Source organism: Achroia grisella, unplaced genomic scaffold (assembly GCF_030625045.1).
Source record: "Achroia grisella isolate CSIRO2021 unplaced genomic scaffold, CSIRO_AGI_Agris_v1 utg109, whole genome shotgun sequence".
NCBI lineage: Eukaryota > Metazoa > Arthropoda > Insecta > Lepidoptera > Pyralidae > Achroia > Achroia grisella.
The window spans coordinates 5,067,578-5,139,666 of record NW_026712573.1 but is presented as its reverse complement, the minus strand read 5'-3'; the positions used below and the strand labels follow the sequence as shown (position 1 = coordinate 5,139,666).

At 33.7% G+C, this 72,089-nt stretch overlaps 4 protein-coding genes across 4 annotated transcripts in view; 2 read left to right on the top strand and 2 right to left on the bottom strand.

Annotated features, from left to right (window-relative positions):
* Positions 1 to 188, bottom strand: part of LOC131848280 (ribonuclease P protein subunit p29) — an 899-nt gene extending 711 nt beyond the window's left edge. The window contains exon 1 of the mRNA XM_059198089.1: positions 1 to 188. This exon is cut by the window's left edge and continues 711 nt beyond it. The gene's annotated coding sequence lies outside the window, so the exon portion shown is untranslated.
* Positions 189 to 316: 128 nt separating this feature from the next.
* Positions 317 to 2,162, top strand: LOC131848272 (CCR4-NOT transcription complex subunit 10). The gene has a single exon (XM_059198076.1). It carries the CDS (start codon positions 462 to 464, stop codon positions 2,160 to 2,162), a length of 1,701 nt encoding a protein of 566 aa, XP_059054059.1. The 5' UTR covers positions 317 to 461.
* Positions 2,163 to 3,278: 1,116 nt separating this feature from the next.
* Positions 3,279 to 7,393, top strand: LOC131846698 (WSCD family member AAEL009094). Its single transcript, XM_059196070.1, has 5 exons — positions 3,279 to 3,671; positions 3,994 to 4,169; positions 5,874 to 5,961; positions 6,477 to 6,646; positions 6,755 to 7,393. Exons 1-5 carry the CDS (start codon positions 3,401 to 3,403, stop codon positions 6,923 to 6,925), a joined length of 876 nt encoding a protein of 291 aa, XP_059052053.1. The 5' UTR covers positions 3,279 to 3,400; the 3' UTR covers positions 6,926 to 7,393.
* A 10,518-nt stretch (positions 7,394 to 17,911) lies between these two features.
* On the bottom strand, positions 17,912 to 58,947 carry LOC131846291 (myotubularin-related protein 3). Its single transcript, XM_059195557.1, has 22 exons — positions 58,775 to 58,947; positions 46,476 to 46,812; positions 36,305 to 36,481; positions 32,462 to 32,637; positions 30,230 to 30,425; positions 29,006 to 29,145; positions 28,376 to 28,565; positions 26,728 to 26,924; positions 25,969 to 26,161; positions 25,491 to 25,676; positions 24,939 to 25,106; positions 24,314 to 24,536; positions 23,507 to 23,606; positions 22,977 to 23,097; positions 21,901 to 22,161; positions 21,229 to 21,532; positions 20,666 to 20,732; positions 20,454 to 20,581; positions 19,630 to 19,814; positions 19,087 to 19,191; positions 18,769 to 18,968; positions 17,912 to 18,340 (listed from the first exon to the last, which is right to left on the bottom strand). The coding sequence occupies exons 2-22, from the start codon at positions 46,620 to 46,622 to the stop codon at positions 18,241 to 18,243; spliced, it is 3,564 nt and encodes a 1,187-aa protein (XP_059051540.1). The 5' UTR covers positions 46,623 to 46,812; positions 58,775 to 58,947; the 3' UTR covers positions 17,912 to 18,240.
* Positions 58,948 to 72,089: the final 13,142 nt, after the last annotated feature.

The following is a 72,089-nucleotide window of genomic DNA, read 5'->3' as shown; positions in this document are numbered from 1 at the left end:
CGTCGATTGTATGCGTTATTGGAGCAATCTATGGGATCTTGCAGGGAGTACTATATTCAGCAATGCAGTGAGTGGCGAACATATACTAAAATAAAACCATTTCAAGTTATGGATGAAACCAGTAAAAACAAATAATATATATAAAATTAATAATTAAATAATCCACATCAGTGAACATTACATAGAAAACACAAACATTATTATATTGAAAGATTTGATTTTGAAAGTGACAGACAAGTATGATCAGTCAAGCTAGCTCAAAATAATGTCAATGTCACAATTGTCATTATGAAATGTCTGAATATATTTTCCTTTACTTTTGTGTTTTGTGAACTGTTGTGAAATTTTTCCGAATTGTGTTGTCGAATTCATTTGTACTTAATTTTCCACCAATTATTACCCATTGAACATCCTCCTCATCAATACATAACGAAGTTCTATCTGTGACCTTATTTACCAAAATGACAAGCACAAAAGATGAACCCGCCGTTTTAGCACAACAATGTTTCTTAAAAAAGGACTACACTTCTGCATTGCAACATTTAAATGAATTGGAAAGTGTAATTGGTAGCAACAACAAACGAATACAACACAATAAAGCTGTCGTTGAATTCATGATTAGTGATATGAAAAACGTTGACAAGTTCAAGAAAGCCATCGGTGAATTAACAAATTTAACTTTCCCCGATAACGAAATAAAAGATCTCAGCTCTCCGTGCCTACTGTACAATTATGCTGTACTGTTATATCACTCACGTTACTACTACCAATGTGTATATGTGCTAGAAAAAATTGTTTCTTCAAAGAACATCAAAGACAGTAAATTGTATCAACAAATTGTTCTACTTCTTTTAGAAGCTACTCTCTGTAGACGTACGTATGATAAAACATTAGAGATAGCTAAGAACCATGGAGAATCATTGAAAAATAACCCTGAATTTGGTGAATTGTTTGAGAGACTTGTAAATAGAGCACAACTTCTATCTGGTCAAAATATCAAGCTTAACTTAAAAAATGATTCAATTGAAAATGTGTTTATAATAGCTCAACAACTATACATGAAGGGAGATGTAAATGAAGCAGCTAACACTCTCGGCCTGTACAAAACACTGAAATACAATTATGATTTAAAATCACAGGGTGAGGACATATGGGCTGCTATTAATAATAATTTGGGTGTTATTTACTTATCAATACGGAAACCTTTTTTAGCTTCGAAATATTTTCAACATGCTGTGAAAGAACATTTCAGAGCTATAGAGAGTCCAGACAGTGAAAAGTTGATAGCCTGTAAAGACAGACCTCTTTATGTATTTAATTTAGGATTAGCATTATTAGCAGCCAACAACTCGGAGGGATCATTTGAATGTCTTGTAGAAGTGGCACGTCACTATCCCAATAACCCTCGTATATGGCTACACTTGGCTGAATGTTGTGTGAAGAAGTGCTGTAGTGAGGAGGCTCAACAATACATGGTGAAGAAACTTGGCAGTGGGCCACACACACGCATCTTATTGTCAAAAGAAAATAAAGATAAATATTCCACATCTGGTGAATCTTTTGCAATACCATCTCTCTCATTAGAATTTGCTGCTCTGTGCCTAAGAAATGCTATAACATTACTGCCTAATTCTGAGGAAGGTGATGAAGATGTGGCAACACGTCTCATACAAGCGCCACCTGGTCCTCCTATTAATTGGAAGCAGAGGTGCGAGTTAAAAAATTCCACACTCGTCTTACAGAGTTATGTCTTGTTGCATTTGCAAGATCCACTGTCGGCGCTTATGAGTGCTAATGATTTACTTAGCCAAACCGATGTATCTAACAGCCATAAAGCATGGGCCCATATATATGCCGCTGAAGCTTTAATTAATTTAGATAGAATAACAGATGCTGTGGAACATTTACAACCTCCGATGATCCATGAACTAGTATCCGGGATGCCATATCAGATGCGCGATATGATTGCAGTATCTGTTTGGGCAAAAGCAGCAGTCTGTCACATACTAAAAGGGGACTTGGTGACAGCAAGGAAAATTCTACTACAAATCAACTCGCCACGGGTGTTACCACTGCAGATGTATTTAGAAATTTGTACAGGAAATATTGAAAATTGTCATTCTATATTAAGAAAGTTAAGATTTGCCAATTCCGCTCAGTAGTTAATAAATATTTAAATCATATTACATGTTTTATTTCTCTATATGCTTTTGTAATTAAAAAATGTACCTGAAAGTCAAGACTGGTTGTAGAAATATATAACCAATGTAAATCTATTCAGTAGATATTCGAATATGGATTTTTTATATACATAATTTTAAAATATCTGCTTCCATAAGCAATTTGTAAAGTTGTGCGTTTAAAAAATTTGTGCAATTATAATCAGTTTATACGGCTTTAAAAATTTTCAACTATCTTAAGACTAGTATAGAAGGAATAAATTGAGTTCAGAAAGTCCTTCGTGCAGTCGAAAAACTTAGTATATTGACATGACATTGACGTAAAATTCTATTTTAAATTATTTTTGTTGAACAAGATGCATGGAATGGAATGAATTACATCAGGGATGTCAGAAGTACCAATTATATCGATTTATAATCGATGAATTTATCTGCAGTTTAAATAATTGTTGTCCGATTATATTTATTTTCAATAGGTATAATTGGGATAATATAAGCAATATGGCGGACAAAATAAAATAGGTGAGATGTAAAGTTTACCCCTAAATTTATTGTATAAGAATACAAAAGTATTGACTACAGTAAGAATATTGAACATTTATAACAGATTCCATATTATTTTTATAATCATGTAGGTAATGAAACTCAATGAATTCAGCGCGAAGCGAGACGCAGTGATTGAAATGAATATAATAGTCGCCGAAATAGAGAGGATAACATAAGTTTTGTATGTAGGTACAAAAATTCACCGTACTTGTATATTATAAACCGAATTTACATTAGTTTGACATTGATGTTATCTAATGAAATATCTATATTCTTATGAACTCAATGGTCTAAAGGCATTTGAAATAAAAAATTAAAGCAGCTATTTTATATCGATTAATCGATTTTTAGTCACTTAAATATTTTCACATCCCTACTGAATGGCGATAACATTACAGTTACAACAACAAACAAATCTTTAAAAAAACAGCACAAATTTTAAATTTTGCGGACAAATATTTTTATTGTAAGTTTTTTTCTAAATTTCGACGTTACCCAAAGAAATTACTATAATATTTTATTACCCATTTCAGTATGTTTAATTTGTTCAGTTGTGAATAAATAATGAAATTAATGTATATTATATTATGTGTAACAATACAAGCTCGTTGCAATCATGAATCGAATGTTTAGATTTTGCATTGTGTAAACATAAAACATTATAAAATAATATAATGTCACGGCGGTCTGTGTTTTTATTCGCTGCTTTGATAGTAATGCTGTATTTCTCTATAATATTATTTATGTTAAATCCTTTAAATGGGGCTAAAAGTCCATATTATGGGAACGGTTATTTGAACCATTTCGCTTATCGGCAACTGCCACAAGTAAATTGGTGTAAGGAACTAAAGTTGCGGTCTCCGCCATCGCCTGATGTGGTTGCGCTCATCTCTTACCCTGGAAGCGGTAATACATGGCTTAGGTACCTTCTACAACAGGTTACAGGTAAATAATTCAAAAATATATATATTTTTTTATTATGGAAACTTTAATTTAATACAATGAACAATTTATTTTGTTTTGAATGAGTAAATAAATACAGATTCTACAGACACATTTCAACTAATAGACATAACAATATTACTCTTTTAAAATAAAAGTTATAAAACTTTACATTACCATGATTTTATCTGAATACAAATTACTAACATTATTGAATTTAGTAATTACAATATTTAAGATACATGTAGAATTAAGTAACAAAATAATAAAGTTATGCTGAGTTGAGCAGACCAGTGCTTACATGTAGCACTCATTTTGTTTCTAGGTATTGTCACAGGCTCAATTTATATGGATTATGGTCTTCGTGTGCATGGTTTCCCAGCAGAAAATATAACAGATGGCTCAGTACTTGTGGTAAAAACTCATGAAGCACCACCACTAGAGTCCAACAAGTTTAAATCTGCTGTTGTGTTAATGAGAAATCCAAGAGACTGCATATTGGTAAGTGTGTATATGAATTTTTTTTTGTTCATGTATATATTTCCCCTATATAAAAACTAACTCATTTAAACCCATTTTAACAGTTGTCACTTTTAAGTTTAGAATACATCCTATCTAATATACACAGTATTACACAGTTACCATAGCCTATGGATGCTTGTAACACGATGGGTGTCACATGCACATTGCCAACCCTTAAGAAACCCTAATATATTATCTTGAAAAACCCCATAGTGTAGTCTACCAAGACTAAATGGCAACTGTTTTATAACTGTATTAGCATTTCTGATTTATTTGATGTTATAAATAATTAGGCTATGTTTAATAATATAGTAATTAAAAATTATAAATTTATTGTAAATATTATTATTGGTTGTTTGATAAGAAAACCATAATCTGTGCTTTTTTGATCAGAATAACAATTCAATTATTAAAACTTAAGTTTAATTTTTAATTTAGAATTCATTTTAAAATCATATTTGTACTTTTTCTTTTTCGTATCCATTTGTTTGTTACATTTTCATAGCTAAATGGCTGAGCCAATCTTAGTGAAATTTTGAAATGAGAATATATTGTATCACAACAACAAACATAGCACTCTTAACTTAGTAAAGTTAGCTAGTTTTCTGTAAATATTTGCTCACAGAGAATTTATAATCTGTAAATGTAGATTAATCACTTAGTGGTAGATATAAGTAATATTAATATGTGCATGTTTTGTGTACAGAATCAGTTATCTGTTGCAGCGGAATATTGCTTCCAGAATCGTTATAACATTTTGTTCTTTCTGCACATTTATTTTGGTAATTTTTATTTCTCTATTAATGTTTTTTATTTTTCTCTACTATTAATTTAGTTACACAGAAATTTGAATGAGTATGTCCTAAATTTTTGTGTCCTAAATCCTAATCCCTCCTAAAAAACCTAAGTTCAGGTTTTTGGACATAGAAAAAAATATTGATTTTCTTCCTTTTATATATATTTTAATTCTACTATGAAATGCAAAAGTTTGTGAGTAATAAAGAATGAATAGAAGGATATCTGTAGAAATTATCATATTTCAATTTCTTTAATACCACCATATTGCGCACAATATATATTAACATATGTTTATTATAAAAATGTGTTTATTATTAATTATTCACAAATTAATATAAGCATGAGAATACATCTATTAACACTCATTAATAATATTTGTATACACACATTGGCTGTATACAAACTTTCTATCTGAATGTATTAATGTTATTTATTGATTTATCATCTATAAGCAAACTATTATAATATTTAGATTGTGCTAATATGTACTAGTAAATTGGTACATTACAATTTTATTCCAAATTTAGGTGTATGAGTTTCATGAGTGTGATTGTTTGTATTGGTCTGGATATTGTATATGTATTTATAAAAAAATCTTGAAGTGTAACTATCAGTTTTGTAGTACCGATAACACAAGCTTTGCTTCGCTTGGGACTAGATGATGCTGTGTGATGTGTAATATTTGAAGTTCATGTTAGTGAAATTATACTACAGACATTTTAGTTCTCTGTAACTATTTTGAACTCCTCATGAATGGATCTATTACTTTAGTTATTGATTCTTTTCACTTTATACTATTTATATTCAGACTTTCTGTCTTTATGTTAATATTGAGTTTTTTATACATGTTTTTTGTATTTATATGTTTAATATTATATGTTACAGGCTGATTTTAATAGACTTCACAAAGGTCATATTGGGACAGCACCAAAATCTGCTTTTAGGATGATATCACAAGAGCATAAAAAGATAGGTAGGCATAAAAAGAGCATACAAGGTATGTTATTTAATTTTTAGTCTAATTCAAATTTAAATAGAATAAATATTAAATTTGTAGTTTACATGGTTTGTCTAACAACTGTCAAAAGATAATAATGTAGATTATAATATCTAATAGTATAATTAGAGTGTCCAGACCTCGTATTTTTAGACTTATAGAATGCAAAGATTGAACATTAGGTCAGTTCAGTCACCCCTATCTTGACAAAATTACTAGCAATTTATGAATTAATGAACATAGCCCATCGTGGTAAATTCATCATGAATTTATGACGATGTTTTCGAGGGAGAACCGCGTGGAGTTCAACCTGACATGATAAATTGCTAGGTATGGGGTCATCACTCCACATTACTAACAAATGTCTTCAAATATTCCGTTAGATTTAAATACTCTAATTAATGTTTCGACGTGGCAAATGTCATGACAATGTCTGTCTACCCTATCTGGGATTGTGGTTGTGAGTAAGTGTATGATATGTTTTTTTTTAGATTGGACAACGTACGTGAAAAATCAGTTAAAAGTGTGGGAGACATTACATCAAATATGGTTCACAAAGTTCCAGGGTCCTATACACATAGTGTTCTATGAAGTCCTGGTATCTGATACTCGAAACACTCTGCAGGGAATATTGAATTTCCTGAATTTCACTGTGTCTCAGGTAGTTTTTTATAATATTATATCTATATATTTATTTTGATTGCCTCACTTCCGATGGTCGCAGTTTCGATTCTTGCGAACAAAAAACTAATCTTTATGTTGTATCTAGGCGGACATGGATTGTGCGATGAATCGCAAAGAAGGCATATACAGACGGAAGAAAAAACTACAAGGCTTCGACCCTTTTACTCCAGCTATGTATAAAGCTATAGAAATTTCCAGAAGTCGTGTGCTTAATATAATAAAATACTATCGAAAGACGCATAACTTAAGTGGGTAATCATCGTTAGCCCACTGCAGTCCACTGCTGGACATAGGCCTCTCTTAAGGCACGCCACTGACTACCTACATATAATTAAATACTGGATTAGTTATAAAAGGTATAGGTACAAAGCCGAAAACTAGGTAGTTGGTAATTCTAGTGGAACTAAATCATATGATTTTTTTTAAATTCTTGTTTCTCCTTTTTTTTAATTTGAATAAATACCATCCCTACCTTTCGGCTGGCATGCCCTTTACAACTAACCCAGCATACTTAGATATGTAAGACGATACAATATGCATATCATGTGTACACACATAATATAATTTTCTGCAGCTCACCTGTAAGGTACAGTCATCTTAATAAATATAAGGGTAAGATATCACTAACACAATCTTATATAGTCTTTGTGTTTGTTGACTAGTTCCTAGTTTCGTTTTGAGAAACAAATAATATATTTGCATTAATTAGTTTTAATTTTCTCTTTTAGTACACATTATTAATGTGGTTAATTAGGTCATAACATGAATGATTTTATCATGAATAAGGTTTATTTCTCTCAAGCTCTCATGATCTGACTGGTGACCACGGCTAGTGATACTTAGTCGAAACGTCGCGAGAGGTAAACAGGTTATTTTGCCATAAATTTATTCATGTTAAGATCTGGCTAACTATATTAATCTATATATATAAAAATTAATTGCTCTTCGTTAGTCTCGCTAAAACTAGAGAACGGCTGAACCGATTTGGCTAATTTTAGTATTTAAACATTCGTGGAAGTCCAGGGAAGGTTTAAACGGTGATAAAATGTAAAGAAATTGCATGGATAATAGTAAAAACAACATTTTAATTTTCCCATACAAACTGACAAAGCAGGATGCGTTTAGAAATTTATTGTATAACTAAACTTCAAAACTCCTTTAATTCTGAGGTGGAACGAAGTTCACGGGGTCAGCTAGTAATGAATAAATTTGCATTATTACAATATCAAAATATATGTATATTAGGTAAAGAAATGTACCCACATATATATCGTATATAAGCAACCAATATTCTCTTAACCGTAAAAATAACCATACTACAATCATGTAAATATAATGCAATATACATAGTTTTGATTCGACTCTATTATGAATATGTTGTTTAAAATGTTACTGCAAACATTTCGAGGTTGCTCAATATTGCTACTATACCCGTCCATGTGTTCTCGCTGAAACTTTAAAATATCGTTTGAAAATACTTTCTGTAAAATAATGTTATAAATATTGTACAAACATAAACTACAATCTTGACAGACAGAGGCCGGTGAGAACTAGTTCATAATGCTATTATTGATATGTGATGTAGGTAAAAAAACTATAGGACAATATATTTATAAAATCGGCCAAGAATTTATTGAGTTTATCCATTATATAATAATATTTTTTATAAATTGTTTGCAGTATAATTTAACCACCGTATTCAATTATAAATCTAGCTTGCAGAATTTTCTCGATCTCGAAGATAATAAATAGATATAATTGTAATTTTTAATGTAGAATTCTAAACGTGGGATATTTGTAAGGGTACATTTCCAAGAGTCAGACGGTACGTGGCGACAACGCTGCCCGATTGGTGCATTGATTGCTGCGCCCCGCCCTCTTTAGATCTGCGCTAATCCAACGTTGCCAGTACGAGACTTCCGGCCTGAACCTAATGTGAACGCAGGTTTACTAATCTAGTCGACTTTACTTCCTTTACAATGAAGCTTTAAGTGAGTGATTTTTCGATCTATTTATGTAATTAATCCTCAACGAATTAAGATGCCGACTTCTATGTGTTGAATCTGTGGCATCATAAACCAATTGACCGATTTTGATGAGGTATGTTTATTTCAAAGCTGATCTTTCTGTCTGACGCGTGTTCGAGTCGGTTGTTAGCTATATTTGTGAATATATGTTCAGGCATTTGAGAAATGATTTACTTATTTGGTTGACGAATGGATTTCAGTTACTTTTAGCGTCGGGGAGTATTTTTATTTAGTAGTACTTTTAATTTTTACATATGATACAATAAGCTTTAATTTATATTTTCTTACCAAACATATTGTTATTAATTTATTATCATAGGAAATATGTGACAATTTTGTTGTATAATTAGTAGTTCTTATCCTGATTGTACGGCCTAAAAATTATATCTACCTTTTTTTATTATCTAGTCAATATATTAGTTAATAGTATCTGAGATATCTGAAAATACTACTCTATACACAAAATAGATAAATATTTTATATAATCAATCTAGTTATGAACAAAAAAATCGTATACGTATGAAGATGTTAATATATAAGGATACAAAAACCGCAAGAACTCAAGTATATTACATATTTAAGGATGGTGAATAATGCTAAAAGAAAATAGTTCAAACATAAATTAATACTACTGAATATTAAGAAAAAAAACTACTTAGTTTTTGTATTCATTCATTTATGTTTTGAATTTTAAATTTTAATATACATTTATGTATTTTTTGTTATGTCATGATTAACTTTTATGTATAGCCTCTTTTAATACTCATGTGATTCAAACCAATTAGATTTTTTAATTTTTATATGTACAAATCTTTATCTTTTTTAAATGTTTCTGTTATATTAGTTTTCTAGTTATTTAGTTACTTACGGGCTCTACTTACTACTACAAATTTACTTAACAGCGCCAAATCCTTTTAAATTAGTTGAAAACTAAGGGCCTATACAAGATTTTACTTCTATTCTAAGACTGGATTTCATTCCTAAGAATGTGTATGAAATTATTTACTTAATATATAAATATTTATCAATGTAAATAATAAGTAATTCTTAGAAATAATTAGACCAGTAATAATATAGTTTATCTTTTATTATACAATAATAATAATGTAAATAGTAGGTATACATTTTAGATAAGCGAACTTATAACATTTACTTTAGATCTACTACTTTTGTTAGTGAATTTAATGTAAATAGATTCATTACAAAACTGCTTATTAGCAGATATATTCCTATCAACGAAAACTATACGTCACTAGGCAATTTCTGCTTATGGTTTCCTAGTCACATAGCAAAATACTTATTTATTTAGTCACAACGTTTTAAAGATAAATCTACCTTATTAAAAAAAATAAACGTTTAAAAAATTTGTTTTAGCTATTTAAATGTTGTAACTTATTTTTTCGTGTTATTTTCTTTAATTAAAAGTAACAAAATACAAATATTTACAAAGTGTTTATGTGTCTGTATTAGTATTTATGAGCAAGGAGAATATATTTCGTGATAAATTGTATCAAAGGCGCATTAGGAAGTTAGCCAAATAAAAACCCCACACGAGACGGAGCTCCCTCCATTTAGTTCCATTAGAGAGACAAAGTGTCCAGGATCCTGCGATCCATGAACGTGATATTAACATCATAGTATGCTATATTACCCTATTAACATGTTTTATTATACGAATGTGTATCAGAATGGACCTAAATGAAATATAGATACATTGTATTACAAGCTTTTTCTCAAATAAACAGTAATTATACGGGTAACAGTCAGCATTTATATAGGTTTATATTTCTTTTAGTAATTAAATAAAATACTTTTGTCTTTGCCATATTGGATTAAAATATGTGTAGGCTCTCAAAACTGGTAAAAAGTGTATTGTAAGTAATGTGCGGGTTGGTGCATCACCTAGATATATAAGAATTATTCAGCTGTAGACAACGATTAAGTAGGCACGCGCCGGAATACTGTTATGTTGAATTTTTATGTTTGATAATGTAATTTGTACTCCCTAACTAATGCTTTAAATTTTCTGTAATGATGTAATATTGTTCAAATAAAAAAAGGCAGTAACTAGCAGTACTTGTTTCGACTTTAAATGCGCAAAACTTGTGTTCGGTAGGCCTAATAAGAAATAATAATATATTCGAAGGTTGTTTACGAGCTTCTAAAATTACTCCGGTTCATTATATGTTTTTCATTAGTTTACAACATTAATAAAATACTAAACTTATAAAGTGGTCGTTCGTACACAGCTCAATAAGATCTTAATCTTAAGACTTGTATGTCAATAACGATTTTATAGTATTATATTAACTGCCAACAATAATTAATGTTTGTTTATTGTTAATTATTTTTAAGAGTATTTTATGTCTTACCAAAGAAGAATACTGGGTAATAAACTGTCTTCTACAAATTATAAATGTTTTTTTCTTATATCATTTGATAGCGTTATGGCCTAGCGATGTACCATGCCAGGTTGACCTCCACGTAGCTCCCTCTGGAAACCATTGTAATAAATTCGTGATGAATTTACCACGATGGGCTATGTTCATCTTATCATACATATACTGGTGCCCCGCCAGCGTAAACCGTTAGCGCAGGCGGGTGTACCATTCCATTATCATTCATAAGAACTAGTTGGTTTACTATATCCGAAATTGCGCGATTGCCCGGCAATTTATTTGATGAAAACACTCATATAACACCAAATTAATCCGAGAGGCACTGATAGTAGTCAACAGTCTGTTTAGCACACCGTCTTACTTAAAATTGTTACAAGAACATTGTAAGCAGATGATTTTTAGCTAGGTAGACAGCAACGTTGTCAGCATACCTGTCTCGCCGTTCTCATTTCAGCCAGCTATGGAGGCTGTTTCGGTTCTATGGATGAGACATGCAACGACATTACAACTATAAAGGCATAATACCTTAGTCCTTATTAGTGCCAATAACAGAAGGCAACGACGGGCCGAACAGATCGTGATACTAACTACTAAGCATGTATGTATGTAGACGCTATTTGCCAGTTTCTATTGGATAGTTCTTTCCTATTCTATGTATCACAGGTAACATAATATTACATATATGTATACAGACCTGACCTCGGTGATCTAGCGCTTTTGCACACCGCCATACATTCCGATGGTCGCGGGTTTAATTCTCACACGATACTATCAATTGTATTCACAAGTATGATCATAGTAGAGTAGTTGTTTTCATGTAAGCGTGTGGTATAATTAAATAGATTTATTTGTTAAAATATACATATTTAAATGTTAAAAAAAAAAACAAAAAAAACAATTATCCAGGTTAGAAGGCAATTTTAACTTATGATAAATGCAGTAAAACCACTTGATAAAAACTAAATATGCTTTATTTCACATCGTGTCAATATTCATTGGTCACAAACAGGTCTGCACTTCGACAAGGGAACTTACACGTCACTCAGAGCTTTGCGTTTACAATATAAAATATATGCAGTTAATAACAATCAGATTATGAATAAATTACAAAATCATTTATACACGAAGCAGTCCACATCTCTTTCGACGAGTCTCGATAAATTTTATTCACCAAACCGCATTAATGATGCACCTATATTATATAACCTAATTAATAACACCCTTATTTCATAAAAACGTCTAATAAATCTATTGAACTCTTTCATCCTTTTCTTTACATCCTTTTCTTCATTTGATAGAAAGTGACAAAATGTTCCAATAGTTAAAGTATGTAGATTTTATGAATGAGATGGTAGGTCGTTATGGAATTAAACTATTTATAGGTCAGCCATATGAGCTAATTATGGGTACTATTATGCTGAGATATTCCACAAATTAAAAATACGCCCCTTATTCATAAAAAAAAAATATAAACATATTTTACTACTCGTGATCAATTACTTTTTCACATTAAAAAAATTCAAAAGGACACAACAGTTCCCTAAAAATTCTAGTTAAAATATGATTATAAGACGTATGACTTTTTATGAATAAGGAGTAAGCGGGTGCGAGAATATTCAAGTGAGGAAAAAAAGCACGCAGATACTACTTCCTAAAGTCTGTGGCTCGCGTAGGGTAGCAACACACCAACAGTTATTTGGCCTCACAATTATTTATTGTAAGATGAGACTCGTATATTTAATGTAATTACACATATTGCTTTATGACGATTTACTTTCTTTGTACATAAAGATTGTTCTGGTTGAACATTTACAAATATAACAAAAGAACATACTTTTAAGAATTTAAATTAATGCCAGTAGGTACAATAAATATATTATTAGGCTTAATTTTGACCCTTAGGTGACAGGATCGAATTGGCACCATTATGTGACATTGTTCATCGAAGTACAGATGCAGTTCATGCCATATAAGTTGGCAACTCTAATTTCGTATGTATAAACGTTCGGTGTTGCCAGTAGATAATTAAATCAATCAATTAAAAAATGGAAACAAATTTAGTATTTAATATTTCTTAGTTTATGCGACGATGTAAGACACTAGAATTCTTAGGTCACAGGACCTACCAATTAGTATCTACACAAAATCAATTATAATCTGGCAACCCTGAATGGGGGTTATACAATACGTAAGGTCAAACGCATCAGCTATACCCTCTTCCGTCCAGCATTATACAATTCAGTCTTTACAATTCACTATGACGACATTTGCCCAACTTTGAGATTGCTACTTTATATGGCACGAATATACTATTATAAATTCATGCTATCTTAGTACTTTCTCGTGGATGGTTTTGCAAAAAATAATCGCTTATTGAATATGCAATGTCAAGAGTTGAACTGCTTTTTGAGAAGCAAAATAAAGTAGAATATATGCAAACAATTTATGCTGTTGAAATATTATTTTAAAATAAGTAAGTTGTAAGAGTACATAGTTTTTTCTAAACTTCCTTCTCAATTTGATTCAAATCAAAATTTAGAAACATAATTCTTAGGCTGATATCATAGACAGAACAATAGTAGCGCTATATCGTTAAATACAAAGACAAGAAATGGATAAAGAGAGATCATCATTGTCTTTTTTAGTTTGGGGGTAGGTAGAGACTATAAAACGCATCACTTCAATATAACAGTAATATATTATTTAAAGTTGTAGAATTAACAAAATACAAACGTATATTTAATCATTTTATTAGCTCCAATTGTCCATTTGCTGCCTTGTTTGGTATTCCCTTCTTATTACATGTGATACATATTTATTTGGTTATTTCATATTACATTTAGGTTACATATGAATGCATTTAGAGGCATATCGTAAACAGAAATGCAGGAGCCACATGTTTTTAATCCAAAACGTCAGCATAGAAATTTCTGGACAATCTAGAAATTGCTTTGCTAATAATTTGTATTTTTTTGTATGTGTATGTCAGTGAGTTGTTATTAGGTAAGCTTGTAAATCCAGAATTTTTAAGATACAGTCGTTAAATTCTATCTGTAGATGTGTGTACCTACAGAAGACATGAATGCTAGGTAATAAACTCAAACACTAATGTAATAAAGTCTATTTTCCAAAATTTAATTTGTTATTTCTTACTAAACGAATATTCATCACGACGCATGTGTGGCTCCCACAAAGTGATAAAATGAACAATGTAGTGATTACAAATACATTATTGCTATTAATTTCATGGCAGATAACAAGTACAGGTGTAGATGTATATAAATATATTGTTGAATAGAAATAATATATACATTTAGTGTTACAATTTCGATGTCATCTTATATTTTTGTAGTGTTTGTATAATTTACAAGAGCGAGCATCGAACCAGTGGACCGCAGCCACTCAATATTCAACAATGCATAAATCAACGACGCACCGACGTGGCTATTTAAAATAATCACCAGTAAAATTTCACCTCTAACAACATGTTATTAAACTCTTAAATTATATTATCATTATATATCACAAACAAAATACGAGTTGGCTATCGCCTTAATGGTGGATCTGTAGCGACCAAGTGTTAAGTCTAATTCAATTATAAAACTAGAGAGCTGATTAGGTAAGTCTGTTGCAATCTCTCAATACAAACAGTTAGCAACTTTATAAAATAAATCTTACTTAAAAGCATTTTGGTTTAAGGCAATTAGTTATTTATTAATTCGTTCGTAATATTAGTGTGTTTATAAAAGTATTTTTTTTATCCTGGTTAGGATAACCAGGATAAAAAAATTAAAGGAAAAAGAATTGCGCCCATTTAGCCATGCCTGCATATTACATGTGTTTGATGTTCTTAATTTTATTAGTTTATTTTATATGTATTGAATTGTTGAGACAATGCAATCGTAATGAACAAAAAATGTCCTTGAGTCTCTTAATAGTTCCTGAAGATTAATTATTTGACAGATAGGCATACAAATCTGATGACAAAATTAATGTCGCGTCTTAAATTTCATAATGTAAATTAGACTTAAAAAAAATATTGTCAGGTTAGGTCGCTATAAATACGGCTATACAATGCGGTGATATTTCAATGACAATACAGTGGATCTAAACAAAGCTTTGTGGATTTTGTGATACACACTCAATAACTGCATTAACTCAAACAATACAATTATTGTATAATTAACTTTAACGTTAAGTATTTATAGTTCATTTCCAAAAAAGTTTAATAATGAGTTAATGCATTTATTTTTGATCGTGGTAATAATTTAAATAAATGTTTCTATATGAATGAAATAATTCATAAACAAGTTCAGTCGAGTAACAACGATACAATGATCGTGAAATAATGTATTTTATACATTTATCAAGTGTCGAATATACAATATAACTCCTAAGCGACGTTATTAGTATGAGATCGACTGACAGTTGTGTATTAGGTGGGACTTAGACGTTGCTCAATCATAGACACTCTTAGCGACCACAGAATATAAAATATTGTTGTTTCTGAGTATGGTGAAGTAAACATTCCTATTTATTAATAAATAAATTAAAAAAAATAGTCCTGTAAATTTTAGAATTCTGAAGCAAATTTCTCTAAAGCTGTCTCGCGAAATTATTTTATGTAATACCATAGAGAAAATTTAAAGTACATTACGTTTAAATACATTAATTTAGTTCATGTTAGTCCATAGAATATAGATTTCGCTATGGTTTAGAGTACAGTGCCGCCTGAGTCCTCCATACCACTTGTCTAATGCACCAAGCAACTTATTCGAATATAAATCTTCTGTTGTGTGCAATATAACAATATTTCATGTTTTAAATGTGCTTACTGATCTGCTAATACCATCTGTGGCAAACCTAGAAGTAAAATCAAGTTGATGCATAGAATATGAGAAAAAGTCTCCAATAAAATCGAGTGAGAGATAATGTTGCTGACAGGTTACAAAAAAACTTGTCAGCAAAAATAGCAATATTTAATATATACTTATGTACACAGTTTAGTGTGCATATTCTGTACTAGTGTCTACATATTCCAATAACTAAGAAACGAAATAATTTAATAAATAATTAAACAGACAAAAATGTACACGATAGAATAATCAACCTATATGTAATGTTTTAAACAAATTTCTCTCTGGAAATCGCAATTTACACTCCAAGAGTAAATACAATAAAACTTATAATGTTAAAGCATTTATATAATACACTATATGCAACACGTAAATCTAAAATTGAGACAAGTTGCTTGTTACATCAAGACCACGCTCTTAAACTTATTTTACAATCGCCAGTCGACCTACGAGTGTGAAACAAAACTATGTACAAAAAAAAGTATAATGGAACAAATGAAACGCTATTATACAAAATAAAAAAAATAAAACATTGTCTATACAAAGCTTACAAACGGCCAGTACCACGCACAGTGTACATATATATACGTCCAGCGTTAAATCCTGGATGGAGAAAATTAAAACACATATGCATTATAGTTCGTAGTATGATGGACACATCACAGTTCATGAAATGATCACGGTATAAAACTTGTCTTCGCGTAACAACATTCACTAGTATTCATTTTCCTAACTACACTAGCCGCTCGGCCCGGCTCCACTTGCATCCCGCGAACCGCGATAGACTAGATTCTACAGTCTGTTTAACTTCACTTGTCCTTTTTAATCAACAATATTGCCTGTCATTTTATTTTCAAATATTAGTCTTTGCAATATCGCAGAACGCCATCTAGTTCTAAATTTAGCAGAGCTTCTTATGTGTGTACTGGATAACTCATATTAAATATTGAAATATATTTATATACATGCATAGTAAACACTTAAAACCGATATAAAAATAATATATTCAATACAAAAGTTTGTATTGTGCATGGATCAAACCAACGCCGTGTTAAATAGTTATACATATTAAAAAAGAACAAAGCTGTATAGTTTTGTATCATTATCTTTCCATTGGTACTAAATTTTTTAAAAATGAATCATACCAATACAACATATCATGAATTTAGAACTCTATGGCACAGTGCGATTAGACTATGATTTATAAAAAAAAAGCTTGTTCACGAAATAGGACAAGTAAAGTAAAACAGAGTACACTAATTTTGCTCAAACCGTTACCCAACATGTTCAAAGTCAATCCAGTGCACAATAAATACAACACAAGCACTTAACAAATGTTAAATCTATCTGTGAAATTTTCTCCTTATTTTTTTCTATAGATAAATTAATTATCCATTTATGATGTCAAGTTAATTTCTCCAAGCAGTTTGACTAGTAACAGAATGCTATAACCATTTAGACCTACATCTTACTGAGCGTAATTCTCATATAAATAGGCAGCAATTGTCTTTGTCTAAATAGTTTTAATAGGGACATAATGAGTTTCATCTCTATGTTGCCGCTAGTATCTCTATGCCCATGTATACGTTTCACATACTAGGATATCATAAATGCGCAGTATAGTTAGTTTCTCTTTATTATTCGGGACCTAGTGAAAGTAACATTTTATTGGCGATGACGGTAATTATTGATTAATAATATAGAACCGACTTCATCTTCAATAAAACCGTGACAGAAACATAAAAATATGTTCAAACAAAAAACAAACTTAAAAAATATACACGACAAATATACATCAACTTCCTTCTATTTTGAAGTAAAAAAATAGTGTAAATCGTACCAGAAATCAACAAAAAGTCCATACATAAAAATCACACTGGCTAATATAAGACGACTTCCTTTATTAAAGTCGCTAAAAATGCAAAAGTATGGGATTGGCTTACACCTATATATATGTATGTAACCGCATGGATAATGTATTCCATACATATCGTGCTCCCTTAACCGATATCGCAAATAAAACGCTACTTTCGTCTCCCACCTCTTCGTCCGTACGACGCCGGTACCAGGACGTCATAGGTGCGCGAGAGGTTCACGCGAACGGCACAAAGACCTACAGATAGTAGCGGAGATCGCGGCTCAGTTGAACGTGTGTTTGAGTAGCGTGGCGACGTGAGCGCGCGCGAGTTTAATCACGGGGGCGGTCACGGTCACGGGGGCGGGGGCGGTCACGGGGGCGCGGGCGGTCACGGTCACTCGGGCGGGCGCGGTCACGGGCGTGAGCTCGCGTCACCGCTGCGCGCGACACCGCCGGCACACCCGCACCGACCCGCAGTCGCCCCACGAGCTCATCTCGGAGCACGATCCGCAGAAGATGCCGCCACACCGCCTGGTGACAAATGTATCTATCAAATATCGTAGTCACATGGGGCTATTCATACTACGTCTCACGAATTACATAAATTTTTACTGTTTAACTCATCTGTTCTAAGCTGCAGACGTGAGACCGACGTAGCCAGGACGACTTTGTACTGTGTACCTCAGAGTACATAAATCAAAGCTTAGATAACTATTTATTCCTGATATTTGTCCTTGATGTCCTTCCAAAGTTTTCTCCTGCCTTGTTAATACTCTCGAATATTCAGAGATTACATCAAATTCTCTTTCGAAGAAGAATGTTCTTAACTGAGGCAACAGCAATTGAAAAACTAGATGTGCGTTTAAATACGACATGGTTTAAAAGTTTTTCGACAGGAAAGATATTTTGGATAATCAATAACAAGAACATTGTTATTCAGTCCGATTTTGATATAGTACCTGCAGTGGTGGCGCCGCCTGGCGAGCCAGAAGTGGTTGCTGCAGTACTGGCAGCGCGGCGCGGCGCTGTCCGGCAGCCAAACCACGCCGCGCGCCTCCTCTCCCACCTCCACCTCGGACGCACTACCGCTTCCGCTTCCGCTGCTGCTGCCGCTACCGCGCACGCTTACGCTTCCGCTCGCACTCCCGCTACTCGCCATCTGCGACATCATGCACAGACCGATTAACATTAGGTTTCCAAGTTTATGAAGTAAAGCTTTTATATAGTTGGGCTGTATTAAGATTTTTCGGTCTCAAATAAGCGTTAATGAATGCTACCTGTGTGGGCGAAGCGACAAGTGGTGGTGGCGCAGCCACGGGCGACGCTAGCCGGAGAGCTTCGCGCGCCTCTCTGAGTTGTCCGCTTAGTTCCTCGACTACTTTCTGCAAAGTTAAAGATATCCATTAGTACTTTTACGTTTTACCCATTTATTTAAGTTTACAAATAGTCGGTCTATTCTTAAGTTCGATATCTTTTTGTCATTCGCTTACTTATTACAGTGTAAACCAGGGATTGTAAACATTTATTCGGTAAAATAAAATACCACAGGTAATTAGAAACATGCCATTAAATAGGTTTAAAGTAGAACTACACAAATGGCTCGTAAAAAATGCTGTTACTCTTTGCGAGAATTGACGTAACATTTAATCATTTAAACTTGTTTATTAATATGTAAGTAAAAAAAATTGTAATTTGCACGCCTTTTTGCCATTTCCTGAATATGAGGCGACAACGGTATCCAAATCCTAGTAAGACCTATACTGTAAATGTTCAAGTAAATAAATGATCTATCTATCTGTGGGTGTGTGGTGGGTACCGACCTTCTGGTGGAGGATGATCTGATGCAGACGCGCCTGCAGCGGGTCGGTGGCGGGCGGCAGGCCGTCGAGCGCGTCGGCGGCGGGCGCGGCGGGGGCCGGCCCGGCGGCGCCGCACACGCAGCGGACGCCCCCGCCCCACCACCACTCGGAGCTCGTCGCGGACTCGCCAGACGTCTCCACGCCGCCTGAGGACCACATATCTCGGTCACTTCACATCACACTTTAAAAGTAGAGTATATTTCAACATTATTATATGGTCGACATGTATACGATATATAAAGATATTAAAACCCGAAAACAATAATAAGATAACTTGAAGAAAATGCCTTATGGTGTTAAGTCCTCCGTATGCATCTTTAAGTTTTAATAAATATATAATTAAAATAAGTATGATATTAGTATGGTATTGGTATGAGGGTGAACATAATAATGTAAAAATACAGAACAAAAAACGTACTGATGACCTACTGATATCACTTCGATCTTGAGTATGAATCATTTTAAACTTGATGAAATGACTGATCCAAGTTTACTTTAATATGCTTTATAGATTTTTCCAAAAATGAAAAGCAGCGCCAACAAATCACTAAAATCGTGAGACTGCAACAACCTTCATATATACCATATTTTATATATATACTCCACGAAAAGTTAATATGTATATGCACCACATTAGCAACGTTAATAAAGTTACACCGGTCTATTTATAAAAACCGTGAATACAAACAAAAAAATTTAAGTACTACAAAAAAATATCCACTTAAGAGAGTATCCACCACGTTTAGGAGTGTGAATATTGGGTAGCGAGTGGGTGGGGTACTGACTGGTGGTGCTGGCGCGGCGGCTGCAGTGGCAGCAGGGCTGGCGGCGTGGCGACGCGGGGCACAGCGTCAGCTGGCTGGGCACGCGGCCGCGCGCGTGCGCCGACCTCCGGCCGCACGGGCCCGCGCCCCCCGCCACCCCCGCACCCCCCGCACACCCCGCGCCCCCCGCCACCCCCGCCACCCCCGCCGGGCCCTCGGGCCGCGCGGCCGACACCAGCGGCGCTCCCGAGGCCGCCTCGCCCTCGCTCTCCGACGATATGCTGCTAGATGTCGCGCCACCTGTTATACAGATATTTATTTGTTTAGTAAAAGTAGTAATCGTTGTCACTAATGTTTGATTAAACTTGTTTGACTAAATTTTATTAGTGTTCTTTGCTAGTAATATATTAAGTTGGACTGACCTCTACGTAGCTTTGAAAACTATCACGATTAATTACTGATGAATTCACCACGATGGACTAACTAATCTTGACTTTCTCCTTATTATATTATGTTCCACTTATGTCTGTTGTAATTTTTTTTTTCTTTAAGTGTAAATGAAAATTGTTATTCTTCCACTGTATTATGTATACCACAAAAAACCCAAAACTAACCTGATTTCGTTGCCGTGCTTAGAACATAGCGGAAGAACTGCTTTAGACTCCACAATGGTCGTAGATCAAATAGCTACATACTACAGACTTCACAATATATGGTGGCCTTTGACATCTATATCGCAAACTAACTGTCAGCCATTTGACATTTCAGTCACTAAAAAATTAAGGTGTCTTCTCACCATTAAAATCGACATCCAAAAACTTCCCGGTGACTTCGTCATATCCGTTGACATGTCCGTTGGTCCCGTTGACGTGTCCGTTGGTCCCGTGGTGCGCGGCCCCGTTGAGTGCGGGGCCGGGCGCGGAGCCGGGCCCGGGGCCGGGCCTGGTCCGGGCCGGGTACTCGTCGCCCGAATGCGCGTCCGGGGACCGTCGCGTCTCTATGTCGAACCCGCTCGACGACGGATTCGATTGGTTACTCGATTCTGATATAGACCGCCACGTGATACTGATGTGACGGGAACGACCGGACTCTCTTGCCGCCTGTACAAATTAAAAGATATTGTAATTAAAAAAATACTGAGTTATACTGAAGTATGCATTGTTATTTAACATGACGTTAATGAAGCCCAAACTTGTTGGAGTTGATTGGTTTTATTACAGAGTTTCTACAATATATTTCCAATTCAATTAGATGTATGTATGTATGTATGTATAGTTGGCTTAACAGCACCTACTCATAGTACTACTTTAGTCGTAGTGGTTATTATACATTATATAAATATATTATCTCCTTTAACATTGCAGAATTTCCATACTACACCGACCCCAAATGAAGGGATAAAGACAAGGCAAGGTAAGGCAATGACGTAATAGGTACAATCACCATCAGGATAACATAAAACACTCACATCAGCTATCCCGATGACATCAGTATACGTGTCGCAGAGAAAAACCGGCTGCTCCTCCGGCGTGCCCACGTCGGGGGTGGCGCGGCGGCAGCGCGGCCCGTCCGTGACGTCACCGCCCCCCGCCGCACACCCCCCCGCGCCCCCCGCACCCCCCGCCGCGCCCTCCGCGCCGCCCAGCTCGCGCTCCAGCGAGGACGAGCCGCTGGCGAGGTCGCGAGGTATCCGTTGACTTTCGAAGTGGTCGGGGTGAAGACTACCAACCTTTAGTAAAAACAAAAGAGATGACATTCATATAAACTTGATATATATGTATGTGAAAGTGTTTGTCTTAGAAGTGGTAGTAGTATATATTATATAGTACAAATTTTGGAAAATCTACTCAAAATGTTTAACGTTAATTTAAAAGAGCTTATAGCGCGCGCGGTCGTAATCGTTCTTTTTTTTTTATTAATAATGGGATTGCGCTTGGTCTTACCTCATCTGATGGTAAATGATGGCAAGACCTAGGATGTAGCGCGCTTACCCTTCTCTTCGTCACACTTTTAGATACACATTTTTCTACCGTGCTATTAGCGCGTGATAGAGCATAAAGCGGGTAAAGGTAGCTATTAGCAATAAAAAAATTATTATAAAGATTGTGTATGACATAGTATTTTATTTTATACATCCAGCAGTGAATATCTACAGGGTGTTTTCACGAAATATATATTTTATTGTATATCTACAGGATGAGCTTATAGCGCGCGCGGTCGTAATCGTTCTTTTTTTTTTATTAATAATGGGATTGCGCTTGGTCTTACCTCATCTGATGGTAAATGATGGCAAGACCTAGGATGTAGCGCGCTTACCCTTCTCTTCGTCACACTTTTAGATACACATTTTTCTACCGTGCTATTAGCGCGTGATAGAGCATAAAGCGGGTAAAGGTAGCTATTAGCAATAAAAAAATTATTATAAAGATTGTGTATGACATAGTATTTTATTTTATACATCCAGCAGTGAATATCTACAGGGTGTTTTCACGAAATATATATTTTATTGTATATCTACAGGATGATATAAAACGTTCGGCTTACATGGTGTTGTTCCTCGTGGACGGGCAGCACGGGCAGCTGGTCGACGCAGCTGTCGGTGAGCGCCCCGCGACACCCGCGCCGCCCCGAGCACTCGCCGCCGCCGCCCGACACCGACAGCTTCCTACACCATGACACAATGTTTCTATTACGATAAATGTTCATAATTAAAAAAAAAACAAATACTTCAAAAGCTAGAATTTATGTAAAATCTATTACGTTGTCATTTAATGTTTACTAGTGTAATAAAGGGTATATTGCTTTGTAAGAGGTGTTTCGGTTGTAGGGTGTATATTAGGCAGTAAAATTCCAGGATAAGAGGCAGGACATCGTAGTGGCATGATATATATGTATATGCGATTGTCGCTTATTCATTGTAAGCGACAATCGTTGACAGATAAGCATTAAGAGGTTAAGAGCGGAACTTCTTAGAATTCAATAGATTCAACTTGCCCGATGATTCAAGGGCACCCTTGTTCCACTGTAAAAAGGAAGAAACTTCTTCGATTGTATATTGTAGACAATATACTTACATAACATCGGCTGCAATGCTGGGATCGCTGCAGCGTCGCTGCGCTGTTCTCTTCTCTCCTTCCGCCAAAAGATTATCGCAAGATCTTGTTTTTGACATGCCTGAAACAGAAAAGCCAAATGTCAATGTTATTTATAGCTACGTTTCTATTAAATTATTTGCAACATTTTGTACCTGATTTTTTATAAACTCAAATGTATAAAAACCAGTGTACTAAGGGCTAAAATAATGGTATTTTAATATGTGAAAAATACTATAGTATAATAATATAGATAAATCTAGATCCAGTTGTCAATAAATGTGGTAACATATAACACTTGACATGCCTGCATTTCCCTGAACTTATTTGAATTTAACATTATAGGAAGCGACTTTACTTTTTGCCGTGTTAGAACATTAATTTTCGTTTATTATCAGTGTTTCAGCAACAGAGATTTTAATTTTGGCTAACTCAGCCGGAAATATGAATTAACATACAAAGATTATGGGATCTAAATGGAGGTACTAAATCACGAGGCCGTGCCGTGTAAACGCAAAAAAATTATAATGAACGTATTATTCAAATTATTATACAGTAAACACTGTTTTAAACTTAAATCGCCGTTGTTTAGCTCAATTCAGTCGACTCGTAATCAAGATGTTTGTAATAGAGTCGAAATATTGGGAGTTCATTAAAAATATTATCATTGTAAATATTTCGTTTATTATATACTATTTTACTTCATGTTACTATCATTATTATATACTACATGTGTTCTAAACCGAAATCCAGATTTGCATATGATATAAATAGTAAATTGGTAAGTACCGGTGTGTGAAGTACGCGGCTGTGCGACTGCGGCGTGCGGGTGTGCGTCCGGGGGCGCGAGCGGTGCGAGCGGTGCGAGCGGTTCGAGCGGAGCGAGCGACTCGAGCGGCTCGAGCGGTTCCAGCGACGCCGGCTCGGGCTCGTCGGCCCGCTCGTCCCGCTCGCCGCCGTACATCGCCCACCACAGCTGCAGCGAGCGCACGCTGCACTCCGGCCATATCACCTGATAAATTACATAATCTTAATAAACAAAACTTATTATTACTTATTATATTAAATCGTCGGATAGGGCAGTAATGGCGACTAGCAAGCCTATTGCTAGCTATAGATCCTATCAGATCCACCTCAAAATGGTCCAAGGTTTTCCCCTTTAAACTATAGTGGATTATTTTTCCTGGTGAATACATCGAGATCGGTTCACCGACATGACAACATTAGTGAGCATGAAGCTCAATCTATCATTCTCCACAGGCACAACGGCAATGCACAACGTTAGAGCAGGTATATAACATTGCATTATAATCCTAAAAAATATGTATTTCAATGATCCAAATTAATCAAATTTATCTATATATCCACGTGACGGTCACCTCTTACCGTCAGTCAGTATGGACTCATAAGGTACCTGTTCTGGATGGTGCGGCGAGTAGAGGTGGTTCCTGTAGGCGGGCGCGGCCAGCAGGTGCCACACGCACGAGGTCAGGTCGGCCAGCCGCGCGTCGCCCCGCTCGCGCGACGTGTTGCACAGGAACGTGCCGAACATGCACGAGTGCACGTGCGTCGCCAGCTTTATCTGCAACACGTTACGCACTTATGTACTCCTGGTAGTCGAACGGCGTGTTTCATGTTGAAAAACCATCTTACTAATATTATAAATGAAAAAGCTCGTGAGTATGAATGGATGTTTGTTATTCTTTCACAAAAAAAAACTACTGAACGGATTTTGATGAAACTACAGTCAACTTATATATCAGAACAATACGTAGGCTATAATATAAGATATTAAGTGTAAATTGGGCGAAGTATACTGATAAGTTGCGCGAGTCAGCTAGTATTATTATATACGTGCGTTATGATGATTATAATACATGAGGCGGAATTTTAGCCCAAGCAAAAGACATCTTCACTATAACTTCACTACATCCTATCAATATCATTAATTAAAAAAATAATTTACCAAATAAGCTTCGTTGAACTCGAAACTGCAGGGGTACTGCAACATCAGTTGGTGTACGACATCGAGCCACTGCAGGAAGATGGGTGACCTCTCGTTGGGATCCTCAGAATTGAACTGGTGGCCACACCGATCCGCGAACTTGTGACCGAAGTCAAGCCATTCACGTTCAATCAATATCCGGAAGCCCTGCACAACAACACAAGTCTATTAATATTTATATATGAATAATGCACATACTGTATCTTAGGGAACTTGCCATTCAATTGATGGGTAAAGCTTACAAATTTGGCGGCTGAAATAGGTAAGACAAAGTAGCAAATGCTTTTTGGTTTATAAGAAGTATAAGTAGTTTTAAATTATACCTATAATAGTAAAGTATAATTGCAAAACAATGATATTATTAAGAGCAAGAGCCCGGAGTGACTACTCCGGGTCGTCGCTGTACTTAGCGGGGTAGAGGCCCGTAGTATATACTAGCCTGCATGGTGCGGTAGTAGGGGTCCAGCAGCAGCTGAGCGGCGGCCACTATCTGCGGCGTGCGGTCCCAGCCGTCCGAGCAGTGCACGAGCGCGGGCCTGCCGCCCGCCACCGCCCGGGCCACCACGCCCGCCGCGCGCAGCACGCCCGCCACGTACTGCGGCCACAGCGTGCGCTCCAGGTTGCTGTGCCAGCTGCAATCACATAACACCGGCTTAAGTCTCAATCAACCGATTAAGTATCGAACAAATCGATAAAGATCTTCCTATCACCGAATTACACGACGAATGGTAGAACTTCATTCTTACGTCGTCGAAATTCCACATATTCGCATCAAGCGGTTCGCATCGCCATTTTTAAAACTCACAGCCAAAGAGAACACACTTCATGTTCCCGGAGAAACACATCACCGGATTCTTAAAGTCTATGCTGAATAGATATCTTCTGGGTAAGCGCGCTACATCCAAGGTATTTGCCATAATTTCCCATCACATGAGGTAAGACCAAGCGCAATCCCATTAATAATAATAAAAAAAAGAACTGCGTGTCGTCACATCAAATAAAAAATAATTTATTCATACACTGCTTAAAACGCTAAGTTTTTTGTATTAATATTTTTTCTCATCGTCATAATAATAAAGACTTTACGCTTAAAATTGTTTGTTACGCACATGAACTGTATGTCGGCGGCCAGGTAGTACTAACGATTATTTAGTCTACTCCCGGTAGCTAATTACGATAACAGAGTAGTGAGACCCACTTGGCCTGGTCGCTGGGCTCGGCGACGAGCGCCCGCATCTGCTGGAAGCTGCGGCGCACGTGGTGTATGTTGGGCAGGCACATGAACTGTATGTCGGCGGCCGGGTAGTACTGCTGGCACTCGCAGCCACCTCCGCGCGCGCGGTTCGTCACCGCTGACGCGTAAGAACGCGCGTCCACTATTAGTAGCTTTTGTTGCTGGAACGAACAAAAAAATATGACAATTAGTCTATATAACCTCGTGATAAATTTTATCAAAATTCAGACTTGCTTTAAAAGCTTTACCATTAGCTACCTTTACACAAGTACGCTCTTTCACGCGCGGGCGTCTTTTACGCACGAAACAATTTGCACGAAAATATAGGCGAAAAGGACGAGAAAGACGCGCCGCATCTTTTCATGATAATTCATCATTCCATTTCGAGGTCCTACAAGCGTTACAATGTAACATGTGACTTCAGGAGTGCTGTTCATATACGTTATATATGTTTATTATGTCATATATGTTCATGTATATAAGCAACTATAACCATTTTCCATCAAGCAGCTTGTTTGCCATTCCAATTATAAAAAAAAAACACTCTTAACCAATTGACATACAAAATAACGCATATATAATGACTTACTGTTCATATACGACAGTAATTTCAATACCACCGTGTAACCACGTGAGTGCGGGGCCTCGACTCGTTTTTAGAGTGAGATGACAAGCAAAACATTACATTGTATCTGCATGTTTTGATATTGAAACAAAGTAAACAATTTACTTTTAAACGTGCTACATTTTAAATAAGGTCTATATTTAAATGTGAGCGCCGTGACCGTGGCTTACTGATGCTGCCCGAGTACATCACGATTTGGCGAACATTCGGTTGGGTCCTTACTAATTGGCATGTCAATAGACAAAGGTCAGTTGAGCTTATTATACGATATTTTTCATCAAATCAAATCCGATCGATCCACACTGGCATGCGCCGTCTCGCACCTCTTAGTTATATGCAATTATACTAGTGTACATATTTACGTATGTATTTATACCTACTAGTGGTCGAAAAGATTTTAACAATAAACAAAAGGGGATATATTCGTGTTTGTCCAATACACAGTAGTGTATTTGACAGTATGTTTGTTCTCTTGATTTAATGTATTTTTTATGAATAACTAAAAACTAAATTAGCATTCTTCTCTATAAACAATAACTGTGCGGAATTCCATATTCTTCGTCCACACATTTTTTATAAAATAGGGTACAAAGTTTTCACTTCACGTATTAATATATAGATAGATGCCTATCGTGCAAGCTATGTTTAGTTCGGTACTACAGCATCGTGTGAGTTGTTCATGGTTATTTACTTATGAATTTATTAGTGATCCACTACCAGGAGAGCAAACAGACAAAAGAACATGATTATACCTACTTATGATGCACTGCCTAAGTAATTTATATTGTGTATAGTAAAATATGTTTATACATATTTATGTTTATACATATTTTACTATACACAATATAAATTACTTAGGCAGTGCATCATAAGTAGGTATAATCATGTTCTTCACGATAATGTTTGTATAACCCATAACATAAGTTTGAAACAAGATAGTGAGTGCTGTAAGAGATGTTTAGCTTTATAAATACCAGGAGTGCATACCTTGTTGTTGCCCGAGGAGAGTGTGGTCTTGTCTTCGTGACAGGCGGTGACGAAAGCCGCCAGTAAGCGTTCGTCCTCGCTCGACCGCCAGCCGAGCCATCCGACTTCCGGTTGCGATGAGCGGGCTATCACCGCGCCATTACCACGGTGCCGCCACACAACCGCCGGTATACGACGCATCGCACGAAACCTTCAAAAATACCACAATGTTAGATATAAAAACCACTTACAGAACAGAAAAAAAACTAAATACATGTAGTTCAATCAAAAACTGATCTTCGATTAATTTAATAATTTCTAATTGTAAAAAATTCTAAAATATGTAAAGTCATTATATAGAGGGGATTCCCACAAATGTGACCAGCTGTGACATTAAAATCATGTGACGTAGATAATGATAGCCCTAATTTGCTCACACGAAGCAACGTATAATCCAAATAATACTCCAGATTCCTGATTAAAAAAGAAAATTTAATGAATTCATGTATATATGTATATACGTATTCATGATTAGGTGCCAATATTGTCTATGGTACGTACCATAGACAATATTGGCACCTAATCTGATCACACCAAGAAAGGTAACTAAATAATACCGAGACATTAAAAAAAATAATTAATATTTCTTACCGTGCAACTGAATCGAGGTCCTCGTCTCCAATATTTCTGGGTACTATGAGTGCCGGTGGGTAGGACGAGCATAACTTAAAATCTGAGTTAGCCATCGAGATTCGCCATACTCTGCTTTCATTGAAGCCAAGTCTATCAGCCTGTAAAAAAAAATAATAAAAAAATGTATATTTTTGTTATTTTATAAAGACTTAATTAACAATAAATTTCATTTCTTGTCTTTCAAATGACCATCGTGAACTAGAGGTTTACTGTCGAAGATCGAAAGTTGGAATATGGTCGACACCAAAAACATTCTGCTCATTTAAATTTTGAATTAACTCTGCAGTTATAAAAAATATTGATAACAAAATCCCGAAGAAGGTGATAGAATCAGTAAGATTTACAGATAACATATTTACATATGTTTCAAATAAACAACTATGTAAATATATAATAATATATTATATACACAGAAAACACCCAGTCCGATACAAACAATTATACTCCTGAATTCAAATGTTCACCGTGCGAGAAATCGAAACCGAGACCATCGGAAATAAAACGGTGTGCTAAACCGCCAGACCACCGAGGTCGTGCTGATGAAAATGAAAATGCTAAATGAATTAAATGTATGAAAATTTAATAATAGCGCGATAAAAATGTAAGTCAATACTATGCAAAGACAGTCCAGGTCAAGGCTAATTCCATTTACTTTCACGATACGATTCAACGCACTAACGTCCTAATTAGCAACAGAATAACTAAATAAACTGAATTAAAATGTTATACATTAAAATTGTTTATTAAGTACTAGCTGTAGCCCGCGATATCGTCCTCGAATAGTGGTTGAAAAAGGGAATTGAAATTATAATGGCTGGAGCCGATGTTGGAACCCCTAGCGGTGCCCTCAGACTAAAATGGTATCCCCGTCAGGCGGGAGTTGGCCTTCAGCCGCATAGGTCCTCCCGCGGTTTTGGAGTGTCATCTGCACTCGTCCCCTATCGTCTGGTGAAGCTGTACAGCCACCATTATAGTCCGAAAAAAGCCGCTCCACACCGTTCGCCTACTACTCCGGTGAAGCTGTAATGGCTATTTCAAAGGCCACTTTAGAATAATTCGAAAAAATACATTGCTAATTGGGGTTACTCCCCATTACTAAAAATTTCCTCTCCTTGAGACAAAGGTCAAACTCCATAATGAGCAAAAATGTTACTAGGCAATCATAAAGTATTATACACACACCTCTACGTGCCACCAGGGCTCCTTTAAGTTGTGCGTTGCTTTCAGGAGTGCTCTGTGCACAGATGTGGGCGGTTGTTCCTTAGCCCACGCGGCATACGCTGCCGCAAATGTCTCCTGCACTGAGTTCATAGTTACTAGGCCGGTGTTGATTCTGCGCCACCACTCCACGCACTGGTCTCCTGTACTAAATGTGCACCTATAACAAAAATATCGTACGTTAATGACACGAAATATCTAGAAAATTTGTTTGTGTGTTTGACTGTACACGCTAATAAATGGAACTACTTGTACAGTAAAAATAAATGAAAATAAAAGAGATGGTTGTAGACGTTTATTACAGCAGAGCGTAGTGAGAGAAGTGTATATAAAACAAATGTATACAAAGAACACTCGTATCTTATATATGGATAAAAGAATATATAAAACTGCCAATGATTCTCATTTAAGATTTAACATGTACGAAATGAAAAATTAAAATTATCTGATCTCATACACATCTTATCATTCTCCACTGGTGCCCCGCCAGCGTAAACAGTTAGCGCAGACGGGAACACCATTCCATTATCATCCATAAGAAAAAAGACTGAATCGAGTTTTTGCTAAGTCTATTATAGAATAATAGGCTTATTAAATGTCTTATCTTATTTAATGTGACAACAGACAATGTTCTGTAACGATTATAAAGACGTATATCAAATATTTATCCGGAATAGCACGCTATGACACTGTTAGGTATGTTAGTAGGGGCTGTATTTGTATTCAGATTTGTTGTACAATTATAATAAAGTATATAAAAGAAATTCCACGAGGATAATTGACAAATAAATTAAATAATTGTTTACTCGACAAATGTTTTTACTCCGTAAACTAGTTTTTAAATGCCTAAAATTATGTGATAAGGATAAATGTTTATAATAGCACTGACGAAAAATGTTTCGAATAATTAATTTTAAATGTTGAAGAGGCAAAACGTAATTGAAAATTATATTCTACAGTAACAACTAATGTATGCTTATCGAAAATAAATTTTATTTATTTTGTATATATAGAAAGCATAATAATAAAAATAAATTATGACAATAAACTTATGTAGAACAGTATAAAACAATTAAGAATTAGTAGCGAAAGAAAATTATTATGTCTGCAGAAGTAATTTTTGTAGTCTTTTTTATTTTCCCGCGCAAAACGTAATGGACCACAGATGCATAATATTGCATAGCGCGCAGCCGCGGTAGGATAACGAGCGCGTCATGGCTGTATGTACAATCATTAGTATTAGTACATGATTCATTAATAATTCCGAACAAACAACTATATAAAAATGGATGGAACTTATTGCCGACTAGTTTTACGTAAATAGATACAAGTACATCCAATTACCTAATATTTTTATCTGTTGCTAACCCCAATTCTTGTTCAAAACAAATTATTGTTGATAATTTCAGCATAATAAGTTGTTACTAGGTAAGTCATGATAATAATTTTATTGTTGAAAACAAAAACAGTCTTAATGTTTTTTGTGTCTTCAATAATATTACAATAAAAAACACAGTTCACTTGAGAACTTCCGCCTTTTTCTGAACTCGATTGTAAACCTAGAAATCAATTGCATCTTTGATTTTAAACTACGTTATGAACATAATTCTCAAATATAAATATGTATTTCTAACTAATTCCTGTTTTAAAACGAATTATCTGTTTATATTATAAAAAAAATATTTGTCAAAGTTCTTTACGCAATTTGTTTCTATTTTAGCGTATTGATTCAATATTTAACACAGATATGCTAAATGTGTTGTCGAATTCATACTAGACTTTGTGTATTATTGTATTTATATAATGCTTTAATTAAGTAGATATTTTTTTTGTAATTTATGATGTTAATAATTATGTATCTATTTATATAAGTAGGATATAACAAATTATTTCTTTATGTATAAATATTGTTTGTATACTATACTAACTGTATATTAACGCACTATACATCTTAAATTTCTTTACGTTACATAAATATATAATTATGAATGTTACCTCTTTTCTAGAAGAACAACCTCTTTTTGAACCGACTTTACAAAAAGAGGTTTTTGTTCGTTTTTTTTTTGTTACTGAAAAATATGCTGAGCATCACGTACTTCATAATAAAAAAAAGAGTTGTAACTACAATAGATAAATTAAAAAGGGGACAGGGATTTTCTACGATACTTAAAGATAGTCTACGACACTCGTACTCACTTGATAGTGCGTCCATTTTTGCAGAGTACAACCAAATGTATGAGATCTCGTATTTCCACAGCATCAATGAGTCGCAGTGGTACCGACGCGCCGGGCCCAGTGCGCCGGCGCGGTTGCACGTGAAGACGGTAATTGGACATTGCTATAGAACCACCATCCGCCGTTCGGCCGACCCACTGTGAAAAAAAAAACACTACATTTAGTTATTCATTCGACGACCTCGGTGTTTTAGCGGTTTAGTATCCCGCCTTACTTCCGGTGGTCGTGGGTTCGATTCCTCGCACGGTACAAACATTTGTATTCAGTATGATTGTTTGTATCGGTCTGGGTGTTTTCTATGTATAATACGTATTTATAAAAGAAATATTTATCTATGCATTTGCATGCGTTGTCTAGTACCCATAACATAAGCTCTAGCTAGTTAAGCTTGGGTCTAGATGGCGCAATGTGAATTGCCTTGAGATTATTATTAACATAATTATTTAGTGAAATTATTATTATTATCCCACACATACACATACACACTCGCCGACTAACAAATACATATCTGTAATTTTTATTATTGTATTCTTTCTTTATTTAATTTTATGTCATATATTACTAGTATTAATATTATATAAACACTAAATTATTATATGCACTCTGATCGCCGTACCAATGTAACGTTAACTGTCAAACCTGCTTTGATATCCACGATACAGGCATAGCTTGGTGTGGGGTCATAGTTACAATGTTACTTAAGTTAAATTTTATGAAATAAATGTTATTCTATTCTATTCTATCATTATTAACAGGTGTTAATTTGAAATTACAAACAGACATTTCAGTTCCATTGAGAATTATTACATACCCTATTATCTAACTTTACCGAATGAATTAGCGCTAGTTTGTCACACACATTTCAACTTCAAAATGTAAAGTTACAACTAAATTATTTAAAGGGCTATACGCAAGTTTACACGTTCTTCTTGTGTTAACTTTCCGAATGAGCGGTAGTTTCCAAAAATAAATAATGACTAATCAAATATGCTTTAATGGAATAAAGAATTTTCTTTTCTATTCTATCCTAAAAAAATAAAGGTGATGTTACGGGTAACAGCTAGTTGCGAAATAAAAATAATTTCATCTATGAATGAACAGAATATTTGTTACTTTTTACAAATATTCCATTCATCGTTTTACAAATAACAATTTTAGTCACAAACTAAGCATAATTCATACTAAAGGTGACTAGTGACTACCCATAGAATTACTTAAACTCGTCTACATAGAAAAACATTAACACTAATACAGACCTACTCACGAATACAAATATACAGGAATCGAACTCGCGACTATCGAAAAATTCGACAGTTTGCTAAACCGCTAGACTACCGGGGTCATTAAATGTAATGCGTAGGCAAAATTTACAATATGAACTTTATCAGCAAAGCTAGGTTATTGACCCCGGTGCATTCAACCCGCTGGCCTTTCAGACTTCCTCCTGCATTCTCAACTTATCTATACCGTCTCAGTCTCTAATTAATTAAATAATTCAATTATATACAATATAGTTAGAACGCGTTACATTTCCAACTAGCGACCCGCTGTAAATTTGCTTGGGTGCTGTAGAAGTTAATTAAAAATATATATATATTACTAGCTGACCCCGCCAACCGTTGTTTTGCCATATAAATTAAAATCGCTATTAAACAATAGGGATTGATAGTAGAAGGGTGAAAATTTAGGGTTATGTAGGTAAAATACATACATTTTAAATTCCACATAATAAAAAAAATTAAAAAAATTGTGGAAAAAAGAAATCTTTTCGAGTGAGCCACCCAAACTAACACTTCTAACACTTAAAGCTATAAAATTAGTTATAAACCTATCCTCAGACCTACTGAATATACATATAAAATTTCATCAAAATCAGTCAAGCCGTTTCAGAGGAGTATAAACACGAAACCTGTGACACGAGAATTTTATATATTAGATAAATAAAAAATGTAATAAGTCTATTTTCTGTAGTATTCTGGAGTCTGTAAAAAGTGCATTGTTGAGTGCGTGAAATAAAAACTCGTCGAAGTGAATGTGTTTTCAGTTATGAAGGTTATGTTTTTGGGAAAGGAACCTTCAGGTTTAATAATTGCAAGGATCTTCATTTTTACTATGAAATCCATGTTTATGGTAAAAATGAAGATTATTAATTGGCATAGGAAAAAGAGATGGATGGACAGTGTGAAAGACGTAAATATAGTAAATAACGAGATGACAGCGAACAGGATTTTATGGAAGAGAAAAACATATTACGCAGACCACAAATAAATAGGATAAATAAGAAGCAGATAATGATAGGACAATTCAATATGATTAGTAACTTGAACAAATACGTCCTTAATTTTCTTACAATAAATAAATAACTGATAGTATGTCTATCTGTTATTAACGACTAAATGGGTGAACGGATATAAATGAAACTTGACATGTTGAAATACTAAAATTAAAATATGTCACAAAATCTAAGGCAAGTTTTTTGATGACATGAAATTTGTCACACTATGTCACACTTTGCACACCTCCCTCGCCCCATTAAAGAGTGAAGTTATTTATGAAAGGTCTGATGATGAAGTTTGTGAATACTTCTTGTCACACTGTGTCATACTTTGCACACCTCCCTCCTCCATTAATGTGTGACGTTATTTATGAGAGGCCGCTATGCAATATATCATGATAATTAGTTAAGTCATTAAAATATGAAAGCGTAACAGAACAAACACTTTCCTATTTTACAAATAGAAATAATCTTTATTCAAATAAACTCATTACACGCACTTTTGTACAGTCATATTTTGATTCTACCATATATATAGAATACCTACTAGCGCTTCTCATATAGTATACTAGCGGCCCGCCCCGGCTTCGCATAGATGTGCATGTATTATACATATAAAAATGCGTCTTGAATCAAGAGTGATTCAAGAGGCAGTTTTCAGAAATCTAAAGATAAAGATCTATTGCTGAAAACTGGATCAAAATTCATTGAATAATTTTAAACATATAAGCGAACAGATAGCGGCGGCGATCTCATTTTATACTAAGTAAAAATGAGTTAAGTTTATTAAACAGCATGTATAAAGTAATATGAACTTATGTTGACATCTTTTTAGGTCACTTAGCGAAATTAGCGAGCGTGTCAGTGCAACGGTGCACTGCGTTGCACATTGCACTAGTTTTGTATGCACTACATCATATTTGTTTATTAATTTATGTCATTTTAATGCATAGAATACAATGATATAAGATCAGTCGAACTTACGATTTAGCGCCATCCAGTTACTTATGACTAACAAATATATGGTACAACATTTTTTTCGTTGTGTGTTATCTCAGAACTTTTCTATACGTGAATCGATATTGATGATTTCTTTTATTTGAAAGTTGGTACTTCTTATGTGAACCCATACAGATTTGATGAATGTCTCACCAGTAGTAGTTTTAGTTATCCTTAATAAAGTTTCTGCAGTCGGTTTCTTCATCTGCATCATTTAATCTTTTATGACTCTTTATGCAGTTTTCCTTATTTTTAAGTGATCAAGGCAATAAACATTTTTTTTTTCTGGTATACAATACCAGAAAAAAATGTATATACATATACACATATACATATATTATGTTGAAAATTGTTATCCTATACAGATAGTATCAGAGGTTAAATATTTTGAAAATATTAAGCACTATTTCTGTTAGACATTATAGAACATCCATCCCATTGGAAGCCGCGACCATTGGAAACCTTTTTTTTAATACATACAGACGGGTGCACCATTCTATTATCATAAAAAAGTTAACTAGTGCCCCCACCTTGACGAACTCCCCGCATATCGGCGTGAATCCAATTTCCAGGTCGGGCTCATCGAAGTGCGTTCGCTCGCGCGGGTACAGATCCGACGCGCGCACGCGGTGCGGCGGCGGCTCCGGCTGCGGCGGCGAGCGGTGCCGCTCGCGTTCGCTCATCTCGTTCGTCGACGACGATGCTACCTGCCAACAATAATTTTATACAATTAGCACGCAGCAATTAACACTCTTCGTTTGTTCTGTTTATCCTTTATGGCAAAGGGTACTGTATCCATACAGCCATGTATGCATGTTTTTGAAGTTCTTAACTTTCTTAGTTTATTTTATATATTTTTATAATGTAGTCGTACAGTGCATAAAATGTTCTTATGTCTCTTAATATTTCGTGCAGAGAGCGGGGAACAGATATTCCCCAAGCGCCAAAACTTCCCCGTACAACGAGACTCCCATCCGGAAGATCCGATATGCACCACAGCGAAGAGCACTCCCTCCCTCAATCCAAAATTGAAAGTTTATAAACAAACAAGTTTTATAAAGTTTCACACATGTTTTAAGTAAGGTGAGGCTTGCAAATTGTACAAAATTCAATTTGAATATTCTAAAGGAACAGTTAACGGTACTAATTACTTTCTTCTCCATATGTTTATTACATTTAGTATAGTAAGCATGTTATTTTTATTTGTTTGTATAATAAAATATTCATGTTTAAGTATATTTCTACATATGAATGTGTGTATTTATATTTAGCTGTATACTTTATAATAATACTTTGTTCTAGTATAACCTAGATTCCTTTTGAAACCTATACCGGTGTGGATGTACCTATAGGTTTGAAAAGTAATCTAATACGCTAAGTACGCTTAATTATGATTTATTTACATAAATGTGTATTTTTAAAATATTTTTTGATTATTTCCATTCAGGTGCTGTATTTTTAGCAATACTTTCTTCGCTCTTTCCTAAGGTTGTTTGATAGTACATTAGCGATAAGACCGCCTTCTTTTTTTAATCTATTGTTTTATTTTTAATTCATCTACTTAAAAAAATCTAATGTAAACATTTTACTGCTTCGCCTAGTCATTGACTAATTATACGTACGAGGTACCAGGAAAGCATAATCAAAGTATAGCAATAATTATGGAAATGTGCCTCCGCCTGTATTAATGATATACTTAAGCCCAGCACCATTATAGAAAAAACATGATTTTTTATTACACACACACATTCAAGTACGTTTAATCACATACTAGACAAAACAAATTTGTGCGAAGGTAAAGCTGTCGTAACTACATTTTAACTGTTTACTTGCATGTTTTTTGTCATTGGTTAATTCTACGTACAGAGTGTACCAGGAAAGTATAAAAAGCAAAGAGCACGCAAGAAGTTGTCGCAACCAGGACCGGTACTGTCAAAGATTTCCAAATATTAAACGTGTTTGGAAATCTTCTAACAATGTATATATATAATGTATAAGTAACTTTAAATTTATAAGTACTTTGAACTGAACTGTGTAATTTAATTTACATAAATAACATAAATGTAACAATGCTTATTAATTACCATTTACTTTTTATAACAATCCCTAGTTTAAATATAATAGATACATTTAAATAGATTGTTGACACTAGAAGCAGATCTGATTCTGATCATCAGTGATGACAAGTAAAAAAGGAGATATTAGTTCATTTATCTAATCTTGAAACATGGATCTTTTCCTAATATTACACAAGAATTTTTAAAATTTCATGTAATGTCTATGCTATTGACTAACATGCTGCACATACCTTTTGCGGAAAATATTACTAATAGCTTACAGCAATAGCAAAAATCTTATATTTCACGCACAAAAGAGTACATGAATATGATTGCAGTATGAATACCAGGCAATCAGAGCATTCCAGGATTGCCATAGTCATTGTCCGATCCGTAGTAGAGAGAGAAACTTCGAGGAGATTCCGAGACTTGTGAATGGATTTAGATTTAAGAGGTCCATATCTGATGCATATTTCACTACTCTATATCTGTATCTCTACCTGTCGAACGAAATCTGGTATATATTTACTACCTTTCTAAAATTTTAGAAATTACGAAGCACGAGTTGTTATTCAACAACTATATAATTTATAATTCAGATTGTTCTGATATTCAATTAAATAAGAGATTATGAACATGTAGTTTTATAATATTATATCGAAATAAATTACAGCTCATCAAATATGTTACGGTAATTAAGTATGGAATGTGTGAGTAACCGTAATACTGGTAGCTTTTTAATACCACATTCCGACCCGATCCATGTAACCAGTTAGAAAAGTATATGTTGCTCCATTCGATTTTATAATCTATGTATAAAATTTTTAGACTGAATACTATTTCAACTATTTATTTAAAAAAATCAGTATGTGCCACATCATTTGCGACATTGTATTAGAGTCTACAACTTTTCCGATCGAATCTCTCTCTCTCCTATTCTAACGTGGATCGAAATTACGATCGTCTGAGATGAAATTGGAACCTCAAGCGACGTTGATATTAAGTCCTATCAGGAGGAAGTTCAATAATCAGGTGTTTGCTTTTGGTACGGGTTTGGAGTACCTTCTACACTCGCCCTTATTTTGGTGTAATGAAGATACAAATCCACCTAAGGAAAACAGTGTTAGAATAGTTAAAAAAAGTTATTAGAGCATATTGTTAGCCTAGAAATAATCCTTAGATACCTACCTGAATATCAAATGAGTTTCTTTCAATGAAAATAAAGATGAAGCAGGCGAAACTAGATCAGGGATAGCGCCGTACTAAACATTCCGTACGCTAGTCACAAATCACAATACTCCTAACCTTCTATTGTTTCCTAGTACTCTCAAACTTTTTATTTTAACTTTACAACTTGATTTAATTAAGTGAATCTACGTTAACCTCGCGTCGCGTTGCGTTGCACTGTGAGAATTCTCATTTCACTTTCATATTATGTGGCTCATTAAGTATTAACATAAGGCGCTGTTTGTTAGGTCATGCGCAACGGAATGTAATACCTGCAACTTACAAACAATGCCAGGCGTCTTATTATTCAGTTGGTACTCAAAATCCTTGATGTGATTTTTCCAGAATATTCGAGGTTTAAAAGAAGAAAGATCTAAAGACGTAAATATCTAGGTATTATCTCTGTGCATACAAACATTTATAAAAAAAATATATAACAGCTATCTCAATAAAGTTATTAAGAGTCATATATGCTATTTACGTCTAGTATTAGGTTTATTTAGATTCATTACAGGAAATATTATCAAATTATATAACAAGATAACGAAGGATATTTTAGGGTTGCCCTTTAATAAATTTAAAGAAAACCATTAAGAACAACTTTTGAACACTATTATTTACTAGTGTGGCGAATTGAGATCGCGCGACGACACCGCTGCTAAGAAAAATAACAACCTTGTCTTTTGAGAACGAATAACCTATCGTAAATATAACACTCATGTAGCTACATATCCTACACCTTCCATCTGTATTTACCATCTACAATATAAATATGTACATAGCTACAACCGGTTCATTCTCTTCCATCTTTCCGGCTGGTACGAAGGAATACATAATAATTAATTGTGGACTCTTTATCGCCGCTAAGTTAAACTAACACACGTGCAATGCGTTAGTATTATTGATGAAGCACAGAATTTTCAGTTCAAGACATATGGGCACAATACAGTATTATAAGGGGGGGGGGGGGTTGTTAGTAATGTGGACTGATGATTTAATTGCTATAGTTACTTTTAAACTTTCGTGTTTAATATACATTATTTATAATTATTTAATTGATAGCAATATACCATGTCGGTTGACCTCCATGCGGAAACCTGGAAACCATCGTGATAAATTCTAGGTGAATTTGTCACGATGGGCTAACTGACCTGACCTCATGCTCATCTTATCATCTTTCACTGGTACCCTGCCAGAATAAACGCAGATGGGTACACCATTCCATTATCATCCATAAAAGAACCCACAGTACATAACTTACACTATACTAATGACTAATTAAAAAGACCTATAACCGATCTACAGATTTCTTTGTTACATTCTGACCTATTAGGATAAATATAGATAAAAATATTACATGAATAAGGCACTAAAAATATCGTATACGTATAAAATAATGTTATATTAAACGTTGTCTTCCGGCGAGTCCTTAATTGGTTAAACATTCCATAGTAATGACGTAATAGAACCTTCGAGGTTTAGAGATGTTCATATAAGCCATTTATTATTAGATAACCATTAAGTTAGAAAGCTATACAAGATTACTCGGGAAATGATTCATGTGAATACTCAAAACTTTACGACTAATGAAAAAGTTCTTAAATTATTAACTACTACACTCATGGGTACAACGTGCCGGGATTTATTTAAATTATACGACTTAATATCATGAGAGGAGATAAGAGTTATGTATTCGTTTTTATTTATGTAATTATCTAAAAACTTACGCCATAATTCGTGTATAACAGACGCATAGGCCATTATTATTATTATCTAAAAACTAAAAGGATGTCCATGTCATTTCATTTCTCTGCAATTGAGGGCATCTATAGAATTTCCAGGATCATTGCTACTGGCAGTATGCCTAGTTGCACTTATCGTTATTTAATTTATAACATTGTTGGACATTTTTGTTTGTTTCTTGAAACTGTCCATGTATGTGTTCATTTAAACTATTATAATTATTATTAAATAACCAATCAATCTAAATTTAAATAAATAATTCATATAATACAATAGTTACTTTTAAATTAATTTGAATAGAATACAATTTTATTTATTTTGTAGAACATTACTTAGTTTTGTTATTTAATACCTAAGGAACCTCGCAACCGTCACAAACGTCAATTACTATCTTGTCGATCTCATTAAAAAAGTACACCAATTGATTGTCACGTTTCAATTTATGAACTAAAACGCATGTAGTTACTTAGTAATATGAACAATTTAAGACATTTTATTTCTCGAGTGCATTTGGCAAACATTTTGTACATTGATTTTGTTTTTATGTCATTTTGTACACTAAATTTCTCCAGTAGAGGCTTCAGAATGTTATATATTTATCTGACTCAGTCACTTTGTTCACTGTTTTCTAAATTAACGACAGATTACAATGCCGTCATTTAGTAGCTACGACGTTATTCAATTGGAGAAATTATATCATATTTAAAACAAAAAAGAATTGCTATTCATTGTTCTTTACCAACCTTATACCAACTGCGTAATTACCATTTTCTGGAATTATACTTAAATAAGTAATGAATAAACGATGACAATGAGGGAATGAGCCCTGTCTGTTTTAGGTTTTCCTCGGAACCAAAGGTCATTCCTCCGGCTGCGATTATTATATTTACCTCCTCACACGCAACGTTCTTATTGAATTTGCGGCATTAAACCTATTCATAGTAAGTTAAAAAAATGAGACTGCTATTTCATCAGAAGATATGACTAAATGAGAATTACTTTGGCGCTTCCTTTTGCCACCCAAACTTTGATAGTACATACCTAATAGTATGCAGAACACGACCAAACTTTCTAAACTGTCTTTAAGAAACATGTAAAGTATAAGTCATATTCAAGCAGAAAGCGTGGGACCTGCCACCTACAGATCTTTTGGATCATTCACCCTTGCAGGCCAATGAACACAAGAATTGAGCACAAACCATAAAAGGAGACCAGCAGGACATGTTTTATATATAATACATCTACTTTTTTTCTACACAAAGACAAGGAAAAAACACCGATCTCCAGATTATTAGCAATCACTGTAGCTTATATAAGTTAGTGAACCTACCTAAAATGATTAAACTTTAGGTATTTGAAATATTTGATCTTTATTTTGGCGCTATAAAGAGTTATTTTTATAAAATATATTAAAACATATAATAAATGTACATTTATGTATGTATGTAAATTTGTTTTCCTTCGCAACAATTAAACAAATGATACAATTGATAATGTAGGCAATAGACAAGGTTATTTATGTATAAAAAGACAAAGGAATGAAAGATAAACAAAGATACATGATGTTTTTCGGTAAATTTAAACCCTCAAACATTTAAATAAGAATTAAAACATCAACACCAATCCAGAGCAATATCCTGGATACCTAAACAATGTTTGTTGAAAGAGCTAAAGCAGATTTCAGGTTTATGATGAACGCAGTAAAAACTAATAATGAACTGGCAAAGTTTCTTGCTCAAAACAGTGTAAGCTCTGTACTACAATATAGTACATCATTAAAACAGTCATCAATACCGTGCGGGTGGGCGTCCTGCACCAGATCACATAAACCGACTATTTAAAACAACCAAAGGCCTCATAATGTTGTGTACAGGGCAGAGATTGTATTCCAATCGGAGGATTAATAGTTGAGTTTTAAGCATAGTTCGTTCACCTACCGATTGTAAGTAAACATAAAAAAACCCAGTAAGCTTCTAGAGGGGCTCGTAAGAGGCGCGATGGAACGTTGTAGTTGTACAGATTATTTTTATTCCCACTCTGACTGGTTTGTTTTGCATACCAATTAGACTTTTATTTTTCGATGCCTATGACTAGAAACTGGATAGTTTGGCGTATTATCAAGAAATTTTCCACTAGAACAATGCATTCATGCGGAACAACGTTTTTTCTTAGAATTATCTAGTAGGTTTTGCAAGAGGAAAGTTTCTTCATCATAATTCTTAATCGAAAATATATTTAGCAGAAATTACATACATTATAAAATTTCCATTGACAACAGACCCGCTGCCAAGCATACATTTATTGGCCTTGTCTTCTATTGAATGGCATTATTGGCAGCAAACAAAATTCTTCGCCATAAAAGTTATATAAAACAAACGAATACCAGTTAGCTTTCAATCAGTGAAATCGAGAGTTGCCATAATATGGAAATTAGTAAGCATATTTTGTCGATGCACGTCTTCTCCATATAAAGGCAAGAAGATCTAGTTGTACAGATAGATAGACAAGTAATTGAAATAGGTATCAATAAAAATCGCGAAGGTTCTTGGCACCGAGTACTAGGAGACAATAAATTGGCATAGTACTACTTGTCTACTACTTCCTTCATTACCTCTCGGTATACGCACTGGCCACATTAGGCAAGGACGGCAGCACAATGCAGTATTAGCCAACAACGGATATAAAGGGGCAAGCCCTCGCTTGCATAACATCACGCATGACTAATCTAGCGTTGGTATGCGTAGGAGATAGATATTGAGGTCGTTTAAGGTCGCCATGTGGGCATTACCAACCAGCATGTTTTAAACGATACGGCACCCAATATAGATAACTGGTACGAATGAAGGGTGTATAAGATAGTGTTATCGTAAGAGTACAGGGATATACGGATATTTGTAGTGAATGAAATGATATAACCATTCATTATTTGTGAGTTTGTCATTCAAGTCGTTCACCCAAGCGGAGGCCGCCTGTTGCTGGAATGGAAAGGCGTATTCAGGGCCACGTTACGATACGGCGCCTGAGTGTAGTAACTGGAAATTTAATAGACAAATACGCAAACGGATTGCATGACCATATAAGTACGAAAATTAATTTACAGATAGACTCTGTATGAAGTAGTGTGCGTGGGTACCTCTGTCTCGACTATTTCGCCGCCAAACATCTCGTGTTTAAGAGACATAGCAGTAAAATTATAGGGTATAGGAAGCATGATACCTTAGTCCACTGGAATGACAACGCTTGAGGAATACCACACATTATAGTCAAGATCTATACTACATTTTCTGTATTCCACACTTTAGAATGAGATGATAGATACGTCCGTTTTGCTACGTTCCGTCTCACTCTTTTATGTCCATCTTTATTGTGGGCAATAATGGAGCGGGTATCCGGTGCATTGCAAGACGTTTTATCCATATGTAGGGCTGTCACGACTATTATAAAGGCTTGAAAATTTTTAAAAACCTATGTTTATATCATCATTGCCTTGCCTTTATCCCATTATTTGGGGTCGGCGCAGTATGTCATTCTCTTCCAATGCTCTTTCTCTTCCAATGCTCTCTATCGGTCGTCATATCTAAACATACTCTTCTTTTATTCATATCATCTTTAACACAATCCATCCATCTTTTCTTAGGGCGTCCCCTCCCTTTACATCCATCTATGTTTATATCTACACGAATTTAACGGATAACTACTTACTATGATTTCGTCACAACAACTGTCAGAAAAAAACGAACTTAACATGCGTGTTAAAGTAAAGAACAAGTCCAGGAAATTTAAAGATTTGTAATGCATCTGTGCGAAGCCAGAACGGGTCGCTAACTGTGAATTAAGTGAACTTCGTCACCACAGCATCGATTTGTGAAATGCTTACACTGTTGGTTCAGTATATTATTCCACAGTGACATAAGTTATATAGTATGTAAATATACAAAACTCACACAGTTATGACGATAATTGTCGGCTGCGTCTGACTGCACTTGGGCAAACCAAGATGGGACTCTAGTAGTAAAAATAATAAAGCCGGTTTGCTGTGGTAATATTGTGGTATGCGTAATATATTAAAAATACCACAGTAATGAGTCATGCGACAAACGCATACGGACTCGGACAAAATGGTTGATTATGATTAAACCTGGTCTCACATTATCGGGTTCAGTCCGAACGGTCTGTAGCGAAGATGCTGTTCGATTGGCGCATTTTCAAAGAGGGCGGGGCGTAGCAACAAATACACCAATCGAAAGGCATCGTTGGCACAGGTCGTCCAACTCTTACCGGAAGTGTACGGGGACCCTAAGTCTGGTTAACGTTGTCGTTAATGTCCCCTTCAGTTTGTACAAATGGACCAGCAAGATTATTTGAAGACGCTGATTTGATTATTCTGGATTGGAAACAAGGCCGCTTAACAAGTTAATGCGACAGGGGATACGAATATTACCCGTTTGTTAAAGACAACTCTTATACGAGTACAATAACAGTGGAATTTATTTCTGAACTTGTAGCCTAGTGATTGCCATACCGACTTATGCTAAATGGTCGTGAGTTTGAATTGTCCATTTTGTGGTTGTTGCAATTATTATTATTTCTTACTTTGGAATGGTTGGTTCGGCAAATTCTTTAGCAACCATTTCGTCATAAAAACTTACCAGATAGACAAACAATAATTCGCATTTATAATATTAGTATGAATATTACAGAACATCTATTAAAAAAATATTCGGAACCCACAGTGTACAAATTCGACTCACGCTTCACCAGTTGCATTTAATTCCGACGTGTGGTCACAAAGAACAATGGTATGTGTAAGTGCAAAGTGCAAAACCTTACATACCAATGAATGGAGGCGAGTGATGGCAGTGGCGAGTAGGATTACCAACTGCTTCGTTTTACTTGGGACGTCCCGAGTCCTGTTTTTGTTTTTTATACTACTATAGTGGGAAACAAGCATATGGTACAATTGATGCTAAACTACCGTAGCTATGGACGTACTACGGACGCCTGAAACATCAGAGCCTTAAGTAACCTTAATATACCCATCTTGAAAAATTCCATGCTGTAGTCCCTCGAGAAAGATTCCAGATTTCTGTAGTGTGTGTAAGATTATAATGCGTATTTTTTTTATTAGGGGATTATTTTGAATTTATAATTTTAGAATTACTTAATGATTAACTTCCTACAATATTAAGAAGAGTGGGCCCGTCTAGTAGCGCGTCACTGCGACGCGGGTCGCAATTTACAAATTATTAATTCTCAAGGCGAAGGATGTTTGGCTTGCACCGTTAGGGTAATAACGTACGTCTCTACAACAACAATGTAATTTTTTAATAAAACATTGTTATGTTTATTATGATACATATAGTATATTATGTATTAAATGTAGTGTGTTAATTATTATATATATTATATATATAAGGCGGCCTCGGTGGTTCAGTGATTCAGCACACCGCTTTACTTCCGATGGCTGCAGATTCGCCTAAATATGTTCATAGAAAAATAATTTCTATTTATTGATGTCCTCGTCAATTTTATGTAATTACGGTACTATTTATGGATAAGTACTTTTGGACATTTAAGAAGGTTTCGTTTATTGCTCCTACTAACATTAAATTAAAGATATTGTAACAAAGAAATAAGGATAAAAATCTGTAATAAAACATTATAAATTACAAACCTTGGTATAATCAGGGCTGGGCGGTCTAGCCGGGTATTTGGAGGCCATACGTGCACCTGCCCCACAACCCTGGGTGGCAGGTACTTCATCCTCCGGATAATAAAGATGCACGAAATCCTCCGTGTCCAAGAAAGTGTTGATCAGCATACTCCACAATATACAAAACTAACTAATACATAACTTAACGCAGTCTAACAGATCAGACTTTATGGCCACTAACACTAGTTTAAGATTAAATCACTGTTGTATAGGAAGCACACCATCGAAACACCATCGATTTATAACGTTCCATCGTATATGTACACCTATATTAGTAATTCAATCACACAGCTACCTACTTGAAGGAAAACGACATGGTTACGACCATTGGTGACAACGTCATGACAGTTTAAGCTATTTAAAAAAAATTACATGCGAATATGCCCAAATAGTGACATAAATTTAGACGATGACAGAATTTTGACAAATGCCGATGCATATTTAAATTCACATGAGTATTTATTCAAAGAAGTCATTTACTAAACACCAAGAAATATTTTGAAACCGTTAAAAATACTTCATGGTGGTCATAAAATATGATGCCAATTTCTTTCCCATGCTGATTAGAAGTAAAAGTATTTAACAAGTTTTGAGTCAAGTTAATTCTGTTATTATTCATGGCTTTTACACTCTCATGTCATCGTTAGTATTTTCACCAGTTGATAAGCTTGACGTCATTCATGACAATATGTTGCTGTTTGCACAAGTGCTCGAATTCTTCAGTCCATTGTAAACCGAGAGTGGTTTGTTTGAAAGAATACACATCTTAACCATTTGTTTGCATAGTTGTTCCTTTACAAGAATCAAATAACTCACTAATTGTATAACTTGTTCACTATATTGCTATTGAATTATTACATTCTAAACAAAGTAATGGAAGATATAAAATACTATAACAGGGGCTTAGCAATTACAATAGATGATTATTTAAAGCGATAACCTCAATTTTAAGTAAATAAGATTATATCTTTTACGTAACGCCAAACAATTGCCTACCTAAACATTAACAGCGTTACCTGTGGTTATTGTTGTTATCGTATTAATAGAAAGAAGAGTTGTAGATGACCAACCGAGCAGATTCACTACAGCGGAATTTATATCCGAATCATATAAGAATTTATAGAAATGCTTTCTTACGTTATAAAAGAAATCTTTGTGTTTCTGTAGACTTGGCAGTTTTGGATGCACGATGACAAGTTAGCCAGCAAAAAATATTTTATAAGTACTAATTAATAGAAAGAAATGCAGTTCAAGATTAGTCCGTAAATTATCTATGAAGGAAATATAAATGTGATAAAAACAACATTGAGCGCTAATCCGTGTGTGAATCTTAATATTACATTAATTATGAATCTAGAATGATCCACAAACGTAACACGTACAGATAGAAGTGCATTCTTTGCTGCACATTAATGTGCACCGGTTCATTGACCTCCATTAGTCTTAAACAGTAGCTATATACGTTCTCTGATTTAAAGAGCTCATCTGCTCAAGCATTAGTAAATGGGTTGTGGCATGGGATTTCCATGTCTATTCTGAGAATAATGTTTGTAAATTCATAATCACATTCTTTTGGGTTAATGTGTTTATTGGAAAAGTTAACTATTTCTAATTTTGATTCACTACTACAACCGTTAATTTTTAAACTGAAACACTTGTAATTTTCTATGCACTTAATATAAACATAATTAATAACCTTAAAGGGCCTTAAAACAATATTCAAAAATTCTTCTGTCTGTAGATACTATTCTTGATCATATTGTATTAATTTATCTAGGTCTTTAGTACATTCTACTTATCTAATGATGATAGACCAGTCGATTAGCTCTCTTTTTAATATTAATAGATTTTATCACGTGATTGTACTTAATAAAATTAGAATTTGTAAATATAACGATGTTCTTGTCAGGCAGATATGAAAACAAATAATGATGTTTTTATATGTGATTAATTGCTTCATCGATTTATACGAATAGAGTAAAAAGTAAGTAGAAGTTAAGAAAGGTAGAAATGATTGTTTCAAATGATGGACCTTTTGAATGTATGTGTATATTCAATAGGTCCAACATTTGGGACTATTGTGTAGTCCCAAATGTTGGACCAATTAGACTAGTATCAATACAGTCAACAATTGGCGATAATGCAAAATTGGAAACAAAATCGTAAAAACAAATAATACTTATTGATAAAAAAGATAAGATAGCACAGTAATCCCTGATAACAAAAATGCATTTATACTTGTTTGTGATTCTGCATTAAACAACAAAAGAATAAGTTCAGAAAAGCCATAAATTGATGATTCAGTACGTACTTTGTGAAACTATTATCAATTCTAGATAAAGAAAGATGTTTTGTGTTTCGACAATGGGAACATGAATGATAAAAGATTTGCCTCGTACGTTTCATGATCAATCAATTCTGTTATACGCTTTATAATGCTGGTAATGATAATGATTGACAGAATCCCTCCAATAAGTGAGTCTATCTTATCAGTAGAGAATCGAATCAACGTGTTTCAAGAACCAATATAATTCATTGGTAATAAAAGTAACATAGACTAAGCATAAATTTTATACAATAAAATAATTCATTAAATTATATAAACATTTCAAGAAAATTGTTTAAGTAATTAATATGAAAATAGGCCTGTTTAAGTTTATTAATATTCATACCCATATAAACAATGTTTATCTTTAGCATTAATGAATTAAATCAACTATTATTCGAGCATTGTACTGTAATTTAAAATTGTTAATGACTTCTCCTCATACATTTTAACATCAAATTCAAAAGAACAAACCAAATGATTTCGTACAATGGGTAAATGAATTATGTAACAAATTTAATAAGAAACATATCCAAATACGATGTATTGATAATAGTAAAGGCAGTAATTGCATTGTAAATCTTATAGCATAGACGATATACGGATGTTTGCTCCACTTTCGGAACAGTCAGTTCCGTGGAATGCAGTCACCGGCGCCTACCAACTGTTTGATGCTATGTCATCCTGATACTTTAGTTTGCAAATAACGATAAACATTGACTCAGGAAAATCAATATAAATAAATAGAGTTACAACCAAATTTGAAAATGATAATGTATCGACACTAAATATTCAACGTATACATTTTTTTGTATGGGCAGGATAGAATTGCCTGTTTTGTAATATGAAACTAATAACGGACGTAGCCACCGACATTTTGGTGTGCGAGAAAAAAGAGTTGCGTGCACCTAATCTATTAAGTAAAATAGAATGCTATTTCCACTCGTGATTACAATGAGGTCGAATCATTTTTTAAATCAATACAATTTAGCAGTGCCTAAAATATTGCAAGTACAAAAATACCAGACACGAGCCAAAAGAAATAAATAAATTATTACTTTTGGCGCTTCTAAATATAAATTTCAGTTCAATCGGACGTCAGCAGGTGAAAAATAGATGGCAAATTTTGAAAACATGCATGCAAACATTGCAAGTTTGAAGATTTAAATAATAAACACCGCTTAAGATTTTGAGACGTCGTGCAAAATGGAATGCTTACTTTATTATGAACTTCCCGGTCCAGTCCCGATGAAAGACCTGGCATCCTATAAACCAGACGTTTTAAGCTAACATTCTAAGGGAAAATTACAATATATAACGACACTACAGATAATTAAACAAGCTGATATTTCTCACAGTCCTCCATTTTGTTAGGATAAATACACTAACAAAACTGCTAATAACATTACATTGCTTACATTACTCAACTGCATTTGCAATCACTTTGCAACTGCTATTGTTGTTCTTTTAGACCGAACTATTCGATTCTGTTTTGGATCTTCTGATTTTTTATTTACTATTTTATTAATTTTAGTATAAATCTACATTTATATTACATAAATGCCACACACATGGTACAGATCCCACCTAAGTTATAAGCGTAACATTTATTGTCTTTGATCCTATTTCACGTGATCAGGCATAGTTTATAACAATGAATGTAATAATAATATCAAATTTAAATTATATTTAGATCAATAGAAAGACAAGCAGATACCGCGCGTATCATATGCCCGGACCGCAAACAATGCCGTAGACGCCCGTTCACCAACATTCTCGTATTTCAGCCTAGTAAATCGCTTTTACACTGACGATATTAGTTCTAGCAGGAAATTCACTCTTAAATCTTAGGCATAGGATACGATTTTTAGAAGTCAGATTTTTGAGCTAGCAATATTATAGGTGGTACGATTATTTTACGGTTGCATGTAACACGATAGTCCAACGTTCGAGTTGACATGCTTTACGTTATATCCGTGTTTGAAATGCTTATATGTAATATTAGAGGATATAAAATTACAACCAGGAAGATTAATGTTTCCAAATACATAGAGCCAGGTTTACTACAATACAAGGAAAATGTTCCGTAACCGATAATAATTTGTAACAAAATGAGGAAATACTAAAACAGAATTACAGATAAAGAATTGTTAGTGCAAATGAAAAAAAAAATTTACTTAGTACTGGTACTGGACTGGTACTTTTAGTACCAGTCAAACTGGCCTTATGGTAATTTCCAAAGTTCTTTCATAGTTAAGCATGGTAAGTAACTCTATGAGATCATCATTTTATATATTACCCCTATAAAATAAATCTTAAATCAACAACTACCATTAACCAACTAATTAAATTGTTGATATTTGTTTAATTGAAATTTATGGAAGTAATTATTGAGCCAAGGTTATGTGTCGCTGATATCATGAAATGTGTCGAAAATCACGACGGTTCTGATGTTACAACATATGAACCTCGCTACCAGAGAATGCCAATGTTAGATAACGAGGCGTGCAACATGTTACGAAGGTTGTTGCTTAACATGATGACGAGCAGAGTGGCGCATCACCACTTGTTGCCAAGCAAATACCTACATATACACAAATTCTACGAACTTCACTTACACTGTTGTGAACACAACTTTGAGTAAATAAATTCAAATCAAATTTCAATTAACTCAGATCACAGAGTCAATCTTTTGAGTACAATGATTATAATTAGGGACAATATGATCAAAACCCATCGTAAAAAAATTCCAGTATAGTTATTGCAATGGTAAGAATACCAAATTGGCAAAGGAAATAGCAACTACATATTAGAGCAAGGATGTGTTGAAAAGATATTTTAAAGGTGTTTCTACATAAAAACAAGTACCAACATAGTAAATGATAGGAAAAATATAGAGTAATAATAAATACAGAACTACCTGTAACTAATATCATGAAGTGATAATATATGAAACGATATCATGAACAAGTATCATGAAATTTTAAACTATATAACATAAATAACATAAACTTGCACACAAATTCTATTGAATTACAAAAAATAGTTAAAAGCTTACACCATTCGACCAAACAGAATTAGAGACAAGGAATTCGCTAACTTGCTTCAATTCAAATTTTCATATTAGCAGCACTAGAAAACATTTATTAGACATTATCCAATTATGATTAGCGTAGTGTAGAAAAATATGATGATATTTCAAATCACATTCATAGATGCGGAATGAACAATAACTGTAGAAGCAAAAAAGCATCGCGTGATGCTTAAGTGTGAAGTTAACGATGTATCTTGTATGCGTAAGTAGTGTCGACGTGAGAACTCACGTGGATGACCTTCTCATGCTTCCATAGTCCACTGATGGACAAGCTAATTCTATTGCAACTTCCATTGAGTGAACACTCATCACAACGCAATAACAAAGGACCACTGAAATTGCAAAACAGTACAATATAGGCTCATAAATTGTGTTCATTCAACCAACAATATGATTTGTACTCGAATTTCGTTTATGGAAACTCGATTACGCTATCGTGTTGAGTGGTTAATATTAGTACTAGGCAAGTAAATCGATTGAATTGTGTAATTAAGAACTGGTATTAGGTAAGTATATTTGAATTAACACTACGTACGCAATTGTATCTTATTAAAATAATATCGAAAATCAATGGTTACTACAAAATAGGAAAGTGTAGAAGAAACTTTAGTGATAAAACGAAAATCAGGTAAACGTGTAAACGGATATTTTCGGATACAAATTACAAAACAGATTACAGTTAAATTATATGAGACTTAATAATGCAAGTACAATGTAACAACACAAAAAAGATGCGAAAACCTTCCGCATCGTGCTAATGAGTAGTAAGAAAAACAAAACATTAATTACATTTAAGTCTCATTTTTTAATATATAAGTATAAAGGTCAGATGCAGTACACATGCACTGCTTACCGATTATACTAATAAGATAAACGCAACTATATGTTTTCCCACCGAATTTAAATCCAGACGTTGAAAAAGTCTTAAACAAACATCCTTGAGACACTTGTTTGTGTACAGTGAATCAAACCTATAAAGATTAATATAGAACGAATATAGAAGTAGTAATAACGTTGGTAATGTATAAATGGTAATAATTATAATAAAATTTACAATTACGTATTTATACGTTATAGTCATATAAGTTATAGAGAATATAAATGAGTCAACGACATAGTATAGAAGAGCAATTTAAATAATCGTGACTATATTCATTATAATTAACTTTAAAGAGTAGAATCAGATGAATAGAGATACCACAATGATGATGATAATGGAATTCAAGGATAATTATTAAGATAATATAAATAACTCACGTTATTTGCCTAACCAAAGAAACTCGGAAGAGATAAATACATTTTATGGGCTCAGTAATACATATACTTATAAATAGCTCCTAGAAATCTAGTAACGGCAACTGTATTCACTTTATAGATCGCAAATAAAATTTAGTACTCCGAATAGACACTTTACAATATAAATATCAATATTTTTTTTAAAACACAAATAAATCGTAGACTACAACAATGTTTAGACTATGTTCTTATAGATCCATAAACAAAAACTTATTAACACGTCAGTCCTGAAGAGATCGAGGCATTCAATTGTATTTTTTTATTACAGAGTTCCTTAGGCACATTTAAGAGTACATCATCATATTGCATTGCCATCTGAATTATATCCTCTATCGGATATCACGACGTGGTTAACAAACTGTTTATTGCATCAGAAACAGAGTCAAATTATTTATTTTCAATCAAATTTAACATAACAATATATTACATAAACTCTGCATATCAGAAATTGTATAATACAAACACTATTTCAATATCTATAATTATCTTGTTTAAATAACATCTATAAATTCTTTACGTAACTTTTACAATAACAAATTATACAATCAATAGTCAAATAAGTACAGTTTGTTCATAAAGATAAATTTTTAATTGCGCTTAATATGTTATATCGAATCAGGAAACAAGTAAATATGTACGGTGTTTGGTACTAACAGAGCAAGGCCGTTCTTCCAGGCTGGCTAATATGAACGACCTTGCTGACAAAAGCATTTGTCACTGTCCTCGCCGGTACAGTGCCGGTACTGAGAATAATATTTGCATATGTGTTTTCTTTATTAGAGATGTTCATAAAGGTCGCAAATAAGACTTCAAGAACGACAAACAAAATATAAACGAACTGGCGTATGAAGATATAAACACTGTAGAATCAGTAAAGTATAAAAATACACGTATAGTGTAAATTTATAGAGAGAAAGTTGTGTACAACAGTCCAAGTAGATGTAAGACTAAAAAAATACTTATACCTTAAATGAAACGGGAAACTAATGAGGGACATAATCAGTTTTGATTAAAACAAATTTATGAAAGCTAATATTAAAATAACAATGAACGTAATACTGAAATACAATCCAATTAAGAAAGGGGAAAGCATTGTCTACAACAACAAGTCGCCGTTAACGGACTCGTCGCACCATAAGGTTTTAAATAGCGGTCGGTTTGAAGTCGACCAATGGGGCGGGCACACGTTACACGCGGCGTCGGCTACGCAACGCACAAACAAGTCATGTGAACAATTCTGCGTCCAGGCGCCGCGGGAGCGACCCTGACCTTCACCTGAATCACCGATAGATTGCAATAAACAAACTATCATGGTGGCCAGTCACGGTGGAACACCAACAGTAAGACAAAGTATAAATATAAGAGTGGTAAGGTCTACAATACTGCTAATACAAAAAACAAATATTTAGTTGTTTATAACTGCTATGATTAAAATTGAAACGAAACTAAATTACAAAACTTCATCATGATAGATTGGTTCGTTAATCAAACAATTCTTGTTTACTGAGATCAAACATTTTGTTTATAAACGACTGAAAGATAGAGTAATTATTTTGAAATCAATGTATAAACAAATCGTACAATAGAATAGCTTGCAATAGGAATACTAGATATCCGTAATAATTTTAATATAAGAATAATAGAATTCAAATAAATGTAACATGGACATGATCGCTTGAGTGTTGCAATTAGTTAATTGGTCCGGACATTTCCGCACTTGGGCTCGTGACTGAACCATTGTTACGTGAGAGTATGGTTTGACTAGTCAACATAGATCGAGTAGGCTCAGATTATATGATACCTAAAAACATACAAGTGATCTAAATCTTGTCGGAGATTTCGACGAGATATCTGTATAGATCTTTAGACTGTTTGAGTCGAATTTTATCCAAATTGTATATTTTTTTGGCAAAACTGATACGATAGGATAAAATTAAAAGGACTTTAATTAGTCTTTAATAATATAATCGACATACTTCACTATCGTGTCAGTTTGATATAAGTTTTTTGTTAATTTAATTGTAACTTTTTGAATGAAACAAAATATTCTGCATTTCATGATATAGGTTTTTAATGCAATAGATAAGATATACTTATTATTTTTACATGCCTTACTTACTCTAGATAGTTTATGATCAACGTATATCCTTTATAAATCATTCAATATTGTCTTGGGTAGTGACATTAATTAAAACTAGAGCTGTGAAAGTAGTTTTATAGTAAATGTCAAGTGCAGCAAATATGGAATCAAGCTGTACGGATGTAGAGCAGCATAACAGACGTTCTCCAATGACAAGGCCGTTTGAATTATAGCATAATATAATTAAGGTTCTATTCACTTCCCTAAACAATTCTCTCACATGTGTTAAATTATGTAAAAGAAGGCACTAAGGAACTAGAAAATTGTTAAAATAACAGTATTAAGAGGTGATTTCACAAAATTCGCACAAGATTAGAAAACGTGACTGAAAATAACTGGTATTGAACTACAGTTTCATTTTACAATAATGTCTATTATAACCTTTATTAGACATAGTTTAGGACATAGTTTTCTCTACGTGTTCTTAAATTATATCTCATAGAATATTATGACACAGTAAATCACATAAATTCCACATTTAGATATCAGCCCTTTTCTTATAGCTACAACTGATTTATATCGAACTCTGAAAAGATTTATTAGAACGAATGCATAGGGAGAAAGTCGACTTGGCATGGTCTGCCATTGTAAATAAAAATCACCTGATCGTTATGTACACATCTATACTGAAATAAGTCACGTGAAAGATAAGTCAACCACTGCATATCTTGGCAGCACATACAAAGTTATAAATGAATTAATTATTTATACAAAAGTAGTGGCTCTGCTAACAATGTAACAAGTCCGTAATATGAAGAAACGGAAAATTTGGCAAAACTTACTGTTTATTAGATAAGCTACACGACATTTATGAGAGGAACCTGACCTAGAAGTATGATAAACTCATTGGAATACTAATTACAAGACTTAATTATTGAAGAACAGAAAAGGTCTAATACTCATTTTTACGCTAATATCTTTTACGGTACAAACCATAGACCTTTGTCATAATATTTCAAAAATACAAGTCTTATAATAATCCTAACAACACCCAGAAGTACATAAGAATATGAAACATGAAATGGTAATAAAACAAATAAGCATGTAAACAACAGATGTATACTATAAGTAGCTGATATAAAGCCTTGAACAATGTAATATAGAGGTAGGTCAAGAACAAAGAACCGACAAATCTAAAAACTCGCTCTTTAACTAAAAAACCACAATTAGTATTTATGAATAATAAATACGAGAAACAATTAGATCTAATAAATACGACTTAAAATGGCAGAAGCCCATAATATGATTAGATTGATAGTAACCTAATAATGAACATACCCTGCTATTTAATTAGAATTAAATTGTCGTCTAATCAGTAGTGTATAAATAATATTAAGTACTTTACTTAAAAAGTAAAAACAATACCAGTATGCATTATTAAACGGGTTTTAACACAAATAATTTTATGGCAAATAAAGCTATTTACCTCATTCTACGTATCAACTAGGTTGCGCCCGTTTAACGTTATTAAGTATATGTACTAAACGCGAAAGTTTAAAAATAGGTAATACCAGTATGCAGTACTCAACTAGCTGGAATCAAAATATCTAATTGACTAGAGTAAAACCCGATATAATGGAGTCATTAATGCGACCACGTGACACGAAAATGGATGCGTTAGACGCCGGTAACGATTTTCTCGGATCACAGCTGAGACGTGTGGACCTGCGCAGTGCATCCCGCCGCCACGTGGTGTGGTAGTCAGACTTTTAATTGTAATATCGTATACTCTCCGATACGAAAGTGAATTTATTTCCAGACTTAGATTTTCATAGAACACTACTTTCCCTTTGCATATTGAGCGGAGACTCATCTCCGTTCAATATGCAAAGAATCTAGAAATCTAGAATTATATCTTTAATTACTTCATGTGTATTTTTATTTAATGCCATTATTGATTATTATAAACGTTTTAACGAGTTTTTGCTTATGTTTTTTTTTGTATTGGCGAAATTACGTACATCCAAAATATCACCAAATTTCAACAGTGTCAAGTAATGTCGGATTTGTCAGACATGCGCACAATTTAATATTGGGCCACGTGGCAGAATCCCGTTGCATAATCTCTTCTTAAACTGAGACGGGTATAGATAGGATAGTAGGTATACAATTAAAAATAAAATCGAAAAGAAATCCTGAAATTATTTTCTGTATACGAACAAATACATGTAACTACATAATTGGAAAAGCTATTATTATAACTATTAAAATTAATCGTATGTTAGAAGGCAATAGAGAAGAACGACCAATAAAAATTAATTGAATTGTATAGTACATTGTCAATAACAAAATTCACATATTAGCGTCAATACGGTAAACGAACTAAGTCGGGATTGTTTGTACTAGATTTTCACATATGCTAATAAAAAAACATGTGTCTCAAAACATGCTCTGAAATATCTATAAAAATTCTTACTGATACTGGTTATAATGTAGAAGAGCTTTCACTATCGGATAAAATATTGTCAATAGACTCTTTCGTAACCTATTTATACTGCCATGGTTACCTAACATGTTTGAATTTGTAGCTTCTTGGAACTTCGCGGCCTTAGTACCAGGAAACTAGCAATGAAAGTTTCCCTCCGGCCACGCCTACGGGCCCTAATGGTATGTCGCAGCCACGATGCACTATGGCAACGCACACATGCACATCCGATGCACACATCGAGCAACATCTGCAGAATGGCGGCAGATATTACTCGCCATTGACTAGGAAGTTATAAGTATCTCGCACTAAAACTAGTAATTTCAGAGTTCAATAGTTTTTAGGTATTTATATTACTAACTCTAGAATACAATACGTTCGAATAAGCAATCGGACTTTGATCATGGCTGTTGAGGTAAGCTATTCATTGAACGAAGTGATTAGCCAATGTTTTGTTCAGCTGGTGACCTCGGAGGGAATCGTGCTTCAAACAAAGCCACTACAAATTTGCCAGAAGAATTTAAAATATTAATTGCAAGTCTTAATTTGTAAAAATAACACTATTTTCGGTTTAATTTTGTTATAAACGTTTGTAGGAAATCATTTTACTCATAAAACATTGTTTTATTCTATTATTATATATATATATTATTATAAGAGAAGCAACGATTAACAAAATCCAACTAGTTGTGACCCTACATCAGAACTGTAGTTTAATAGGACTAAATCCAAAACCCGCCATAATGTTACGTAGACGCCACGAGTGCGCCATGCCACGACTGACAAGTAGTAAGCGTCTTATACTAAAACAAATCCACTGTGTTTCACTGATTATAGAATATTTACACTCTCGATTTACGATGGACCAGATTGTTGTCACTTCTGACGTAATTTCCACCAGCTACATATTATTATGAAGCCATGTGCCGAACACGTCGGCGCGCCCGCTATGGTATGCCATAGAAAATTTAGTGCGAACCTTATAAAAGTAATCGTTTCCAATGGCACTTTACAAAATAATCCATTTATATTTGATAAACACTTCGCAAAACCACAAATACGAGAATTGGATGTTGATAAGAGCGCGGATGTGCTGTATATCCATATTATAGTAGAGGAATAGCGGGGTCGCATGGAGTATGCGACGATCACGCGCGGCAGCTGCGGAGCAACTGAAGGCGCGGCGCCGTCGGGTGTGTCGCGGGGGGAGGGTAGGAGACGGCGGCGAACACCGGCGAGGGGGGCCAGCCATGTCTGAACCGAGTCTCTATTTTGCTAGTAAGGCCGCCGTGAGTCGTGAATTGTGCAACGTCAGCAAGCGCGTGCGTACTCTTATTCACCTCATCCGGCGCCCCGGCGCAAACCGACGGAGCCGGATAGACAAATGAAGTGCTAACAAAAAACTTAACGCCGCTTCGTAATCGACAAACGATGATATTTCGAATGAAATCTGCTACGCGCCAACTTTATTCATTATTCGTGATACGTCAGCCGTTTCTTCTTTATTACCATTTATTATTGAAATCATTGAAGTACGAACGAAAGATGCATTTAAACTAAGAAATTAGTACATAGTATTTATAAATTAGGTATTTTTTATAAATGCTACTGAAAGTTTTAGGAAACAAAAATTTGTTACATAATTAGGAAATTCTATAAGATATAGATAATAACCAAGTGAATATATTAAAATTCCTGCTACTAAATAATCTTAATAATACCTATTGCCTATTATAAATGCACGTTTGTAATTATGAATGTTTGTTACTTTTTCCCGCAAAAATTACTAAACGGATTTTGATGAAAGTTTACAGTAATATAGCTTATGCATCAGAATAACACATAGACTATTTTATATTGAAATTTAACGCCAATGAAACCGCGGGCACAGCTGGTCAATTTATAAATTTGTGGGGATAAAAGTAAATCAGCAATATTTGTCTTTGAGGTAGTTATGCAATTAATTTAGAAGCTAAGACAGAGCTAACATGTTCACCATTGTGATCCTAAGCCAATATATAAAGAGAAAAATCTATCTATACGTTTCATCGTGTATGAAACTAATCGGAATTGCACACTATAATAACTGTAAGTATTAGGTACTATCTAAAGCGCTTTGAGTAATAAAATTGACATTCCTAACTGCACTATAAATTTCAACTTTGACGTAGCAATTTATGATAGTCCAAGAAACCAAGCTGATAACGAATAGATTTGTACCTTCTAAGTAACCAAAACCCATAAATAATAGAATAGTTTGAACATAAACACAATTGGTTGAAACAAATTCTGGATCTATTTCTAAATCTGTGTCTATAACGCCTATATTACTGTTTATTACAGTTATTGTAAATATCTCTCTATTATTGTCTACAGACTCCAAGAATTTCAAAAAAGGAATACTTATTTTAATTCATTAAATTTCACTGCTGCATTCTGCATTGATTCAAGATGTAAAATTTCATCTGGTATCTATTGAACTCAAGTAATAATCTAATATTAAAGAGGAAAATCTGCGCTGCAGTGACATGCTGCGGCACCAGATGAGTGCAGGCCCTTTCAACTTATAGCGCAATATTAGTTTTGAAGCACCTTTATATTTTCCACTCTGTATTATGCTATGCTGAATAAACGATTATTATTATTATTATTAAAATATTTCAGTTTTTGGTCGTGATATTGAAGCTGAAAATATATTTGACAGACTTTAAAAATTCTATCACCTTTAATGCAATATTATCAATGAGTATGACGTATTCATCGTGAGCAATGCAAAATGATTCAGTTCCTATAAATAATTTCAAGCAAAATTAACTGTCCAACACCACGATTAACCACGCTTATTATTGTATAGCTATTAATAATTTATTAACAAAATTACCAATTACATAGAAGTAGTTTTTTAAATATAATTACATAAGAGTAGCAGTGATTCATATTGTAGGAATGAAAAAGAGTCCAACAAAGTCACATCCGATTGGCGAACTTTAATTAGCGATAAGAACAACCGTGAACTTATAGTGTTAACTGATAACAATACTACAATAACCATTGAATAATATTTAGGACTGACTTCGAGACATCTATAAGAACCATTTATGACTTTGTTGCAAACGACTTAATTATTCGGTCGCTGGTCACATTTTAATTGACTTGGGGTCGGAATTCAGTCATATTGTAATCTTCGTATCTATAAAGTTAGAAGATGATAAATCTTATGCATACTACACATGGTAGAACTGTAAACTTTGAGTTTGTACGTACACACTCACACACGCAAACAAAATTAAAATTTTTAAACTGTTGCTTATAATTTTTATGTAAATCTTTAATTGTATCTCCATTTGAATCTGTATTCCTAGTGTTTTGTGTAGGACCTACACACATACATACAGTTTACACTACTTTAAGAGTTTGGGATTCAATAAATATTTCTTATTATTAAAAAGTGTACTTAATAGGTTTTCTTACTTCTTGCTCTTCATAATTTTTGACGCAAGTTTTACTATTACCATTGTTAGTCCGTCTCAGCGATTCTCTATTGTCTATTATCTTTTACAGTATTCCGGAACTTATAGTATCCACTTTAACCGATAAGAATAACAATCAATTCTATTCATCACAGTTTTAAAGGAGACCCTATAACGAGTACTTTGTGCTGATCAGTATCATCGCGTGCCCATGTAGCATTGTTATAATTGCAGTGTTTACTTATTGATGTAATATTATATTATTTATTGATGTATAGATATACGGTAGGGAAAAAAATTAAAATTATAATGTAAAAAACTTGACGTTCATAAGTGGCTGGAATGTCCTACATGAATAAATGATTTTTGAACTTGAATTTGAATTATTAGTACTGGTGGTCCAATGTCCAGTAAGTTTGAACATTATTAAGGTTCTAATATCAAAGACTTCTACGCCTATGTGTGGTCAATACATGGTAGTACGTGTAATGTTTTTTTTATTGATTTATTGTATCTTTAAGCACAATTTTGCATAACAAAAAACACAGCATTCTGAACTCTTTCTCTATATAAAACTATAAGTGTGAGAAATTTCATACTCCTCCGTTCTCGCAAGTTTCGTAAAGCTTTTGCTTCACGTATTAATATAATGATATTAATACGTGAAGCAAAAGCTGTGCTGTATTCCACTGTACTTATTCAGAGTTGCTGTACTTGTAACAGACAAGTATTAATCATATGCTGGTAAATTTAAACCAACTACTCTACTGAGAACTTTTATATTACATCTGCATCGTTAGCATGAACGGAGCCAAGGTACTTGAATTAGTAATGATACTATCTCACTTGATAATCAGGTCATTATATTATAATTAAAGAACGACCTGTGTTTGATTGAGTTGAAGAGGAACCTTATCTAGACATTGTTCATTTTGAATTTGCTTATAAAGTCTTATTAGTGTGTATGATAAGGTTACATCAGTATTTCCCAACGTGTGGCCTAAGTCCGACAGGGCAATTTGATTGTAAAGGCTGTTTCAATTCGAAAATGAAATCTTTATTAAAATTATATAGAATTTCAATTATAATTTTTCATTATATGTTTTGTAAATTTACTTATCGTTTCATTAACAATTTCCTAGTGATTTCTTCCTAACACCTGTTATTTAGTTTCTTAAGTTAAAAGTTCTTTTTAAGTTTTTTAAAGTCAAAAATTCAATTTTTTATGTCATAATTTACATATGTTACATAGGGTGGGGGGCATAAGAATTTTAGAAAGGCTAAGGTGGCGGATGGCTCTAAAAAGGTTGGGAAACACTGTATTCGATGTTATTTGTCATCATATCGCAATTTGGATGGTTTACTTTGCAGATATATTATTATATGCTTCTGTATTTCTTGTTTGCATTACTGTAAAATTTTAACAGTTTGAATTGACTGTATTCAAAAATAACTACAATACTTAATCTTTTTCACAATTTACTGCAATGACTTGTAATATAGTCGGATTGAATATAATATCTAAATATTTCATCTAACATTTAAGTTTGAATTAGTCATATTCATGAATATCATTCGAAATATTTTTAATTTAATTCTTACTAAGTTTGTAACACATTTAAAGTCAGTTTTTGTTCGACTCTTTTTTATCTTGATTTAACATAGGATATTACTATTATTTACAATAGTGAATAATACCCATAATCGTGTGATTTGTTTTTTCATTGAATACAAACTTTTATATGCTTATAAAATAAGAATATATCCAAAAGCAACAAGAAATATATATTTCGTTAGATGGAGTTTTATGTCATCTAGGAAAGAAAAAGTTTTAAGGTAGGTAAGGCTTACTATGTCTAAAGTATCTAAACTGGAATTAAGTTTTCAAAAACAATCCATCCTCAAATATGTCTCCTGATAAATTGAGTCTATCTACATTATTTGAAAGTACTGTTATGAACTAATGTAATATTATAGGTAAAACTTTCCTACCTCATATTTTACTTTTGCATTTTCATTAAATTAACCGCCATATAAATTTAATTTCACAGTGTATTAATAAGAGTCTTATGGTATATTTAAAGAAAAAACCGTTAATACATTTTTTTACATTACTTATTGTCTCTACAGTTATTTTCAGGGTACAGTTTCATTTGAGAAGAATTGACAAGAATAGAACTGTTTTTCCTAAAATATTAGATTAGAATAGAATAGTCACTTTTTTAAATCTACCGTTCATTCGGAAACTATTTCATCACAAGAATCAGGAAACTTGTGTGGTACTCTAAATTTTTAAGTTAAAAATGTGAAAATATAAACTACCAACTATCACTAATTCATTAGATACAAAATATTATATACACAACGAACTGATTGAGTAACTAAATAAGAGTAAATCAGCCCTAGTGATTAGAGCAGATCAGTACAAGCAGGACTCGTTCACGAGTATGACGGTTTAGTAAATACTACAATATTAACAGATTACCATTAAAAAAAAGTCTATTAATATATTTTCTTATATTTTATCTAACTTGTAACTTGAAAGTCCCGTAACGTTTAGTGTGCATTGACAGAGTATACAGATATCGAGTTACTCGAGTAATGATCGCTCGTAAATGAAATTTTATGAGAGATTTCTAGTAGTTCTCGCTCAACGGTATTTCTCTTATCGATGTAGTTACTATGTTATTGAAGGTCGTTGCAGGCACGCAGTCAGACACGTGGATCATCGCCATAGTGACAGACTGGCATGAAACTAATTGAGAATGTCGTGTTTCACTGTTTCTGATTAGCGACGTGGGTATATTTCATGTGGGTGGAGATAATTCAACATTTACCAGCTACCATTTTCTTATCTTAACTTCTTATTCTTATCATAACTTTCTCTACCCAGAGGTAGTCTGGAAGATATTGTTTAGCGATAAGACCGCCTTTTGTATCCGTTTTTGTAATCGATCATTTTAATTGTTTTCTTTGTCAGGTGCAATAAAAAGTATAAATAAAAAAAAATCTACACGTACAAGTTCTCCATTCAACTTATTATGTATGTATTGTTATTTTATTGTGAATTTAAAATTTAAAGTTTGTTCATACAGACGTTTTCATTTATCGCGTTGAATAGCAATGTGGCTTAGTTACTTCGTTGAAATTGTAATGGTGTAGAATTTCTAGATTTTTATTTACTAGTAGCTAATGTTATTGAAGGTCGTTGCAGGCACGCAGTCAGACACGTGGTTGATCGCCATAGCGACAGACTGGCATGAAACTAATTGAGAATGCCTTGTTTCACTCTTTCTGATTAGCGACGTGGATATTAATCGAACATTTCATATTTTTATTATATTTATTTGCTTTAATGACCACTAAAATTGGTATAAGAGCTGAATGCTGTAGCATTCTCTCCCAGTCAACCTTTGGGATGTGCAGAGATACTTGAATGCGGCTAAAATAATTATACCTAATATAATTATAATAACAAAATACACTAAATACATACACATTACACATACATATTATATATAAATATATAAAATATTTTCTACACGTACCGGTTTTCTATTCAATTTATTATGCAGGGATTGTTATTTTATTGTGAATTTTAAATTTACATTTTGTTCCTATAGACGTTTAAATTTATCGCGCAGAATAGCAATGTGGCTATGAGCGAAGTACTGTACACATATTGGATAGATAAATATAATTATTGAAAGATGGTTTTTTAAAAATAATATATTGTACGTATCAAAAGTAAGGCAAATTACAGAAGAATCAATATATCAGGATAACATTTTTCTATTACTAAATAATAGATAAAAAACATAAATAATAAATAAAGAGGTGCGTCGTGCACAATGGCTTTTTGCTTCATTAAAATTGTAATGTTGTAGAATTTCTAGGAGGGTTTTATTTACTACCTAGCTACGCGCCCTGGCTTCACACGGGTGTACATGCATTATACATATAAACCACAAGACAATTTATATTGTATTTTTTACTAGAGACCGGTCAAGTCTTCGAACGGATGCATTACAAATCTTTGAATTTCTCGGCTTGTTCTATACTATAACACGCATGTATTACACATATAAAACTTCCTCTTTAATCACTCTATCTATTGGTAAAAACTGCATTAAAATCTGTTACATAGTGTAAAAGATTTAAGCGAAATTCTGCGGAGGTTACTTCATTTTATATTATGTACGAGTAAAGGTGTTAAAAAAAGTACTACATGAAATACACTATGAAAATGAAATAAATTGAAATTAACTTCTATAGAATCGTCACATTAACCATTCTATAAAAGTTAATTTCAATTTGTAATATACATAGAAATGTAATGAAAATAAATTTTATAAGTAGTTAAAAATGTAGACTATGTAAATTTATCAACGTCAATCAGTAGTTGCGTGACATATACATAAAAAAATACTTTTAGTTATTTATAATTCTGTATACCAGTAATTTGAGCACACATTTAGCAACATGACTGTGACTAATGCTATCCACTACTTTTTAAAGATAAATAAATTTATACATTATTTTTTATGAAAATTACGAGATTCGTTATCACTTGCTATGAGTTTATCTACATCTTGGTTTGGAATAATAATAATAAACAAGTGATGGAGATATTCAGTGGATTATATACAGCAGCAAATATAATTTAATCTCGATCTGATTCAGTTGAGATCACGTTACATATTACTTAGCAACATGATTACTTATTTTAAATATGATGGATTATACCTTTTCTTCTTAAATCAATGTGTTAAATAATTAGTTATTTGCAAATGAGAGAGATTGCGCTCTTTAAATACTCCACAGTGATATATACTTTTTTATTTTGCAAAATGCATATGGATTTTTAATAAAATTAAATAAGTAGATATATTCTCATTACTAATACAAAATTCAAATGAATTTATATGTGTGTATATATTATATTGTGCGTACTATTTATTGTACCTTTGTTTCCATCACTCCATAATACTCAGGCATTCAAAGGTTGATTATAAAAAATCAAATTTATTTTATAAGTTAATTGTATCCATACTAAGTATTTCTGTACAATAAAGTATCACAATTAAATCAACAAACTATATATTTGCAGCACTAAATTAATGTCTTTCTTACCACTAATTATAAGATAATGGCTTGTCCTTGAAGAATATATTTTTGGCGAATTCGTTGAAACATCAATCTATTTTAAGTTATATATTAGAAGCTTACCATACTTACAGTATTTTACATTCTTTTCTGGAAACGTGTAAACTGATTAAACCTTTTTTTATAAATACGGGAGAACGAGCTCACACACGTTCTGTTGTCCGAAATGATAAGGCACAGGAAACTTGTAAACATATAAATATCAAATAGATCGTAACTTATGAATATTATAGCGAATGTCAAATTTTGGCAACACACAAGTTTCTTGCTCGTTCTTCTTGTGATGAAACAGCTTTCCGAACGAGTGGTAGATAAAAAACAAATTGTTATGACTATTCAAAAGTGCTTAAATTAAGTTTATTTGAATAAATGATTTTCTATTCTATTCTATTCTTTGGCGCGCAAATAAAGAAAAACTAATTGAAGAGAATTTGAGAAAATGCGATTCCATAGTGTTAAGTTTCAAATGCACTTATTATGTGTAAAAATACATATTAGCTTTTAATAAAATAATGAGGACGTACAAAAATAAAACAAAGGTCATCTGATAATAGGTCGCCGGTGACAGTGACGTTTGTTTTGCAGAATTAAACTCTTACATTGTAATTAGCATTATTCATGAATATTACATGCAAGTATCACAATAATATACTTGTAACGTTTGTACAATTTTAAACAAATAATAAATAAATAACCCTGGACAATTAAAAAAGCGCCATCGAGTCCCACAGTAAGCAGAGCTTGTGTTATGGGTACTAGACAACTGATATATTTTTTCTATGTAAATACATAATACATCGTACGAGGAATCGGACCCGCAACCATCGGAAGTAAAGCGACGTGCTAAACCGCTAGACCATCGAGGCCATCAAAATAATTAAACAATGAAATGCTATCTATAACCTAATATATTTTTTATAAAATAGTCGCTGCCGCTGTCTATTCGCTTATATCTTTTAAATTACGTAACGGATATTAATGCAGTTTTCAGCAATATATAGAGTGATTCAAGACGAAGGTCTATATATATAATAAACGCGTGTATACTATAGAACAAGCCGAGAAATTCAACGATCTGTAATACATCCATGCGAAGACTTGACCGGTCGCTAGTAAAATATATTATAAAATATAAATTGTCTCTATGGTCACGACACTGCGGCAATATACCACGGCAGCGCCGATGCACTACCCATACTAAGCTACACCGATATTTCTACACAGCCTACACAGCTTATCTATTTAAAAAGTCTACCTAGGTAAAAATCATCTGCTTGCAATGTTCCTGTAACAATTTTCAAACTTGTACAAACAAGAGCATTGAAAGTAGATCTGGGCGAAACTGCGGCTGTTGTAAATTAGTACATGGGCTGAGCGACGGTGGGCGTTAACGTGATTGTTCGCCCACCAGTCGCCCACTACTGTTTATCGCTGACACTTTTACACACAATACTACCCGGACGATTTATATTACTAGTAAATATAATTTTATTTGTTATATAACTAATAATTTAAAATATAATGGTGAAAGTACAGTATAATGAGGTAAGACATATTAGTTCTCAAGAATTACATAATATCGTCGATGCTGTAAATGTATAATATTCTATATGACGGTTCTTATTTTCCTTCGGATGCGCCGTCAATTTCTTTGCAACTTCGGTAACAAAACTATATTAAAATGGATTTTCCATTATATAAATTATCCATTTTCATTTAATTTTGATTCCGACTACTCTAATGCTGTTGGCCGGAATTGGCTGTTACAGCTTCACCGGACGATAGGAGGCGAGTGCAGATGGCATTCCAAACCCGCGGAAGGACTTATGGAGCATCTGAAAGCCTGCAGTTTATGTTACGACGATTACCGTTTACGTCAATCTTTAATGCATAAATACGAGTATATAAATAATGTGCATGGACTTTACACCCTATGGAATTTACTCTTAATCAATCATAGAGCAAACAGAAATTACTGTGAGCGGTGCAGTATCAGTAAACAAGTAATAGCACGCTTACACGAATAGTATATCTATCGAATCTAACAGCCCTAAAGACACATTTGCGACAAAATTAAAAATTAAATTGCAAACTAAGGTATTGCCAAAGATCCATAGATGAATGAAAGCCCAACATAGTGAAACTAGCTAAGCCTTGTCCAAAACAGATACATTGAAATAATGATTCAGGCTTCGCTAGGTTCTTATCAGAAGGTAGAGGATGAAGTTAGGTCACTTCATGTCCCAAAATAAACAACAACGGTTTCCAGAGGAACAATATGAAGATCAACCACATAAGATACACTGCTAACAATGGACCTGATATGTGCCACTAATAAGTACACTAATAATAATTCCCCCCTTGGGATAATAAAAGTTAGGATTATTACAAAAATATTTCAGAAAGCTTAACAAGTGATAATAAAGAATGTAACGCTCTTGCTGTACAAAAATCGGGTCAACATGATTCTGCCACTCGAAGCAGTGAATTTTTATCGTGGGTAAAAAATCTGTTGGCACTCTGCGAAATGAAATTGGTTTTGCGTTTGTATTATTTTTAAAACGAACACAATTTTGGAAAAAGTAATTTGGAATCAGAACACGGACATCGTATGTAACTCTTGCATATTTATACGTTACTTTCTGCATATAATTAAGCACAACATGAGAAAAATTATGACTCTTTATTGTAGTCGCTTCGATTCTTTTTGTTGGCGATGCTGGGTACGAAGTCGCTTGGATTATTTTTTTTGGGATACAACACATTCTACAAATATACGTCTAAGTCATCAACATGACATTGTCTTGCCTTCATCCTATTATTTGAGGTACTATATCTTCGTCTTCCACTGTACTCCATTGGCCATCATATGTAATCCTACTCTACTTTTATCATCTTTCACATAATACTATTTTTCATTTGTCCTGTCCTGAGTCTAAATATAATCTGAATTATTCCATATTACATTCTCGCTAACAGTTGCAATTGAATTTAAGAGCGAAACTTCAATAGCAACTTAGCCATTAGGCTTGATTAAATCCTCAGTAAACCATGTAGTTAGTACGCATTGTTCCGTGACATGTGCTCGTTATGACCAGCCTCTCGTACATCGTGCCTCCGCCCAAACAAGTCTAGGCGCTACACAAACCTGAATTAGGGCAGTAAAATCGATACACACTCGTGAGAGGCCAGCCATGTAAATAGAACATTTATATTTTTTGTATAACTGATGTCAAAATAAAAACTATCCGATTCATAGTTTTGACAGTCATCTAATGATATGCGCATGTTGCTACATGAAGGTCATAAAACAAATTATGATTTTCATAGCCCTACTAATGCGTTTCTAAGAACTAGAGATGTCATGCCTTCCTAAAATGTAATGTATTATATAGCTGTAGCCCTTCTTATAAGCTGCATGATAACAGAAATAAGTAAGAGAGTTAGCAGACAAAGAATTTCGTACAAAAGCCATAAGGTCTTCATTAATAATCATTAACAGTCCACTGCAGTCTACTGCGGGACATGTAGGCCATTGAATAGCACTCTCACGAACGTTAGTTTTATTTAATAAAGCGCCATTTCACCTAACAGCCTTCTGTTTTCCAATTTAAAATTAAAGCCGAAATTTCAACCTACACTTATTGTTTAGAAGACCATTAAATTTAAAACTTTCATGCTTTTAAAGAATGTTCAAAATTATTTGACTTTGGAAATTTAACATCGCTTTTAATGACTCTGTCAGCGGGCTGCATTAGAAAAAATATTTCCACGTCCGATTCAAAACAAAGTCGTTTAAATTAATCACGCGTATAAAGAACGATGACTAACAAACCAGCTGCAAACGGCTGCATACATCTCGGCTACGTTTGGTGCCACTACTCATTTCCTACCACGCTTCCGTAAACAATCCGCAAATCGTTAAACCGATGGTAATTCTTCATCGAATTGCACAAAAACAAACAAAACAAAGGACATTGCAATATACAGCTACAGGAAATATGGGTTTCGGAAAATTTTTCACGGTCAAAACATTTGAATGTCATATAGCATTATAATTAGTTTGTTAACAACCCAATGAGATGTTTATTGGCTTCTAACGTCAACAGTTTGTTTGACCGCTCTAATCTCGGGGATTATCGGATTTGAAAAAACCTTCTCGCTTTTATATCCCAATTCTTGAGGAAGGTCAGGAATTTATTAAAACATTACGCTACAACTTTCAAGAGCCTGACAGAAAATTTTAGAATTATCGCTAAACAAAAACGAAGTAACAGCGGGGTCTGGTGTTACGATGCGACGCAGTGTGTCGGGGGATGAAGTTGGCCGCCATTTTTAATTAAATGGCGGGTAAAACGTCTACAGTGATATTATTATCAGTATTAATTAACGCAAAGCTCTTAGAAACACCGTAAGACGTAATTACAGGATATACTTATGCGGCGTCATAGATCTTGTAGAATTGCTTTAAATCATAATCAAGTTAGAAGATTAAGTTAACGAGACATATAAAATAACACGTTAGAGTACATACCGACTCTCTTGAATACTTAATTACATAGGAAGTGTCCATTAACTTTCCAATTTCCCACACAAATAAGCGCCAATAAACGGATGTCAGTGCGCAGTCCGTGGCATCAAGTGTTCTTTTAATTCCGCACTCGAAATTTTATTCAATTTTAGCACTTATGATAATGGTGTAAGATCTTCAAGAAGGTGTATAAATTGTAACTATCTGTTTGTAGTCACATTCCCAGTCTCACGGAGCATTTTGCATAAAGGCATTGTCTGATGAGATCAAAGTTGAATCGCTTACACTTTTTATAAGACCAGTGGCAAGTGATTTTTTTTATGTTACGATGGTGACAAACAAGTATACGGCTAAACAAAATTGAAATACAAGGAGTGTTAGGAGCGCGTTGTCGACCCTAGAAATACCCTTCTTGAAAAATCAAAATTACTAAATCATATGCATCATTTAAATGTAATGACTAAGTATAGGTATTGTTAGTACATATGATATTGTATAAGGCAGACACAACACAGTAAATTCCAGGTTGATATATTATACTTAAAAAAAAAGTATACTTGTATAAGCTGTATCTGGCGACTTTGCTCGCGTGAAATAAGATAAATTTATCCTACTATAGAACCGTTTGTAAAGCTTGAACATCCCGCTCTTCCATATCCATTACCAGCTTCTTTTAAAAAGAAAAATGTTATACATAATATTATGTATAAAATTTTTGTTATTATAAAGTTAATTATTAGAAGGTAAGTATAAAAATTGACAAGTATTGCTTATTTATTCATTTATACGAAATTTGTAAGAACTGAAGAAGAGTTATTAAACAGAATAACTATACATAATATATAACATAATATAACCCCTAATAATTCACACAGCACTATCTAGTACAAGGTAAGCAGAGCTTGTGTTATGAGTACTAGACAACTGATATAAATATATAGATACATTTTTGGTGAATACATACATATTATACATGGAAACGTCAAGACCAATACAAACAATCATATCCGTTGTAACTACCGAGGCTGTCATACATGCATTTTATATTAAACCTTTACAAACTAACAACTGGTACAAGCAGGGTAATTGTTACAACATATAGAATATTCTAGTCAGCTGATTGACCC

Coding starts and splice junctions, on each gene's coding strand:
- LOC131848272 (XM_059198076.1), top strand. CDS start 462: ATGACAAGCACAAAAGATGAACCCGCCGTTTTAGCACAACAATGTTTC.
- LOC131846698 (XM_059196070.1), top strand. CDS start 3,401: ATGTCACGGCGGTCTGTGTTTTTATTCGCTGCTTTGATAGTAATGCTG. Junction 5,962..6,476: donor ACAAGAGCATAAAAAGATAG/GTAGGCATAAAA, acceptor GTTTTTTTTTAG/ATTGGACAACGTACGTGAAA. Junction 6,647..6,754: donor TGAATTTCACTGTGTCTCAG/GTAGTTTTTTAT, acceptor TGTTGTATCTAG/GCGGACATGGATTGTGCGAT.
- LOC131846291 (XM_059195557.1), bottom strand. CDS start 46,622: ATGCTGATCAACACTTTCTTGGACACGGAGGATTTCGTGCATCTTTAT. Junction 32,638..36,304: donor TATGCGGGGAGTTCGTCAAG/GTGGGGGCACTA, acceptor TTTTTTTCACAG/TGGGTCGGCCGAACGGCGGA. Junction 18,969..19,086: donor TTGTCGCTTCGCCCACACAG/GTAGCATTCATT, acceptor ATGATGTCGCAG/ATGGCGAGTAGCGGGAGTGC.